The following is a 68271-nucleotide window of genomic DNA, read 5'->3' on the forward strand; positions in this document are numbered from 1 at the left end:
AAGAGAAGTTCTATACGAGATGCGACATGGAAGCTAGACACTTTTCAACGTTTCGTGGCACCCTCATCACAACGAAACCTGCCACTTCTTCTACCGTTATTACTAGCTGATCCTACACGTTGAGTAAACTACTAATCGTCAAAAACTTTCTCCATGTATTCACCAGCTATCCAGTTTTGCATGCAAGCAAAATGTGGTTCGATGGAATCCGATAATTCTATCTAATACATGTATACACTAGCGTCTCTCCCCCAGAGAGAGAGAGAGAGAGAGAGAGAGAGAGAGAGTGGGAGCAGATGGCGAGACAACGTAGGTCAGACGTGGAGTACACTATAAGTGGGCAGTGGAAGGACGTCAATATGTGGCGAACCTACAGCCACAGCAGAAGGCTGCGCCTTTATGGCTTTACCAACCCCTTTCCAAGATCCGAATCTGGAGCAAGGAGCGTGTCCTTCGCGTGCCACCCACGCCCCTCCTCGCTCTCTCTCTCTCTCTCTCTCTCTCTGCCTCTGCCACCCATATTATGAAGTGAATGGGATGCCACCATCTGTGGCCATTCTACCTCCGCTAACGCCTTGTTCTGCATTTAATGAGAAGGACCGTCAACACAGATTCGAACATCAAATGGACGGCTGACACGCGTAGTTCTCCAATGAGAGAGGCATAGGAGCATGAGCCAGTGGGGCAAGTGGCCCATTACCCGTCAGAGAGGGACATGCCTTTATGAAGGCTAATAAATTGGACCTAATGGCCACTAGCTCAGTTGGGGACATTAAATTGCTTCTCCTGACTAAGATGGCTCCTTCTCTCTCCGGCTCTAGAACATGTATACATTGTCCCCTTGTCGTCAATGTGATCGAGCATCTAGACCTCTTGGCTGACGTAGGCCTCTGTGGTCCTTCAATCTTTTGCGTTCACCAAAAGCCATTAAGAATGAGGGTGATTTGATTTGTCTTTGGTGTGTGTTTTTAATGTAAGAGGTCCTCACTTGTTGCACTACTTCGTCAGATCGGGTTATTTGTATCCATTAATTTGTTTTTTACTGTAAGTTATATGTAAAAAGATGCAACCATAGTCTATGCCTGTGAAGTGTTGAAAATTATGCAAATGGATGTGATTGCAGAGGGAGTCTATAGGATTTTCTCGAACGCTGGATTTGCGACTGATTGGGGTAATTCAAATTCTGAAAGCTGGTTGGAAGCAGCTTTTGAAAAGGAAAAGTAGAAAAATTGCTCCTTTTAAGGCTTTTGATATCAAGTTGGAAGTTGCTTCACTGAGCGGAAAGTAAAGCTGACGTTTTGCTTGCCTCGATCTCGTTTATTGTTTGTTTTTAATTGTTTTCCTACTCAGGAAGTTCCCCTTTTGTTTTTTTTGTTTTCCTTTTTCATTATTTTAATAAAGTTTAAGGGGCTTTCCATAATCTCCCCCCGCCCCGAAAAGCAAGGTAGTAAATGATATTTGGTGATTGGTTTGCTTGTTTACCGAATCATTAATCCTGCTAAGCTCGTATAACAAACTAAACTATAAGGACCACTTCCATTCATTTCTCGTTTTTTACAATCTTTCAACAAATCCCATGTTTTAATACCCTACAGCTATTTCTTCACCATACACCATTAATCCCATGTTACATGTGGTTTTTGCGTGCTTAATTACAAACATCATCTAACCCACAACAGCAGCTTCTTCCTCATCTTCCAATCCAAAGTTCCTTCGAAAAAAAAAAAAAAAAGAAGGAAAAAAAAAAAAGAAAAAAAACTTCATGAGGGAGATGCACTGCTCCACTTCTCGTTTTTGGTATTAAGCTCACTGAGGTTGTAGTTTTTAGCCCTCTGTTTAACCAGTTGTTACTAAATAAGAATTTAAACATGATCTTAGAGTATAAAGCTGAGAAGCTGAGATTTTGAATTATAAAGCATAAAATTGTACTTCCTTCATTTAATTTTTATGTTTTGAAATTTTGAACAATAAAAATCTTAGAAGCTGCTTGGTTGCTATGGGACTTATAGAATGATCGTCCAATGACGAGTGGAAATTTCTAATAAATTATGCATGAGAAAGTTGCCGATTTTGATTTTGAAGCAATCTTTTATGTTTTTTATGTCGGCAATTTTGAATATACAGACAAGTTAAAACAATAACCTTCCTCCGTAGACTACCAATACATGGTCCCACAGAGTTACCAGTTTAAAGGTATCATTGGACTCGGCCTTTGTCCTGTTGTACATGATACTTGTTCTAGTGTACCTCTTTATATCGCATTGGATGCCAAAGTTTGATAACTATCGACTCCCTAAAATCATGAGATTTTTTTTGGCAAATAAATATTTATACAATGATCTTTGATAGTGCTATTAAATGAAAAAAAATAAAAAGTTGATTAGAATGAAGCTACGAATTAAATGTGCGCAAATTTAAAAACTTTAATGCATGACCTCTCATAAAAAATCAAAACTTTTCCCATGCCAGGGCCTGCAACCCACGCACCTGTCCTGGCCTTCCAAATGTGGATCTCTTAATTAGATAGTAAATGATGTTCTATCACTATATCGTGCTTGAAAAATCATCATGGTCATGATGCATGCCTATATAAGATTTATGTAGAGTGTTAAATCTATCACAGTGGTAGCAAAAGGTCATCATCATTTATTCTTTGGAGCACCAACAAGGAAAGTTAGGTATGCTTGCAACAAAAGATTTTTTTTTTTTTTTTTTTTTGAAATTACAAAAAAAAGACTAGGCCATAAGATCGATGATCATAAGAACAACCAATGGCATCTACTTGGACAAGCCCCAAAAGTTCTATTTTGGTTCATGGCACGTCCAAATGCCATACCTGAGTGCATTGTTGCAAAGTTACAAGTATTATATCTAGACATGACCAATGTACTATGAATAAATTGTCAATTTCATATGCTCACACATTGCTCTTGCTCGGCAATGGCCGACAAATTACTTATTTATCTGAAGGCCACAATATTTACTGGCACAAGTAAATAGCATTGCTCATTGTGAGTGAATCTTACCACCCCCCCCACCAAAAAAAAAAAAAAAGAACGGGTTAGTACAACTGTACAATCATTGAGTGATGATAACAAATTATATATACATATGAATATGATTGTTATAAAAAGAAAATCATATATGCATGATTGATGCAAGTAATTACCAATGACCAGCATGAAATTTGTGGCAACCACAAATTAGCCGAACCTCTTATAATTTAGGAGGTTGGGAGCTAGGACCACAAGCTACAGTTTTGGTGATTGATATGATCAGAACATAACGTCATCAGTTATTCCCACAACTAATAAGATCCCACCTCCCCTCACCGATCATTGGTGTGCAATGTCCCATCAAAATCCGTTTCTATGTCAGCCCGCCCATTAACTTCTAGGACCAAGTGAAACGTATATCGGACGATCCAGTGCGACCCACACGCGAGGAATTCTTGAGCATGCCTGTCGTTTCCCCCACGCGCAGTAGTATCTATATTGTGGTCTCTTGGCTTCCTTTCTTTCCAGTGCCTTCCCAAATTCCGGTTTCCTCTCCATCTCTCTCTGTCCATTAAAAAAAAAAAAAAAAAACACCTTTGTTACTTGGAGTCTTGGAGAGAAAAGAGAGTTAAAGCTTTAAGAGTTATCAAAAGAGAGAGAGAGATGACAGGAGGCAGCAGGGAGTACCCGAGGCGAGGAGGGAGGAGGAGGCGGAGGGGAAGGGGCGTTGTGGGTATTTCGAGATGCCCCTGCACTACCCGAGACACACCAAGGCCGAGTACGAGACGATGCCGGAGTGGAAGCTGGATTGCCTGCTTAGGGAGTACGGGCTGCCCGTGACCGGTGACCTTGCCCGCAAGAGGAGCTTCGCCATGGGCGCCTTCATATGGCCTTTTCAAACTCACTAGGTTGATCCAGCTTCATGCATCTAGATATTATCTATCTATCTATATATCTATATAGAGAGGAGGGAGAGGGAAAGAGAGAGAGTACAGAGTAGCAGAAAAAGAGGTTGATGGAGATATTGTTGTTATACTACTGTTATTGGGTTTGCGGGGCTTCTTGTTTCATGCGTATGGGGGTGCCTTAATATTGTTGCTCGATCTGGTTTTGGAGTATTTATTTGATGAGCTAAGCTATGGATTTCTCCTCCTTTTTTATTTCATAGTTGGATACTTTGAAGTTATTCACGGCCCATGAACAATATACGATTTTTTTTTTTTAATTTTTTGGAAACATGGACTATAATTCTTGTGGCTTCATGTTCTCTGTAGACCTGGTTTCAGCGATGAGTTGATGCTTCAGAACAATGTTTCAATAACGCGTTCAATAAGATAGGAAAAAAGATAAAAGCCGCCATTCACCAGCTAACCACTGCAATGGATATTAAGGTCATTATTTTGCTAAGCAAGCATTCGACTAGATTTTGTAGGAGAAAAAAACAAATGGCTATTCAATCGATGATAATAAAAAAATGACATTATTCATTTGTTTGATTAATTATGTCACAGTTTGCAAGACGAATTAAGTTTCTTTTTCATTTCAAGATAGCATATTTCAAGATACTTGATTCAAGAAAAAAAAAAAAAAGTTTATTTCATAAACGATGAAAATATCTGGTAATATCATTATATAATTTCCAAAATAAAGCATGCTGCCGCTCATCGATGTAACTTTAGATGCCTAATAATTCTAGGATTCCACTCTTAATCTTAATCCAACAAGAATATCATTTGGTTTGGTCAAAAAAACAACCTATCATACGGTCCCACAGCATTACCCGACGCCACCCTCTTCCGAAACAAAAAAACGTTTATCTCATAATCCATGGCACGTAGTACTTTGTATTTATTTTTCTATTATTGGATCTTTTTGGGTAGTGAATGCAACTTGCAAACAATATATTTGATTCATAATCTTCTTGTCTTCATGGCCACGGGTTGAGCTACTGTTGAGAATGGAAAAGAAACCAAGCTTAACGAGGCGACACGCACATGCTCCAAACTATGTCGACCTCTAAAACGGGATTTGGTGGTCCAATGCCACCTCTTAGGCGAATCCGAGGCACTAAGTTAGGCGTAATATCAGCAAATCTTTGAGTTGTGTTGCGGCAATCGCTCGTCGTCTGATTGTCGGGGAACGAGCGCCTGCAAAAGGGAAGTCACACTGACGGAGGGCTCGGCGGGACCCCGACGGTCAAGTCAGAGAGTGACTGGCAACAGTGAAATGAAGACAGAGAGCTCAATCGAGAGAGAGAGAGGAGGGAGCAAGCTGTAGTTCGAAGTCGAAATGGAGGTCCCTGCACTGTGCTTCCCGATTATATAGGGAGATGGTATGGCGCCATAATGGCGAATAATTGAGGAATTGTCAACTGTAGACTGTCAGAGTCGCCGTAAAAGTTCATCGCCGTGGGCTGTCAATCACTAGGATTGACAATGCCTAGCGGATAATGCCTAGTGCAGTTCGCATGTGCTTCAGATGACAAGCTCGCTGTACGGCGATCAAGTCGGTAGGTGCAGCTGTGGCGGGTGAGATCTTGTTAGCATTTAGTATCAGACTTGTTGGCAAAATAGCCAAATTCATTATGGGTTATGTTATGTCATATTCTAAATCATTTTTTTTTTTTTTTTTTTTTTTTTATTTTTTACATATATTTTTAATTTGCTTTGCAAATCAAACAATGGGAATAATAGTCAACAAAAGAGTCAAGTTTTCTTTCTTTTGGTAAAGAACAGAAGGGGCCAAGTTGCTTGCAATTTTTTAGTCATGTTACTAATTAAATCGAAAGAGATTGCTTGTTCATTTTGTAAAAGCCACGAGTCCATTTAGGTATCGTACTTGACAATAAAAAGCTTCGAATTCATTTAGAGGACCCGAGTCCTGCGTCTGCAATTGTACCAAAAAAAAAAAAAAAAAAGAGAAAGGGGCGGCTCTGTGTTTGGAACAGGGTCTAAAAGGAAATAAAGAAGCTCAAGTTTGGAACAGGGTCCAAAAGGAAATTGGCAGGCATGACCGTATCTAAAGAAATTATATCTTATATCCGGTGTACTAGCTCAATGATATATCAGATCAATTATTTTTTTGCCAATGTACCAGCTTACCACCTCAGCATAAGGAGAAAAAATAGAAAAGAGCTTTTGACTGAGTGCTTCCCTCTCCGCCTACCACCGAGCACTGCACCCATCTCTCCTATCTACCAAGGCTCCGGTAGCATCCTGTATCGCTGCCCACATCCTGATCTTGAGAGGATGAGCTCCGCTGAGCTCTCTGGTAAGGGATTCTTTCCATAATTTCTCTCAGAGCTGGCGTTGCACCTACTCCCATATGCTAGAGCCCCTCTTCCACCACCACCTCCTCATATACCCCTACCGTACACCCAACCTGGCCCTCGCCAATGCCATCTTTCTTCCCTACTTTGCTGTCGTTGACGCCCTCCCCTTCCTCTATTATGAGCCCCTCTTCAACTCCAACACCCTCCATAGCTGCAATCTTGCCAACTTCGCATGCCATGATTACCCCACCATGCATCTACGGTTGTTGTCGCAGCCACAACCACTTCCTCTCTTCGAGATTAGGATGCGGTTATGGGAGTCGATGGAAGAGAATGCTTGGTCGAGCTCCTATCTTTGGGATCAGGATGCGAGAGGGGGCGAAGTGATCGGCAAATGGGAGAGAGAGGAGGTATATATAGAGCGCTCGCCATAAAGTGGGCGAGTGAGGTGGAGCGGTTGGCTTGGATGCTGTTGCTATTGACTCTTCTACATCGTCAAGAGTCCAAAAAATCTTTTAAATATCACGTGAAAGCTGATTTATCTTTTTATTGGAAGCTGATGCCAGAGAGACTCTTTACGTTGGACCATCTTGATATCTTTATTTTATTTTATTTTTATTTTATTGTATTTATTTTTTTTCCTCTATGTTATCCAAAAAAAAAAAAAAAAGGTCGTAACCCAGATGGTATTAAAAACATATTTGTATTCATCTATAGCTGGAAAACTTGAGCCGCTAATTGAGTGCTGGAATCCAAAACCTACAAGTCAGTTCGGAACCTTTCCTTTTCTCAGCCATTAATTCCAGCCTCATCCACGGCCATGGGATGCGGGTTGGCTACGCGTATTGCAATCAACATACTTTTTAAATAATATTCTCTTAACCCCTTCGCCACCTCTATAAAAGCCCACCCCTTGTGGAGACTACTCTCTCCCAAAAAAACTCGAGGCAGAGGATATAGTAGAGTGCCGGCAGCCATGAGCTCGGCCGCCCGCGGTGTAGCCAAGGTGAGCCCCATGGCCAGTGGGCAGAGAGGCAAGCAGCACGCGAACGAGAGGGCAAGCTACTTCCAGATGCCTCTCCACTACCCGAGGTACACCAAGGCCGACTACGAGACGATGCCCGAGTGGAAGCTAAACTGCCTCCTTAGGGAGTACGGCCTCCCCGTGGCCGGCGACCTCGACTATAAGAGGAAGTTTGCCATGGGTGCTTTCCTCTGGTCTTCCCACTGATACCTGATATAGAAGTGGACATTATAGGGAGAGTACCAATGGCTGGAGGTCTGATAGGTAGAGATTTAAGATGTTATCCATGGTGGTAGTCTCTTGATGGGGATATGGATGGACTGAATACGAATGTACCGTGTAACTAGTGCAGCACTTTGTAAGGCGTGATGAACTTTTATATAACGTTGGCATGAGTCAGTTTCTGTATTCTGCCTAATGCGAAGTATAGTAGACTGCATGCACATCCCAAGTGTGTTAAATAAAAAACTTTAAGATCATGAATTATATACATATGTTAGCCTTTGTTGTCAATATCTTGTGCGGAGATTAAGATAGGCTCATGTCAATGGTCATACATTGTATATTAATTAAGCATTTTGCTCACTAAATAATGAGGTTTGAATCAGCATGCAATGAACGATGGAGATGACCAGCTTTGAAAGATGAATTTAGCCACCAAAGTCATTATTAGTTACAAATGCCTACAGCCCATAAAGGTTTAATTAGCATTCACCAAATGCCCATAAATTAATGATATATTTAGCATCCACCAAACTCAGATATGATATTCACAAACATGCTCCACTGATCGAGACAAAACGACAGATGGGCATAAATAGTCATGTTTCCACTTCCACTTATTCTATGGATACTGGCATATTATACCGACACATTTATATTGGACTCTTATGATGGTTATTATTACAGAAATTAATGTTTGGTAGTACGTAATGCCGTTTGAGATTGGCGAATCTCTCTTCTGTGCTTGCTTTGCGAAAGGTGTATCTCCAAGTATCTAATATAGGTAATTCTTGCATCATTACTTAGAACCGATTGGCCATCATGATTCTGAAAAAGAAGATCATACTTTAAAATTATTTTTTACTCTGGATATATGGTTACTATTGCTTCACATTAGGATCTTCCTCATGGTCCTCTTTATAATACTTCAGTCTTAGAGTAATATAAATGAGTTTCATTCAAAAAAGTATGCATGGAGATTTATAGACAAAGGTATGATCAAATACAACTAAGTAATTCAAATGAGTCAAGTAATTTTGCAAAGAATATCTTCTTTAAAAAAGTATGAAAATTTACCTAGGATATGATTGAAAATACAAAAATGAGATTTTGCTTAGTTAATTTAAAAGTTTAAATTAATGAATTGAGCAAGTTGAACGCATCATTCCAAATATCTAATTTGTTTGTACATATATTCATATGCATATGCATATACACGTATGCACGTATGCATACGCACGCGTGCGTGTGTGTGTGTGTATATATATATATATATATATATGCGCGTGCGCTTCTAGATAAAACCTTGCCATCTGAAGTCTTTTTTTTTTGGGTAGAAATCTGAAGTCTATTTAACAAATAATATTCACGTCTAACGGAGATGATGAATGATAGTTATGCGGGATCGGCATAATGCCTCTAGTGGAGAGAGAAGCGTCTCTGGGCTTGAAATGCATATGATTCCTTCTCTGTTGGTTTACAACAACATGCAGCCTTTTCTGACTTCTTTAACCAATTTCTAGCCCAACTTACCCTTTCTACGGCTATTGGTGCACATGTTGCCCCAGTTGGTACGAATATATCGGAATGGTACCGCCCTTAAAATCCTCCAAGTACCACACCAATAATGCGTTCCTCCCCAGGTATTGATCAGTAGTTTTCTTCCTTTTTTTTTTTTTTTTTTTTTTTTTTTTTTTTTTTTTTAACGTCCTTCTTTAAGCATCAAATTATTATTTATATGGGCACCTCATGATTTGTGATTGTGAAAAAAAATATAAAATATTAATATTTTCTTCGAACCTAATTTAGATTAGTTTAAAATCTTTAAATGTCTTGACAGTTGATTAATACAAAAAAACTTACGTCATATTCCATGCCAACAGACAAATATTTTTATCTTATTTTTAAATTTTTTTATATATAAATCTTCTATAATACATCATAAATACGATGCATGATATATACCGTCCATTATATGATGGATGATGCATACGATCACATATGCACTCGTATGCAATTGTATGCACTATCTCTTTGATTGGTTGATTAGAGATAAATGGGTTTCGTGTATTGAATTTTTGTACAAAAAAATCAGAGGACAAGTAATAATACACACGTGAAGAAGATAAAGGAGACTTGACTGAAATAAAAATGATAGAGGCAACCTAATCTCTTTCTAAATATTTTTTTTATATTATTTTATAAATAAATTTTTTTATAACCATAATATTAGTTGAATGTTCGATACATAATTTGTCTATTTAAAAATTAAAAAATTAAGATTGGTATTGTAAAAAATATTACATAAAGATGAAAAATTATAACGTGCCTTGTGTGCTCCGGATCATATTCATATTGGTGTACGCCACCAGTGATCGAAGTGCATTGGCATAGATCATTCATTAAGATGAGTGCAAGATGAATAAGACTCACATTAATGCATTTTGATGGTTGATGGTGTGTTTCAGTATTGCCAGATGTGCAGTGCACACAATAATTTTTTGCAACGTATACGTCTATAGTTGCATCACATTGGTTGATAGATTAATAGTCAAATTTTTTGCCTAGAAATCACTCTTCCTATCAGAAATTAAACCAAAGCATTTAATTGAAGAGACATTTTAATCACTTGATATGGACCGGGAAGGACTGGGTGACCACTGCCGTAAGAGAGTTGGTGACATTAATTACTATGATGGAGGAATTGATGGCTCCGGCAAATTCGTTGTGCTTCTATCACGATCCATGACACCGTGCTTAACGAAGCTTTCTTCCACATTGGATGGGTCTCCATGATGGTGTCAAATGGATCCTGTAGAGTTTCGTATGGATCTCCATGATGGCGTTAAATGGATCCTGTAGAGTTTCCTCCAAGGCATGCAATGTAGTACGCGAGGGAATTTTCTTATCCATGCCAATGGCTATAAACAATCTATAGGGGATGATAGCAGCATAACAAAAATTCATTTGGCCTTTCAACCAGCCAAGGTTCAACTATCCTGATGGGACCACATTCTGTTCTGAAGAAATGGCTGCAGGACCTCCATTATGTCCTTTGCACCATTATAAAGAGACCTCCATTAATCTCAATCTTGTGAGCTATTTAGCAACCAACAATCATGCCACAAAATTCTTGTGGACCTTTTCATTGTTTCATGGGGCATGCATCATGTGATATCTTATGAAGTATAAGAATCTGCAAACTAAAACATGTCCACGTTTTATTGGATTAGCTTGCTAGTTGTTGCGAATTGCCAAGCATCATAGCTTAATTCCCACAATCAAAACTGTGAATCGGATCCAACGGCCCCTTCCATGAATCATGTCCCTGCCTCGTGATTTATGTATGCATGCATGCGAATTGAGACAAACATGGCTCACTGGAGCTCTGGTCTTGATTGTGGAAGGCACGCCATGTTCTGCATCTCTGGTACCCGCATGCCAGCACTGCATCTGATTACGTGAATGTTCCGGTAGTTCCACCTACCAAGTAATTATTCCCAACCTCTACATTATGGTCATATAGGTCCAATCAGGCAATCACAGTCACCTTATTGTTTTTTTTTTTGGTAAGAATTCACCTTATTGTTTTAAAACATATCCGCAGACTAAATTCTATGCTAAATCCAAGAGACTAAAGGTTAACAGCGAAGCGGTCAGGCGTTCACCATCCAGATGGTGATGCTCAAAGGTTATTTTTATTGTGACACGTCAGCAATGCCGTGAGCAGCCCGGCGATGGATATGATGATATAAATGTGCTGAGACAAAGGAGGGATTTGAATTTATTGCTGTCACTGAGGGAGAGTGGTGCAGTGCATGCACCTGCGAGAAACTCCATTCAAGTGCTGCACTCACTCCACGTTGACTGCTTTGGTGGCTGAGATGGTGCAGGTCGGATGATTGCGTTATGGTGAGAATTCTCTCCATCTATGACTTGGGAGTGGAGATTTAAATGGACCAGCCTGCAAGTACAAACTTTAAGCCACACAAAGCCTGATCTTTTGTCGAATTTTTTGTATGCTCGCTTATCACATGAAGTCCGGTTTACGTGCATTCCTACTGAAATATACAATATTATGCTACCAATCTTAAGCATTTTATTAGTAAACAATAACAGCTAACTATTAAGATTTAACACTTCGAGATTCGATCCATATTGAGCCCACAACGAGATTCGTGGTGAAAAATAGAGTCTAACGAGACCAAAAACACCTCAAACAAAGCTCGGACGGAGAAGATACGTGCTTTTGAAGTCGGCATGCAATCCGAAGCAGCGGAGGACCGCTGGTGGGCCAGCGGAGGGGCGGTGGCACGGTCACAGGAGGCGGGATGCCGTCCAGTGCGCGGTAGCGTGCGAGCTCGATGCAGGGTGCGCGGCCTAGGCACAGATGTGGGCGCGCGGCCTAGGCACAAGCATGCACGCGGGGCATGGCCCAAGCTCAGACGCTTGGCGCAGGCGCGGCCCAGGCCCCGCGTGCGGGCCGGCTCAGGCCCAGGCGCCACGATGTGGCCCTATACCCTGGTCCATGATGGATCGGACAGTTCATGACGGATCACGTAGACCGCGTGGGTGTTTCTCACGTGTTTTGCACGATTCACGGTACTATTCCATGGGTCGGAGTGTGATCCAATGGCGTGGGTTGATCTCAGTCTTGATCTAACGGTCCGAAATGATTTTTTACCTTGATTAAGAGTCCTAATCACTTTCTAAGAGGGTTTTAAGGCCTCTAAAGGCATGATGCTCAACAGAAAATCAATGTGTGACTTTTTGTTCGTAATCAGAGACCTGTTCACCCATGGCGGCTTATTTTTTTTCTCACAAAAGTCTGTGAGGTCTGTGGTCATGCGGAAACCAATCCGAAAAAGAGAAAGAGCTACCATATACTGTAAAGAGAAGGAGTAGGGCTCCTAGATAGCGGACAGCGATCGCTTCAGGGGTTCAGAGGATCTTTCAAGAGAGAGTTTTTGTAAGGAAACTTTCTATGAGAGAAAAATTGGGTGTACGAGGGTTGTGGATGAGATCTCTTTTTGTAAATTTTTTTTTTTATAATGAAGTTTGCATGCTTCGTGGAGGCGAGCTTTTTTGTGGCTGATCCACGTATTTTAATTATTTTTTATTTTTTTGTTGCATCGTGCAGTATCGAAAAGATCTTGAAAGATGATGTTCTGATCAGATATCGACCCAACACTAATAATATCCATTCTCTGAAAAAGCCATTGCAGATTTGAAATAGACAGAGATGCTGCTTCTCTTCAAACAGTAGGAATTTCTGAGGGATCTTTTACATATTGGAGTCATTAATTGTATTCAACTTTAGAGTGTGATTTGATCACAAAGGTCAGGGCAAAATAACTGAAAATAATTCCACTGATGGCCCATCCTAAACAAAGGCCCCAGCAAACAAAAGAGTTTTATCAATAGTTATCCATCATCACAACCATACTGCTGGGTATGACGTCAACAGTGATCATCAGGCTAGTCTCTTGGAAAGGCAGGCTGCTTTCTATGGGAGGCAGAATCGCACTGTTTAATGCTGTCTCAACCATGCTTCCATGTTACCTTATGTATTTGATGGTAGCTCCTAGAATGGACCAGTTTAGCGGAGGCTTTTCTATAAAGAAGCAGGCAAAGAAAAAACAAGTGGTTTTCGTTGTCCTGTAAACTAGAGCCGACTGTATGAAAAGCTAGGAGGATTGGGTATTAAAAGGCTAGCTAGTCTGAATCTTTCTGTGCTGGATGTAGGCTAGAAACTAGTGAAAGGCGAAGAAGCTAGATCATGGAAAAGTTTAAATCAACACAACTTACTGCTCGAGGAAGAGATTTGGCATGAGGATGAACTTCTACTACAACATTGCCTATATATACATATATGGAGATATACCTTTTAAGCAACTTCATGTGTTTTTGGACGATGCTTGGCTTGGCAGTATCCCCTTCTCATCTCTCTTTGATAAATCTTACGGCCCACAAACAAAAACATTGTTATGGTGGCATCGCCATGGAATTGAAGAAGCCTTAGGTTATTAAAATAAAGGGACCATCGTCTCTACAAGATCATCGAGAATTTGAACAGCTAGCTGTCTCCTGTCAAGCATCAGATCTTCAAGAGTAGCTGATGTACCAGTCTAGAAGCTAGCCTGCAATGGTGAATGCTCAGTTGGATCTTACTACCATTTCACTAATTACAGTGGTTTTGCTTGTCCACTGTGAAACCCTTACAGAAAACCTTGAGTGCCTAAATGAGGCTATTCATGTGGCTTGCCCTTGAAGATTGACCACATGCAGGGGACGTATTGGCTAAGAAAGCATGGCAAATGAGCTTAATTTGGTTGCAATGTTTGGTTCAAAGTTGTTAATGCAAGTCACTTTTTCTTGCAATATCCTTTGGCTAAAAACTTATTATAATAATTCAAGACCTCATCCAAATAAAACCAGTAAGAAAATATTATTTGGATTCTTTGGTCCTATATAGGTACCTAAAATTTCTCTGATGTATAAATCACATGAGACCAAACACATGCCTCATTTAAGTTCTTACATTCTTGCTAAGCTAAGAGTCTAAATTTGATCAAATTTAATTATAAATCTAGTCAAATCTAATCATAAACACCATGATCTAGCCATGGTCAACTCGAAAAAGGCTTATGTTGTGATATCTTTTAGTCATATAGGTCATAGGCCAAATCAATTTTGATGCCAAATCCAACAATCCATGATCTTAGCTAAAAAGATTAGTTAGAAGGTATTATTTTGGTTTCTTAGCCCTATATAAATATTAAAGATCTCCCAAATACATAATGATGTGAGACTAAATACAGATTTGTATAGGTTCTCACATTTATGGTTTGTTCTAAGGAACCCTTAAATGTGAAAGGTTGGCCACCATCTGTCATCTCTTTGGACTTGCTAGAGAAGAAAAAGGGTGACGCTAAATATTAAAGAAGTTCTTGGGTTCAATTGCTATGAGTACTTTTACAGAAAAGATTATCTAGCATATTTATTTTGAGCAAGATATTGCAGTTATTTCAGATTTAGGGCAGCTCGTGCACTCCAATTTTTTTCAAGAGTTTAGCAGGGCAACTACCAACTTCATTAACATAATCACATACTCTGATGCTTAAGAGATTCCATCACTTCGAGAGAAATCACATTCTTTGATCCTTTTGGAAGAACAACAAGATCAACCATCAAAAGTTTTGAAACTCAATAGCATAATCATCTTAGTATGATGAGAATTATGGTTCACAGTGAGGCATGACAGTCCAACTAGCTTGAAAACCCAACCCTAAATGCTTTTAGCCGAATGTTAGCCCACCAGTCTGGGCCGAAGACGATATCGTCGTGATCTGAAAGCCGAGTCAGCAACATGGAACCGCTACCGGACTTTAAATAGAAGCCCAAATTGGGCCTGGCCGGGCCCATCCAAACTAATCAAATTAACTTCCCTGCATTAGTTCCGATAATGGTTAATCTTTAGACCAACCTGATCCCATCTACCAAACTGGCCTAGATTGTTTGATACTTTGTCTTGCTTGTCCAGCCACCATCCACCTTTACAAGTTTTAATTAGAGAAATTTGCAATGCCATCTTCTCTTTTCTTCGACATGTTTGTAGTGTGTTATGTTTTGTTGTCAGTCCTGGGATTTTTTTTTTTTTTCCTTTTTTTTTCCCTGGTGAGGAATCCGTCCTGGCCTCCCGAGCTCCTTTCTTCAAAAAAACACCGGTCGGAGGATCTTGTGAGGTTTGATATTTGCTGGGTCTTGGTCTAATCGAATTTACTTAGTCCTAAGATTTTTAATCTTCTTTTCAATGCAAGTAACTCAATAAATATAAGTAAACCGACACTTTAAAACGTATTCATAGCTTGCTTGTAGGAAATGGCTGCTCTAAGATGCCCCTGAAAAAGCACCAAAAAAACAAGAGGGTAGCAAATTGAATCTAGCATTATTTGCCTTTTCTTCTTTGGAAACCTACTCTCATAGTTGTTTAATATGTTATACTTAGATGAAACAGTTATATTATTTTAATATATGTGTACATGTATGGATCCACACACCCCCCCTATATGTATATGTATACATATATATACAGTTTTGCTGGACCATTACATTCTATCCTCTTAACTAATTACAAGAATATTTTCAAGGCTGCATCAACTTGTATTATGTATACAATCACCAATGCATGTGCATGGACATAATAAAATTATGTCATGGGGGTAGGAGCATAACATGTTCAATAATAAACTTCAGAGCAGACTGCTGTTGTGAAATAATTACAGTAATTATGATGATGGACCTTTTCTGAAAATATGCAAATGGACTGCTTCTGCAAAATCCCCCATCTACCATTATCTTGCACATTCTCTAAGCATTTCGACATGCAAAACTTATTATAATTTTTAAATGTTTTTATACTTGTTCAGCAAAATACCGACGTCCTCCATTTTACTTTGTTGAACTGGATAAAACTCATATTCTTAATCCTTTTCATTTCTTCGAAAGTTCTGAACAAATTTGATTGCTACTATAATATATTAATATCGACTAGTGCGAACAGCACATCAATTATCCACTCTGACTCCTCCAGCTTTTTCAGTCATGAAGCCCATAATGGTTGCCTGCACTCATGGAAATAGACGGATTCAGTGGTTTCTGTTGTTTTCTATTCATGTGACTTCTGCTGCCACGTGCTGCAGAGCAAGCAAAGACCAGCCGGAATTCAATATTTGGAAGCATAAAGATCTTTCACTCTTTTTTTTTTTTTTTTTTTCTCAATAAGATCTTTCACTCTTTCAAAGTGAAAGAAAAGCTGTTTCCAAAAAGAAGGAAACATATAGATAAGAAATCATTTTGCTCTGTATTGTTGAAAAAGGAGTATATTTAAGGATTTACAGGAGCACCTACCATAAAACATCCTACAAACCTACCTCCCAGTGTAAAAATAGGGTACTACTTATATCTTATGTGACCACCCTTTTTTTTTTTTTTTGAGAAAAACCTTATCATATCTTATATAACCATGTTAATTACCACTCTTTTTTAGTTCAAGTACTTATGCTTTCTGTTTAACATTGCAATCATTAACCTTTGCTTTTTATATATGGAATTGGGGCAGAGCTTTTGTTCCTTGAAGGCTTTTTGTGTGTGAGGGCAGAATAGGTTCCCCCATATGAACCTGTGATTATGCGACGAGTGGAACTTGAAGTTTAGATTGTTCTTGAACGGTACCGACCATCACCTAGTCTTTAATGATGCCGAGCTGCTTTTAAGTTTCCTTTTCTAAATCCTGCCTGCCTGCTGCCATGTGATGTTGGTTTAGCATCAGATGCTGGGGTTGGATGGAATCTATTCTGTTGCTTGCTGACTAGTATCAGTCAAAGCATAGAAGCTTAAAATATGTCTTCATGAATGCATATTCCTTGAAATGTCCATAATTTGGAATCCCAACAAACCTATCCATTTGCTCTTGAATGTAGCACGCTTGTTCTTGCTGATGGCTAAAAGTGACAAAGTTATTTCATTTGGCACATTAAAGTCAGATCTGGACCTCACACAGTATTCTTTCTCAAAAAAAAAAAAAAAAGCCTACAGAACTGAAGAGATGGGGCAAAATGATTGAGATGTTGCTGGGGGAGGCAATGGAGCAGCCGAGGATGCCATAAATCATGTTTTAATTGGGTTTCATTGCCCGAAAACTTCTAGGCGCCACCCACCTCCCCCCTACCATGTGAAGGTGGCTTAGCATCGGACCAACACATGACCTGGGATTGAACCAGTGATTGGCAGAAGCCGTTGGTCCTCATTTGTTTTTTTAATTTCCTTCTCTGTTTTCCTATACTTTCTTCTCACCTCTTTGCTGAATTTTTGTTTTTCTTCCTTCTCTTCCTCCTCTCGTAATTTTCTTACCTTCCTCAACAAATTTTGTAGATAAATACTCTCCTTTAACCTCAAAAGACTAGCCTTTTTTCTTTTTTGCTGAATATGGGAGGCTGAACACCACCCAGTTTTTATTATGATCTAAATTATGTACAAAGAAAAAGTGGGAGAAGAGTACAAGAAGACAACAACATCGATTTACAAGTCACTGTTTGTCCAGAAGTATGCAGGTTTTTCAGTCCCTGTTGCACAAAAAAACATGATCAGGGACTTCACAACAAAAGAGTAGTCAGGTCCACCATTAAAGCCTATTGGTCCATCTGAACCACCTATCAAGATCTGGGACTTAACAAGGGATCGATATGAACCAATTAGTTAGGATATTGATGGGCCAGTCTTATAATTAGTTTTATATTAATGGGAAACTTAACACCCAATCCCCTTTTCTGACTTCCATTGGATGGTCAGTCTTGTCATGGGCTGGATGTATTCAAAAATTTTAATATGGGTTGCTCAAAACAGCCCCGTTGTCACCTTCATCAATCAAAACTTGAGAACCATCTAGTAGGGATGCCAACGAGCTAATCTATTGGGCTTAACATCGTTTTGTTAAGATCACTAGTAGAATATCAGGTCAAGATTTGCAATATTCTCTGCTCAGACTTGGCCAAACAACCCTACCATTTAGCAACCACCACATTCCCAGGCCAGGCTATTGGAATATCTCATGATCGGTGCCACTACATAGGATTAAAGATTACAATTCTCCACTATTTTAACACAATCATTGGTGCTGCGTTTCCATGGTAATGTTTCCGGCCAATTTTTCTCCACACGTCTGAACATGATTTGGTCGTGTATGACTACAACACTAAAACCCATCACTTGGTTTTGATCACTTTGGTTGTCACACACTCAAGGATTGACCTTTTAGGTCATCTCACCCTCTTGCCACTTTGGCTCTCCAATCTCGGCATGGCTTTGTGGTATTCCAGCCCCAGCCATGCATCTTTTTCTAGCAAGCATGCCGGCCACAAACCTACCATGTGAAGGCAAACACTGGAGAAAAGAATATGAAATGGACCACCCCATCATGGAAGGAAGAATAATTGCTCAAATAGTAATGGGGAAGAACTAGCCGTTGGGCCGAACGTTGAGAGAATGGTGGCAGTTGAGAGTCTTCAAAGGCTTCGAGAATTCCGTTACACGAGGGTTATGGTCCCCCAAGAACTCCAGTCTCTTTCTTTGCCTCACTGTCACCCCCTCTCTCTCTCTCTCTCTCTCTCTCTCTCAATCAGTGGCTCGCACATGCTGAAAGCGAATATTGGTCACCAAAAGGATGAGATTTTTGAATGTGGGGTGATCCCTACCTTAAAACAGTGCTGACGACCAGCAATGCAGCCTTCCAATGTTTCTCTCCGTGCAATGACTAAACTACCTTTCAGCTATAGGTGACATATGATCACTTGCAGGTAATATAAGCTTGATAAAAAGATCCCCTTATTCTTTGATAATGGCATGCGGCTTGATGGTTCTTGAACGTACATATATAAGTTGTTTAGAAGAAAATTCGTAATGGCTTTTGATGGCCCGTCTTCAGAGTACTAGTGGTGAAGAATAACATAGAACAAAGCTAGCAGAAAGTAGAGATCTGGTAATGGGATCATATTGACCTCCTCATACGAGATGGTCATGCGAGTCATCAGCATTCATCTTATGGATCGACCATTCGAGCCCTCATGGGAGGTCTGGAGACCAGAAATGGAGATTTTTTTGAAGCTGTCCAGCTTGCAATTGATTAGCGCACTGCGGTTTTGTGCAAGTTTTTGGGTTGAAATAATAAAGTAGTCCAGAGAAAATGTTATACATGCATGCAAATTTTGGATCTCAGTTCTGCATGGGTTCGACCCTCCATCAATTGTATGATATGTGTACAAGATTGCGGGCAACGATGATCCCAGCAGGTTTGTCATTGGATACTTGACAAGAGGCTAAACGTAAGAGGCATCGATGCTATGAAGGTGAGCCGGCTTTCCAGTTATGAAAAGCTTTCGTTAACAAGGCGATAGGACATGAAGCAACAAAATATTTTCACCATAATACATAGGAAAATATATGATGATGAGCGTTTGAACTGTGGACTGATAGCTGGCATGGCCAAGTTTGATTAGGTCCGCGTTTGGTGTTTTGCTATGCTGACGTGGATGGTGCTAGTGGAAGCCGGCTCTTTTGTATGGTGGATGCACCACAGCGTTTCTGTTCTCCTGTACATATTGTATTCTGCCCGATGGCCACGATATACTGTATACTACGATACACCAGAGAGGATCCATGCTCACGCTAGTGACACCTCCCATACGCATGTTATGTATGGTACAGTCGGATACTTAATCTTGCATGTTGACCGATATGGTGCCACATCCCACATGCTTATCAAACGTGTTATATTTGATGATTTAATTCTTTATGTTGATATGCATGGTGATAATTCCAACGGAAAAAAAAAAAAACCCTCCACATGCATGCTAGACATGCGTCACATAGTCAACAAGACCGGTGCACAAAATAAAATAATATAAACAAAAAATGAAAGCAAAAAAAAATTGTTTTCATGTCCATGTTACCTGTCTTGAAATATGGTACTTATATGAAATCACATATGTGAAGTAAAACGATTATATCAAATTAGGATAAAGTCAAAAGATAGATATATTATAGATTTTTGTTACATTAAGCCGTTAATAATACACACCAACAAAAAACAACAATGCGAGGAGATCATGTGCAAATATGATTAACAAAATGAGCAACAATTAAGATGACAAATAGTTGATGGCCATATCATGTGATGACATAGTAGCATGTCAAACATCAAAAATCAACATGAAAATTTGAAGGTAAAAGTAGGATAAAGAAAGCTAGCGACTGTGCAATCTCCACCATCATTATCAAAGGTTATATCATTTTAGAATTTTTATACACCGACAAGCCATCTCCTTCCATCAAAGAGTATATGGACATCCTACTTTGGCTATATGGCAAAATTTGATTGGTAAAAAAAAAAAAAAATCTAGAAATTTATTATAGATTTTTAAAAACATTTTCTGGTCTCTCGACGAATGGATGAGGGCTGGATTTTCATTTCATGATAATTGGTTATAATTTCCCCTTAGCAAATCAATGCATTATATAAAATTTTAATGGCAAAAGCATTCGGACACACCACTTTATGTGGAAGGAAATGCATTGCAAGCTGTGACCAGGCAAGAAAATTTTAACTTTCCAGCTAGTACACAACTGTTTTTTTTTTTTTTTCTCCTTTTTGGTAAGAAAGATACTAGTGGTATTTAATTGGGTATATGTTGAACACCACCAGACCGGGTCGGGCCTAGGTTAGGTTGGACGGTATCTTTTGGTGCTCCGATGTTGCCGCACAATATTTGCTTTACCCTGCCCCAGGATCCACCAGATGGACGGCAGATATCGATCCATCAAAGTCCGAGTCCCTCGCGGCCAGGACAGGGACGCCACGTGGGATGACGTGGGCCCCAGGAGCGGGAGGAGAGATGCCAGGTAGCCAGGCTGGCGGAGGGGCGAGCTGTAACCGGAGCTTCACGTGGGTGGACCCCCCTGGGGAGCGCACAGCGATGCTCAGCGGATTTGCCGCTTCGCCCCTCGGCCTCTTCTATAAAAAACGGCACGGGGGGAAAAAGGTCACTAAAAAGAAAGAGAAGGGCGGAGCGAAAAAAAAAAAAAAGGGGGAAGCAAGCTCGGTGCTTCAATCCCTGGTTTCGTATCCTCTTTCCTCCTCTCTTTCTGGTGTTATAGAGAGGGAGGGAGATCGAGGGTTTCCAGGGTTTGATCTTTGATTTCTTTCTTGATCCGAAGGCGACGTCGGTCTCGGAGATGGCAGCGATCCCTAGAGTTCCTTTTGGTTTGATGGCCGTCGCGGCTCTCATCTTCGGCATTGTCTTGCCGGCCGTCCAGGCCCAGGCTCCGGCCCCGGCGCCGACCAGCGATGGTGAGCCACATTTCCCCAAATCTTCGTTCTTTTCCGTTTTCTTTCTTTTGAATTTTTTTTTTCCTTGCATTCTTCTTAATAGTCTGGATTTTTCCTGTTTCTTAGGCTTCATTGTGGCGTGCTTTTAATATCTAAGTCGTTTTGATAGATGCTTGTGGTTGATTCGTCAACTCCAGTATCGGTTTTCTCAAAATCACTGGGTAGCTGTGATATTATAACTGTTATTATTAGTTAATATTAAAGCTGGATTAGCAATTTTAACTCTTGATATGATTTGTAGACCACTCTGACGCTGATTCTTTCTCTAGAATTACATTTCCTTGGCGACCAAATATTACCTTCAAACAATCTATATGGAAATCAACGCAATGTTACCAGAACGTACATAAGAATTCATCGTTTTAGAACATTCTAGTGTATGAGATCGTTCGGTGTTTTCAATTAATCGGTCATCTTTGCCTGTTCTTGGTGTAGATGGGAGCCCAGAGCCAACCCAATGGTCGGAGGCTCGGGTCGTAATCAAACAATCTATGTCCCATCTTCGAACTCGGCTATGAAGTAGTCCGGCCAAAATATTTTTGATAGATCTTGTTTTACTTTGCTTTGACTCTCATTCTCACCTCTCTAAGGAATCTATTGCTTTCAAAGAAAGCGGGCAAAAAATAAGGGGAAATTTTTTTAAAAAAATCTTTTTTTTTTTTTTTTTAATTTGATGAAAGAGAAGGTTCGCCCACCCAAAATTATGTTTGATGACCTCAAAATTCAGTGAATCAGGAAAAAAAAACTATGCGCTCTGAGCCCAACTCAAATCAACTGTCTCCTGGTGTCCTTGGACCGAAAAGGTGGAACATTGATTGCTTGCCTTCAGCATTTACGGGAATCCCTTTATCATATATATATATATATATATATATATATATATATATATATATATATATTCATGTTATTATCTGAGCTAGCAACCGGAGAAACTGGTTTTTCTTGTCCCGTTCGAGGATAAGTTTGCCTCAACATCAATTTATGCTTCAAATCCTACATTTATAGAAGATGTAGTGCTTTGCTGATAAACCCATCCAAACTAATGTCTCAAGATATTACCTGCTCAACTGCCCTTCAGCTTTTAGGATTTGGACTATCCACCTTTTTGTCTTCAGCTGTTGTAAAGTCACCAATATCCATCTTGTTTAGTTTGAACTGATGATGTTGAATAATTTGTTTCTTTGCTGCTCTACAGGGACATCGATTGACCAAGGAATTGCCTACGTGCTGATGCTATTGGCCCTAGTTCTCACCTATCTCATCCACCCCTTGGATGCTTCACCCCCCTACAAGCTTTTCTGAGGTCACTCATGGACTGAATTGATGGTTTTATTAGGGAAGGGAGCGGGCATGGTTGAACTGGTTGTTCATTTTGTTTGAATCTGTTGTGGTTTGGGATTTGGACCTCTGGTTGTATTATTTTTACTATCCTTGGTTTTGATCGGATTCTTTTTTCTTGCATGTCTCCATCCAGATTCCTTCATTCTCCTCTATATCAACCAACAGCCCTGTAAATGCAACAGAAATCATGTGTGCTCGCATCTTTAATTGCTAATGTCTCATGGTTCGGTCGCTGCTTGTGGGTTGAAACATGTGCGCCAAATCTTTAATTGCTAGATGCCTCATGGTTTAGTATCATCCAGATACAATTATTGCTTACAGGCTGCTGCCTGTGTACGTATTGACATGGGGAAGACATGAAAACTGCTGTGTTTTGAACTGTGGAAGAGCTGTCATTCATTGCTTGTGTTTGATATTTGATCGTCTTGGAATCCAGTGATTTTTATTCATTCTGTCTGGTCTCCAGTGGTCCAGATTTGGCCGAACTTATGCTGGCAGCATTAATGGATGATATGACTATTTGATCAAGAAAGAATGCTGACATAACAATCTTGTTCTGAGAAATCTGGGTTAATGACTGAATTATTTGCCTTTAGGGTTGCAGGCCCTAGCACAAGCAGTCAATTGGATGTTCTAGCTTGATGTTTCTGCAATCCCCCCTCATTTTTGAAGGTCTGGGAATCAAGACTTAATTATCTTGATGCTCAGCAGTAATTTCCAAGTTATGCTGTACCTTCTGGAACCTCAACCCCTTGGCATGCATTATATTATTTCGAACGGATTCTAAACAGATGCTTTCGGACCCCAAGTTGATGAGGGATGCAGGTAACTTTTGTTATGATGGTAAAGAAGAATGCCAAATTACCATGTTTTTATTGACGCTGAAATTTAAAGTTCTGAGTATGAAGCCTGCCAAGAAAAAGGAATAAGAAATAATGGACAATCAAATAAACTTAGAAAAAGACTTGTTCCCATCACAATGCCACGATGTCATGCTAAAATTGAGGGAAAAAATGTCGATTCTATTTAAAATACAGTATTATGAACAAAAAGATGTTTTTATGCTTAAATGATTTAGTTTTTCTTTTATCACTTTTAAAAGCTTTTTCATTTTGTGAAGTCATGGAAAAATACTGGGAAACTTTCAACAAAACCTGTAGGATTGGAGTATTTGTTTAACCCTCTAGCTGTTCCTGTTATCCTCCTAACCTCCCAAGTGTCAGTGAACAGAAGAGTAAGTAAAGATGATTAAGATCTACCCTTAAGACTATGAATATTAAGCAAAAAAGGTAAAATGAAGAAACCGTCAAACCATATCAAACACTACTACAACTAATTACCTGGACATTCATTCACCGTTGATGTCTCAGGAGATTCAATCTTTGGAATCTATATTGGTCATCCAGTCCTGTAATATAATTCATGGACTCGCACCGCCAGTAGGAAAAACAAAAAAAGTTTACCTACTTGAAACATCATTCCAAACAAGAATATGACGATCATCTATTCCTTAATAAGTTTTAGAATATATTAGAGCAAGCTAACAAGGTCTGCCGGTCCCCGTTAAACAATTTGCTGTTGCCTCTTGCTGAAATTAAGAAGCAAAGTAATCAAACCTGCTAAACACCACAAACACTATTAACCTGCTCGGATGCTCCATTAGCATCCATGGAATAGCAGGGGTATCTCCAACACTCAACCAATTTCACTGCTAGGATTAACCGTGCGTATAGTGCATTCCACAAATACCAGATATTTCCCAACAAGTATGTACAGATGAATGCCCATAGATGGATGGCAAAAGTTTTTTGGTTGAGGCCAGCTATGCATCCATACTGAGAAACAATACCCCTTTCGTTTAGGTGACTATATAGTTTAAAGAGAGATACTGCCAAAAAGGACCGGTGGATGAATACCCATAAATAGCAAAGCCGCGGCTAGCCATGCATCAGTAATGAGAAACAATACCCTACTCTCTTTCGGTGTAGAAATTTCTGGTCCAGTAATGGTTACGTTGGAGACTATACTTTTGAAAGCGTAGGACGAAAAGGCCTGAGAAATTGTAGCCACATAGACGCAAAAGTGACGCTTCAACTTTATTCCATTAGTTGCCTCTCAACGTCATATATAATGCGGTCGAAGAATATTTTAAAAAAATGGTCGCCGAATAACAGCATTACAGATAGAACGACTAATCCATAAAAACCACCTATAGAAATTTAAAAAATTATCACGCTTCAGAAAGGATCTGTTAAATTTGGCCCTGACAGCTTGATATGAGAAGTACTTTTCTTCTTTTTTCTTCTTTTTTTTCTTTTCTTTTCTTCTTCTTCTTCTTCCTCTTCCTCTTCCTCTTCTTTTCTTTTTTTCTTTTTTTTTGTGTGTGCGTGTGTGTGTGCGTGTGGTAACGGAAGTACTTATCCTTTTGACAAGATAGCTTGCAACATTATGCTAGGCAAATGGCATTAAACTAATATGGGTTAAGCTGCCTAAGGCTTCTCATACCTTCCAAGCTGTCAAGCCTTCAAAAGCTTTAGCGTGTGCATCTGGATCAAGGAACAATCCCTTTGACGGGCTGCTGGGTCAGGGAAGTTTGAATTTCCAAAGATAGCCAGAACATCGTCACATGAGTCTGCATGCCTTCTATGTACGACATACTTGACAAGCTCATAGAAACAAACAACAATTAAGGCCTGCATGTGGCCCTACATCTGAAGAAGTCCCTTCATGCCCTCCTGCATGCCATATTTAAAATATCATGTAGGTCTAAGACAAAAACTCTTATTTGTTTAAATCTCCAGAAATTTTCACTTTAAGCATTCTATAATATATTTGGAACCAAGATTGCATACCATCAACCCCATCTACAAGTGCGAAATCCAGTTTGTCATTACTATTTAGTACTAACACATAGACAACTCAATTGCTGCATGAATAGCAACGCTATAATAGCAGTAGCAGAATCTTAAAAGACTCCATTGAATGTCTCTCACTCTTAATGAAATTTTTGCCCGTTGGGAGAACCTCAACCAGGACAAGAACATTCCCAATCTAGATTAACTAAGCTGCTAATAGGATTTTGCCTTGTGGTCATTTCAGCACCCTTGTTGGATACTTCAGCAACCAACATACTTAACTAACTAGATAGCTGTAAAAAGGGTCAAATGTGTCATGGCATTAAAGTATTTAGTTCCAGAAAAACTCCAAGAAGGCAATTGAGTCAACAAAACTTGGGATAATGCCAAACGCTAGAAGCAGAGATCAAATCTGATATATGAAGTTGCAAATTAATAACTTACTGTGTCAGTTTTATGAAAACCATAAACCCTAATGTAACACATGCTTCATGATGGAAGAATGATATAAAACCATGTCAGTATGTTCGAGGCAGGAATGAGCTTCTATCTGGCATAGTGTTTCTGCAACATCACCGGACATGCAGCTGCAGCAGCAAGAAGCAAGAAAGCCTGCCGAAAAGTTGGCCCCTAGAATAGTAGCTGCCTTCCCTTCCTGACCAACTTACCCAAGTTGCTTCTTATCTGCATAAAAATAATTCCAGAACATAAGCGCCTGAACACATCAACAAACCATAACACGCTGCTTTACAGATTTATAAATTCTATAAAGATAAATAAAGGTCGCACCAAAATAATGCATACGAAAGTGAAAGATGATAAATCACTGGGGCCCTCTTTGTTATTGTGCTCCCACACCTGTCCATAGTGCATGATACCCTTGCACTATTTATATTATTTGGTTAGTTTGGTGACAACATAGTTTTATGATGACGGGTTTCACATGAACAAAAGACGAAGACAATATCATCCAACAACAATGACTTTGCCAAAAAACCTGTATTGACTAATATTTCTGATATGATGGCAAAGGGAAAACAATGCTAATACAAAGTAGGGAAATGTGGGGCTTGTCTAGGTGGCCAAGCTAGCATCTTCCTTTTCCAATAGTATCTTGAAACATGTTAACAATAACCACAAATTTAAAAGACATGACGTATGTTTCTCAATGTAATTTTCTGTGTGGTGAGAGGATGCCAAGTAAAGTTTTCCACATCCCTGGGAGCCTCGCTCCAGTTCAAGATTCTTCAAATGACTGTCACAGTAGAACAGGTCCCTGGATCCTCTAATACAAAGAAACATGGTGGAAAGGAAATTTGTTAGTTCAAAAAAGATAATAGATTGGGAAATCATAATTCTATACCACTATTAAAAAAAAGAAAAAAAAGCACCGAGCTTGGTCCTCAAATTCAAAGTGATAGAACTCTTTGCCAGAAAAATGAAAGTAGGATGGCCTTGGATTTTCTGATAGATTGAGATAAGGAGAATGAATTGGAGGGGTATTAATACATGTAGGTATTGGGATCAGACCACCCTTGAAAATCTGAAGTTATAACCAGATTTTCTGATCAAAGTGATTGTAAAAGTTTTTTGGAGAGGAGTTCAGTTCTAGAAAAGGGCGAAAAAAAGGTCAAATCCATGATTATCGAGTAGCTCTTCAAGCAAGGAAACAACAAATTTGATCGCATTCTAATAGAATCTAATATATACAGCAGTTATCTTCCTCTTTTAAGAACTTACAATATCAGAAGTTTAATGACTTGCTTTTCAAATGATCAGAATGTAATTACATTTTTCACCTAAAAACCAAGAAATTGCATTGACTTGTAGACCACATCAATAAAAAGGAAATGGACAGAGAAGATATGTTTTGACCATATGATCATAAGCCCATGAAAGTGGACCTCACCAAGATATGAAATAACTGGCACAAGATCCATCCATCTAAAAAACATTGTCAAGAACTCATTCCCAGAAGAAACATAATCAAGAACTGGTAAAAGGGGCATATGCCAAACAACAAGATGGCTATAACTCCAGGTAAATCTCAAATCTCTTAGCTGTATGGGAAGACTAATGTAGTGAAATATAAGGATTAGAAATATTGAATAGTCCACCAGTGTCTAAAGGTTGTCAGGCATTGCCTAAGAGCCTCTGACACTTGACTGGAAGGGGAATGGGTCTTGATTTCATAAGGAACTCATTTCATGACAAGTGAATTTTTCGTTTGCTTATTTGGCTACAACTAGAGCTGTAAATAGTGGAGATCAAGCAAGTTTCAACTTTCGAGGAGAAATCCTAGCATGAAATATTTAATCAAATCTTTCTGTGGTTTTTTGACGATCAAAGGGGAGGACATACAAGCAAGAAAAATCTTCAAAACTTTTGGAAGCTTTTCAACTAAAACCCTCAAAAAAGTACCATTTGAAGGGAGAATAGAAGGATCTCACCCAAGTCATCAACAGATAATGATCATCTGCTGAAGAAACTAAAAATTAGAAAGCATCGATTATGCAAAATTGTCTACTTAAGCTTGAATAAATCCTCCATTACTGAGAAATTTGTAAACATGAGAAATGTATCCGCATGCATGTCCTTGCCAGCTCAATTGGAGAGCAAGCTATGCACGCTAATGAGCATGCAGTCAAGCCAGCAACCAGGGAAGCATAAGGTGTTAAGTTAGGAGAACTGGGGACTGTCAACCCTTCAACCAGTTGCACAATACGTCATAACATGGTAAATATATCCCCACCTGTTAGAGATCAGGAAAAAATGTGAGAAAAGGCATGGATCCACAGTGAAAACAGGCAGTCTTGTGTGTTTACTCTAAGATATAGCAGGTTTGAAAAAAAAAACACACACAATTCAACAAAGCAAACAAGTCATCTATTCAATCAACATATACTCAAGCAGGTCCTTGATATGGTAGCACATGGAGTTCAGTCTTCTAAAGGTTTTGATAATCATTCTACCAGTTAATGCACATGGTGACTGGAGAGTTTATTCTTGTGATTGCATTTAAGAGTACTGAAACAAGCAAGATTCAATCACAACCAGCAAAAATGTATATGGGTAAATATGAACTGAACTGCTTTACTAAGATTGTCCAGAAAGTCTTTAAAATTCATATGCTTGGAAAACTTCTTCATGAATAATTACCAGTAAGATGGCTAATGCACTGCCAACAGGAATAGGGATGATGACAGAGGTGCACAGCAGACAGTGACAAGAAATACAAAGAGAACGAGTTATCTATCAATGTTTTCTGATATAACAATGTATAAAATGAAGGGAACACTGAAGTATCAATTCTGATGTAAATCTAACATCAGTTATTGTGGCATCCTTCTTAAGCATATTTAGTGAAAACAAAATTACCATGGTGGTTTTTATCTTATACTGATTAAACATAATTTCTGATGAATGGATGTCATTATTGGGAAACCGTGGACAAGTATTTTGTCTTCTCAAGGAACAGTTCTATGTACCTGTTGCTGATATAACATATTGTATTATCTATTTTTATGGCATCATAATTAAGTATCTATTGTTAAAAACAAAATTAATCATAGATATCATGATCAAGATTCGAAATCCCATGGGACAGAGGTGTCCTGGTATCTCCATGGAATGCGATGCCCTGCTGTCCTATCCCGTCTCGACAGCTATCTCAGTAGATATGCAGTGTCTCTCTCTCCCCTTGTTATTTTTTTCTTTCTTTCTTTATTTTCTTTCCTTCCTTCTTTTCTTTCTTTTTCTTCTACCTTCTTTTCTTTCCTTTCGTTTATCTTTCTTTTTCTTATGACTTCCTTTTTTCTTTTTTCTTCTTCTTTCTCTTTCCTTTCTTCTTTTTTTCCTTCCTTTGTTTTTCTTCTTCCTCACTTTCTTTCTTTCATTTTTCTTCTTCTTTCCTTTCACCTTTTTTCCTTTCTTCATTCTTCTTTCTTTTTTTTCTATTTCTTCTTCTCTCCCTACATGGATGGGTTTCAGAGTTTTGACCCTATCTCGATTTTATTTTCTCACAGAAACAAGATAGGAGGGCTGGGATGCTTCCTGTCCCATTGGGATGTAAAACCTTGACCATGATAGTATCTAACTTATAAATAAAACACCAATATCCATGACAAGACACCATTAGTCAAAAGAGAGAATCAATAAGACATATTTGGATGGAAAGGCATGCACAACAGGATGTATAGGTCACATGGAGTTATGCAGATTAGGATGCAAAATCCTCGCAGACAAAAGCGCTTTGAGTTAAACATCTTCTTTTAAAAGTATGGGACCTATAATTCATAAGCCCAAGCCAACATTAGAAAATTGCAGTACCAAATTATGGAACAGAACTTGTGCACTAGTACACATACATATTAGAAAACCTCAAAAATACACATGATAATGAATTAATTTTAATGCAGCATGACAAGTGAGGATGTGCAGTTTTTGCTAAAAGATACACCCAGGAAAATCATTCCCCTATCCCAACAATAGAAATACACATGTTAAAAAACACTAGCATCTAGCCAGATTGAGGAAATGGATGTCCTTCATCCTTTGCATCAATGCTTCATTGAATATACTAATGCATGAATCCTTTAAAAAACCAATCTCAACAGAAGAAACCTAGTTCAATATTATCTTCACTTAGCATAGACTTGTGGACCAAAATCCCTACAATCTTGAATAAAAAATGGAAAATAAAAAACTTCAGGAGATTATATTTTTTATGCATAAAAGTTTCAAAAGCATGAGCATTTCAAAAGTTAAACAAATTCAAAAAATGCTGTACTATTATTCAGAATCAGATAAAGAAATTTAGAGTTGGTATAGACAGAGCTAGGCTCACATTTGTAACCTCCACAGCATTGCAAATCTTTTCTGTAAATGTTCCTTATTAGATTGACACGAAACATACACAAACTGGCATGTTGATATATAACTTGGTGCAAAAACATAATTGAAAAAGACTTGAACATAAAACCCACAAAGTAAAAAGAAATAAAAGATATTTTATGCAACTAGCCACGACTGCAAATAACCTCATTTACCTGTCTACGACCTTGTTGAATACATCTAGTGTTACTTTGTACCAAGAACAGCCAGGAGGACAAAATGACCCTGAAGCATGGATTCCACCCGGGTTGCACAATTGAATAGCAACCAAAAGTGCCAATCTGATATATTATTTTAAACCATGCGGTTTCAAATAAAGTATGTGAGTCAGTGAAAAGGCACAACCTGTAGGTCTAATTGAAAGGTGGGGAATAGATCCAGCAGCAGAAATAAAATAGGCAGCATGAAAGCAAGCGGTGTCAGATATACCAGATAGTGATTTTTTTTTTCTCTTTTCTTTGCTATAAAGGGAAGTGGACCCACCTAGAATGAATAGCGAAGTTATTATTTACAGAAATTTTCCATGTGATAGCAGTGAAATGCTAACAACAGGTTTAGTTTTAAATTGAAGCTGATAATATTTCCAAACGGCATGAAAGAAGTTTGTACAAAAATTGTATATTTTCAGATACGCATAATTTAGCCAAATCATCATGTTTTCATTTGATCCTATTATAAAAACTTAAGCTTGCACTTTCCTTGTTACCTCATCACAAACAAATCTCCCCAATAATTTAGGTCGGCCTTCAAAATATTCTCTTACAAATACAAATTTATTTAGAAATGCCCAAAAAAAAAAAAAAAAAGAAGAATTCAGCAAGCTAATTTAGCCAAGGGATAACATACGGCTTACAGCATGTTGCTGTGACAGGTTATATGGTACTCCTGGTGCATGTGCCAGCAAGCTTGTCTGAAACAAATAGGCATGGAATCCATCAGAATCTGTCCGAGGAAACAACATCTACAGAGTACATTGGAAACATAAAATCTTATATTTAAAGAATTATAAGAACCAAAACAAGAAGTGGAAAAGAATAAAACACTTGCAAGATTTAAACTGCCCTGCTATGCCAGTCAAAGAAATAAGACTACATAAACATTCCTCCAAAATGCAAGATATAGTAATTAGCCTCTTGACAAGAAAGCAGGTCAATTTCATACACCCAAAACGAAGATCCTATCATCTAGATGCTAAATAAATAGAACCAGAAACAAATACTGGTATTCAGAGGGTCCTACGCTGAATAGGGGGAATCCTAAAAAGTTCCTGCAGAAAGCTCGAGGATCTTGCAGGCAGAAATTTGTTTTAATATGAACTGCATTTGGCCGCAAGTGATTGCAGACCTGCAGAAGAGAGCAAAATTTTTAAACTTGATTTCAGCATAATCTATTTAATTAAAGAATTTGTTTTTATATTCCATTTCCTAAGAAATTGCTTTTGGCATGTAGTGTTTTTTAAGAAATTCTACTTCCTGAGAAATTGGCAAATAGTCCCTCCTTCTTCCTCCTTTTTAACTACCAGTAGCAATGAACAAAAATACAACAAGGACCCTTGGTTTGATAGACGTGGAACTCATTGTTGACTCTCAACATCTCATTTAGTAACTCATATCTCTATGAACATTGCTCACAAGGACCCATTCAGATACAACCATGAAAATATTCAAACACCATCACATTCATCATCACCACATCAAGCACCCAGTTTAAAGGCAGGTGAAATAATTGGAAGGGGTACAATGGCAGGGGGATGCCTCAGTTTTCACAATCAAAATCTGAGAGGTCAATCTGAGGAACAATAACCACACTTTCTTCTTTCATCGATCCAGAGCTTTGACAAAATTCCAATTGAAGTTTTTGTGAAAGCATCTTTCCAGAGCTTCAACAAAAATACAAAAGTGTTGGTGAAAGCCTGTCCATTTCAGGGTTATCCTGTGGAATTCTTTTGCAGTCTTTAAACAAGGCATTGTGATGTGAAACGATCAGTAATCAAAGAACACCTGGATATTCCGAAAACACACCCATCATAAATATTACGATCAATCTACATTGTGAAAGATTCAAAAAAAATTTTGGGGAGAGAAGTTTCAAGAACATTCAAAAAGTAGTTAATGCTCAAGATGTTTTGAAACAAAGATTTTATCAAGAAGACATCTTTTTAGACAAGAAAATGTGGATCCTTGTAAAGTGTAGAATAAGTACTTCAGGACAATAAAACATCAAAAGGAGAGAATGAGTGACTCTGTGATAAGAGGTAGCAAGTGGGGAAAAAAATCCACGCTGTCAAAAATTCAAGAACTATTTTGTTTATCTTGCGAGAGAGATTCAAGAATACGAATAAAAACAGCGATGACGCGTTCAAGATTATCAGACCTTTTAAAACAAGAAAAACTTCTCGAGAAGAAAAACCTGTAAAACAAGAAAAGGGTAGCAACCAGAACTCAAGTAACAAGGGGATACCTCAGCGACATCGAGGAGATTCACGAGGACGGCAGCTCCAGCAGCAGGGATGGCTCGGTCGCCGAAGCCCAGGTCGGCGTCGGAGACGAGGCCTCGCATGTCGGCATGGTCACCGGTTCATCAACTGGTTCAGAGTATTAAGCTAAACTGTACGGAGAAAAGAAAGAAAGGGCTGACATTTCGAACCAGAAAGCAGTGAGACAAGAGAAAGAAATCCTCTGGGAGTACAAAAGAAATCTAGCTGCCGTTGGGATTTCTTTTCTCGACTTCAAACGCTGGGAGGGAATATGCTACTGCTATCGAGACCCTAGCTTACCATTTGGGAACGAGATGCGGAGAGGAGTCGCGGAAGGATGTGGGAGAAGGATGGGGGCGGAGGTGGCACGACCTTCTCGGGGGCACCACTACAAGATTGAGGAGAAAGACAAGAGTCCAAGATTCATCACATCTCTTCTACTTGAGGTTCAAAGTTCGTTCTTTCCGGAAGTAACAAATACCATATGGCTTTAAGTCGATATACCCTGCGGGCTGCAGGGGAGTCGAGCTAGGCCGGGCGACAGTGGGTCTACTCTTGAATCAAGAGACCGTTCAAATAGCAGGTAGGGGGACAGCCCTATGGTTACGGATAACCAAGAGAAGGGGCGGTTCGGTTCTCAAGAATGATCCCATGGCACTCATCCCTCTGGAAGTGCGATCCTGCCACCGCGTCAATACAAAGTCAGCGAAAGGTTAAGCAACATCCGCCACCTTGTACCGAGGCCCTTTTTTATCGTATCACGTTGATACGCGTCCGTCTTAGCAGGGCTCAGGGTCAATATCACTAAACGGCCAGCCGTCAATTACATGCTTGAACGTTAACATACAAACATTTAGAAAATTAACATTTACATCTTTCACTCAAACATTAGTAATCGATGCAAAATACCTACAAACATAAGATCATCTACAAGTGAATTCCAATATCGCTGGGGAATCCAGGGCAACTGATATCAAGTTACCAGGCATCCAAGCAGACCAAACAACCTTTTTTTTTTTTTTTTTTTTTTGAGAAGAAAGACCAACGGCTAGGATGACCCTTGCCAAGATCACATGTTTGGATTGAATTTAGACTAGCCCATCGAGTCCCTCATAAGCAACTCAAAATACAGCAAAATTAGCAACCAAAAATCACAACTCATGCCCTAAACGAAATCCAGTGATAAGCATTGCAATATATCCAGGTTTCAGAGCTATAACTGCTTAACCAGCAATATCTTCATGCAAAAGAAACTGATTGAAGTCAGAAGAAAGAGATCTGGATTGATAAGCAAAGTAATTGTAAAATCCCTCTCTTTCTTCCCTTTGATTTTGGTGGCAACATTTCCCACCAATACACCTCAGCCAACACTCAGAATATGACAGTAGAATTAGTCATCACGAAAAAATGCAACAAGATTTTCTATTGGTGGTCCTATCAATGGAAATTCAAAGCTTGTCCTCGCTTTTTGGAACTTCTGCTCCATACCTCTGTCCAGCCAACGAAAACTTTTTCACTTTCTGGACCAAAGAAAAATATATGTACATCAGAAAACCTTCGGTTAGCAAGACACCAGTGAAAAAACATGATTTTGGATTAAAGAATTGGTCATACAACGTAAATCAGTTTGCTCCACGTGGTAAATGTATATAGCTGAAAAAATTTCTTGGTGGAGAAGTTCACTGAGGCAGTCATTTTTTTCATATCAGATTCAGATGTCTATATGAGCCACAGCTTCAGTTGCAGTATAAAGTAAGAAAAAGAAATGACAGGTGCCAGGAGTATCAATGCATTAATTTTGAATTTTTCCAACAAAATTGTAATCACATTTCTCACTCAACTCCACCAAAAGAAGTTCTTAGTTTCCAAAAGACTCGTATGCTTATAATAAAAGATGCTTAATCAATGAGTCAACCAAGTCCTAACAGCTGTCTCTACAAACAGAACTTGCAGTGGCAAAGACATGCTAACAACTTGCTGAGAGAATCAGCACTTCTCTCTCTGGTCCGGTAATCCCTTCTTGTGTCATTTACCTGCTACTTCAAGTTCCCTAACCTTGTCAAATTACATGTATAAGACAGCACTCAATCCCAAGCACGAAACAAAATAAAGAACATGAATTGTAATTTTGATCTTTTTTATTGGCTTAGATTGGTTTCATCTTGACACCAAGGAAGCAATATTTTCAAAATGTTCCAGTCCCAGAATACTATTACCAATTGACATATTGTCAAAAATGCTAGGCATTAAAAACATTGTTATAAGGTGATAAGAAGAAAGTTTTGTTCATCTAATTGCTGGATAAATAGGTTGACTTGGCTCAAGCAGGATCCCCACATTAGGAAGGAGCACTTAATTTGGTCTTATTAATTAAGAGAAAGGTAAAGAGCCTTCATTTCTTCAAGTAATATGAAAATGTTCACTGGCCTGTTACGACATCCACTGAATTTTATGCATCTTAACCTACAGTCAACAATAATAGTTATAAATGTTGGAAAACTAAATTATGCATCAGAAATGCATGAAGGACATTTATTTGAGAAATCAAATGAGGCAGAGCAAATACAAGGGTTACCAGAAATAATTTGGCTTCTACAAAACTGACCAAACAGGGGGCAAGTTACGAATATAAAAGATGAACCAAAAAAGGAAGGGCACTAGATGTCACAAATATGAGGCTATAGATCCATGATGGAAAGCAAGGGCGAAATTACTATCATTGCAGCAAGACAACTAGCAAAAATGATAACTATTGCTCAGATAATGAAGATAATGACTCTAAGGACAAATTATGAGTGTAGAATAAGATGAGCAATCAAGTATAAAAGAATTTAAAAAACGCTAATGAGAAGGCATATCGAATGGAGAAAATGTCTTTAACTATGAGATAAAATGCAAAACATTCAGATGTTTGCAACAACTAGCATTTCCCAAAGTCCAACAGATATACATTAAATAATTATCTTATTCACTTGTGGCCAAAAAGATAATGACCAACATATAAGGCACATAATTGCATTCATATAAATTGTTGATACAAAGGACAAAAAGCAGAGGATTAATTCAATTATGACTATTCCAAACAAAGCTTATTTAGGTCAAGCAATGGTGGCAAATATTTCTACATCAAACAGTTTGACCCATAAAGGCCAAAACCATATATAACTACTTTATAAACACTAAATAAAGATGTCAGAAGAATAATTCAAAACTGAACTTAACATTTTTATAGAAGCTGCATCACTTTTAAGGCACAGAGGAAACAACAGGGAAAAAAATCCTTCACTGTTCACAAATTTCACCATGATATGCAAATGATATTAAGAAAAATCTGTTTCAAAAATTCTCGATGAAACTCAAATTCATTATCTATCAGAAATGCAAGAATAACAGTCCTCCCTCCACAAAATCAGGCATGATTATTCAATGGTAAGACAAATATAGAATCTTAAGAGACAGGACAGAAGTTTGACACCCTTTTTTCATTACATTACCTTTAAGGCCTAATAATTTGATATTTAACCTTCTAACTCTTTTGACTAATGACTTACTACATGCCATAACTTTTGGAGAGAACTGCTTTTCAAACAGCTATTTTTGAACAAAGTCTAGACTCCGGCTGAAATTTGATAAATCTTTTAATTTCCCATTGTGAGAGGAGCCTGTTTTTCTGAATGGCCTTTTTTGAACAAAATTTAGCCTTCAATAAAATTTGATATCATCTTTTTATTTAAATCTATGAGTTCTGGCATGACATACGTGGGAGCGAGCATGCCAAGGTGCCCGGAATTTTTGTATCATGTCTGTCACAATCGCATATGTTTAGTTTATTCTCTTCTTCTTCCCTGGCTGTTTTCTTATCATCCAAGAACGAACAAGTGGAAAAATCAATGTGCTAGTGGCACAACTAATAGAAATAATTAGACTACTAAAGAATGTCTTTAAAGGGATATTTTAAGGGAGAAAATACCTCAAATTTAACCGTCCAACACATAATCTACCCTTTAAAGAAAAATTAACATTGTGGAATCATTCATCACAAGACTTTCCTCCGTATGTTTGATCAAGTACCTAATAATATACTACAGGGACCAAGAACATCAATTCCACCAGTAAACTACTAAACCCAAACAACCAAGAATACAGCTAAGCAACATATTTAATCTTATCGACAATTTTCAAGTTAACTCCTTAATTCTCTATCCTTTGCATCACTCACATACCGATGTGCAGCACCGAAAAGATACCTTTAAATGCAGAAAGACAGATGTATATAAATCCATAGAGCAACAAATTTTAAGCAGAACCCTAGATTACCGACCGTCCCAGCTTCTCTCCGATACTAGCAAGCCACTATTTTATTGAAAAGAAAACCAGACGACTTCTAAACAGTAAGTAAAGAAAAATCCATGCTGATAGGCATCAAAAGCAACCTCCGATGTCATGCAAACTAGAGGGCACGAGCAGCATTCACGACACGATGGTATCGGATTAACAAGTAAATCAAGAACGAGTCATCCATGGATTCAAATGCACCAGAAAATCCGGATTCCAACCAGGGAAAACATGATAGAAACCATCGATTAACGATAAAGAAGACCGAAATAGCCATCGATTCAGCAAAAGCAAATTCATCCTAAACAAGAATCAAGAAGACGTTCGACTGAGACCTTCTCGAGCACGCAATTCCGCAGAGCGTCCAAGAAGCGGATGCACTTGGCCCTGTCGAAGGGCGATTTGATGGTGCAGTTCAGCAGATCGAAAGCTTCCTTCCCGCAGACGGGCTGAGGCGCCATCGCTGACGCCATGGCCACAGCTAAAGACTTGGGACGACGAAGAAACACGGAGAGAGAGAGAGAGAGAGAGAGAGAGAGGAGATCTCGAACGCGTCCCGGGTCCCGCCTTGGCGTAATAAAAAGGCCGTGGGCCGCCTTGGCCATAGTCGTCCAATTCCAGTTCCAGTGACGGTAAACTTGGGGGTTGAGAAAATCCGGTGGTGATAAAACGAAAATAGAGAAATATTTTGTGCACATTGAAAATCTGACGTAGAGTGCATCATTTTATCCGATCAACCTACGTATTCATTATTTTTTAATATTTATTTAATATTTATAATTTTATTTTTTTATTTAAAATTTTAAATGATGAAAATATTTTTTTTTGAAAAAATTATAATTTTTTATGGTATATTATGATATTCTGCATCAAAATATGATGTCATAATATAGCTTAGGATGTAATAATATAGAAGAGATATTTTTTTCTAACTATTTTCCAACACATAATTAACACCTGCACTTTTATTTTTTTATTTAAAAATTTTGAATGACAAAAATACTTTACGTTTTTGAAAAAAATTATGATATTCTGTGATATAGTATAATATCCTGCGTCAAATTCTGACTTCCTGCATGCAGTATATCATAATATCGATATAAAATATTATAATTTTTTTTAAAAATAAGATAATTTTATCATTCAAAATTTTAAATAAAAAAATAAAACTGCAAGCATTACATGCATGTTAGAAAACGGTGGTTAGATAGATCAGATAAGATGGTGTGCACTCTACGTTGAATTTTATATACCGTTCGTGGTGCACACAAAATTTCTTGATGAAAATAAGAACTTGTGGATCGCAGTCGTGGTGGAATATGACCAAAAAAAGTTAGTAAATCGATAAGTTAATTGATATTAAGACTTTAGGTCATGGACGGTTGCTTGCGGTGAGAAGTGTAATCTTCTTCACTCAGGTCTCCCGTTCTCAGCTGGATATATGTATATCTCTGATCTAACAGCTACAATTTTCTGACCCTTAATATACAGTCGGTTGATGATGACTTTGATGTCTAAACTCGTAAGGTCTTTCCTGGGAGCAGTAACACCCAAAAGGCATTGTATTTCTAAGAGATTCTTTTTGTTAAAAACTTGAGGACTGGCCAACTGGTGATCCCTTTTCCCCAATACAAATCTCGATAAAGCAAATTATCCAAAACTCAAATCTCAAGGCAGAGCGATGATGGATTAATAATTTCAACGAAACAAATATTTTTTTTGAAGTTCTATTTATAAAGGTCGGGAGAGAGAGAGAGGGGGGGAGAGGGCTGTGGTTTCGAGAGCCAATACAGCGTTTTTCTTTTTCTTTTATTTTATCTTTTTTAATGTATTATGTTTTAGTGGTCACTGATTTGAGATAACACTTTGATAAACTTATTTGATGCGAGGTACCAGGATGCTAACACTTATTTATCAAGGAAGCATGGAGGAATTTAAAATATTTATATGAAACGGAGAATAGGAAATATAGGAATAAAGTAAAATTCAAGTAGCATGGAAAAGACAAACAAGTTTCAGATCCAAGATTTACAGCGGATTTAGAAAAGAAGACCAGGATTGCAATCTTATCAATATGTTTTAATGCAAGGTCTCCATCTTTGACGAACGGATATAGCCCATATTGTGGGATTGAGCCACCTCAACCATAGATCTCGAGACTCATCTTTGAAAATCTCGAACCGACAGAAGTAACAGAATGGTGAAAGGCATTACAAAATCCATCATGAGAAGCTAAGGCAAAACGACCGCACAAGATCGAACTCTCGCCAACCTTTGGGTCGGAACCCTGCCGACCTAAGGCAATGTCCCATGATTCGTGCTTATACAAATCTGACTAGAACGATACCTCAGCTATAACCGACCCCAGTCCACCAACTCATCGAGCCACGTACGCAATTAGTTGGAATCTTCTAACAAACTCCCAGAACGTCGCCACGTGGGCGTAATAAACATCCACGCCTAACAATCTATGGGTCTAGGCACAACAAACTCTGATACCCCCTATATAAAAAGATAATAAGGAGAATCTTGGTAAGCTCGGGTAAGCTTTGACAAGCCAACCCAAGTCACCACTAATTCCTAGAGGTACAAATGGGTCAGATCGGATCAGATCATGAGTGATTCCGCTCTGATCCGATTTTTTGATCGGATTTAAATATTGGACTTAAACCCAATCCAATAGAAGATTGGATCGGATCGAATCGGATCCATGATCAAATTTTTTGATCCAGCAGATCATTCGGGTCAGATCAGATTCATATATGACCTAGCTCCGATCTATAAAATATGGTTCGGTTCGGATCCAAGTTCTGATTGGTTCGAATCTAGATTATAAATAATAAAATCAATAAATAAAATATCTATAAGCAACCTTATTTGCATTACTATCGGATTTAACTAACTTTTTTTTGTTAATGAATTAGTTCTTCCCTTCATTTATAGAAAACAAATAGTTGAAAAGCTTATTGCATGTATTCAATTACAAATGATGCCAATTTTGAGGAGAAGAATGTGTGCATTAGTTGCAATCAAATATTAAAAATTATATGAAAGAATAATAAAAAAATTGTATAAGTAATGGCATGGGGTTCACTCATCCATCCAAATTTTTTTTTTAGAAGATTATATATTTTAAACTTTCGAAAAGCACGATGAAGATTGCCTTATTATAGGTTGTGACATACCATCCTAAAAAATCTAGCTTCAAAAAAGTTCGTCATATTCTATGACCAAGAAATTGATCATGAATTTTTAAGATACACCTATAATTATGGGAGACCAAGTCTAATTTTATTTACATATGTGAAAAACTCAAGAATATCAACGAAAATTGATAAATACTGATAAAAATGGTTGAACTTATAACTTCTTTTAAGAGAATGGTTAAAGATGGGAAGAAAATATTATTTTATTTTAAGAGAGTATCTGAGAGATTGGGAGAGAGATTGAGGATAGATTCGGATTCAGTTATCAGATGAGTATTTGGATCTTGTATTGGGTTCGGAACAGGTCGGATTGGATTGGGTCATTTATCTTAAGATCCAAATCAATCCAAATATCTCTAAGAATCGGATCGGATCGGATCAAACTTTAATAAATTCATATCTTATCCAAAAAATGAAACATGTCTAATTTTATAATCGACCTGGATTCGTGGGTCCTTTAAAACAGTTCGGATCAAGTCTATGCGGATCAGATCGGATTGGTTCATGGATCAATCTGACCCATTTGCAGCCTTACTAGCTCTTATATCCTCTCTATATCTGTGCTCAAACTTCCGCTGACTTAATCATCGGAGGATCCCCTGTCGGAGGCTCCACCTCTGGTGTGAGTGGGTTTTTTTTATAGGTTCATCCCAATGCCTCGATGTCCGGATCTCCTTCCATCTTTGGTCACATTAGCACCCCCGAGCCTTGATGCAACAGCCCCAACTACTGTAAGAAATTAAGAAACACCTTCTGCAAAATAGCATAAATAATTCTCTTCTTGTCGAGGAAAAGATGTGGATTCTTCTCCCTCTATTTTTTCCAACAAATTACACTAGTTAGTTGATTTCCAGCTTCATTTGTTCCTCGATCTCCAAACTGTCTATAAATCATAAAAAGCGGTTAGTCTCCCTCTTAAATCTAGCTGCAATTTGATGATAGTCCATGGACTCTTTGCAAAAAGACATCTAAACCGTTTCACAGAGTCTAAATTCATCTCACACAAAATACATCCAGAACTAATTTTCCATCAATTCTTTGCAAGAATTTTTCCTCTGTATGGCTTATTTTTCGTCGCTAGCTAAAGAAATACTTTCATTTTTCCGGGGCTGGTGCATTCTAAATACATTTTGAAAAGGGATATCTTGTGCCACCGAAGTTAAAGAAATTTATAATATGGGTCCAGAGAGAACATACCATTCACAAACTTTGAGGAACTTAAGAACCGCTAAACCTTATTTTGCCGAAACTATCGTCATCCATTGGTGTTAATTTTATTATTAAGGTTTTTTTTTTGGCAGAATATTAAACAAGGTTTTTAAAAACAACAAGCGTGCAAAACCCACACATGAACTTCCTTTCAGGTTTCCATATGCACCAGGAGCCTCGTCCTTGAGAACAAATGGTATAAAAGAAAAGAAAAAAAATGTTTACAAAAAAAAAATTAAAGAAGGAAAGAGGAAAACAAAACGATACGAGTCGTGAGGGAGACATATGGCGCGCTTCCGAGTCCTCTGTTTCTCCTAGGAGTAAGGGGTTACCTTCTCCAAGGATCGTCCGGTTCCATGGATCACGTCGTGGGAGGTAAAAAAGGCTGGAAGATCCCCATCAATCCTTCTTTCTATCGGGATTATGCAAAGGCAAGGACCTTCCTCGTCGGTGACCGGCTTGGTGAGTAGAAACAGATTATATGCTGAGAAAAATATTTTGTTAATTCCGTATCTTCATGTACAAATTCACACATCAAGGCCAATAATGTAGTTAGCCGGCTTACAAGTCCGGATAAATTAATTGATAATATATATATATATATATATATATATATATATATATATATATATATATATATATATATATATATATATATATATATATATTGAGCATTGTGATGATCAATTTGTTTCCTATGCAGTTTGGTTTCTATTCTGGACACAGAGTATAGAAGTCTAACGAAATATTTCTATCGTAGGAAAAAAAAAAAAAAAAAAAAAAAAAAGGAAAAGATAGTTGCAATGATTTTGTAGTCCTTCTGTTGTGGGGTGGGCATCGGGAACATCGAGTTCGAAAATTTCATACTGAATACAATCAAAAGAGTTTACTGCTTATGTAGTGTGGGCTCCCTCTTGTCCACGTGAGATGCCTTTTGCGGGATAAAATCGTGAGAGGCAGCGATTGTGGTTCTCTGTAGCGGGCACACGCGCTCCCAGAGCGAACAATACCGACACGTAACCTCAACATTGGTGCAGTCTGTGGGAATCCATCCCCTATCTGCAGCAGTACACTCCCTTGTTGGAGGAGCTCTTGTGGAGTGGGCATCGGGAGGATACAATCAAGAGAGTTTACTGCTTATGTAGTGCGGGCTCCTCCTTACCCACGTGAGGTACTTTTTGCGGGGTAAAATTGTAAGGGGCAACAATTATGGTTTCCTGTAGCTTAACACCTTCCATTACGTAGTTTAACTAGTTTTTGGTCATAGCTTTTATCATATTTGGCATTTAATCGTATTCTATCATAACGGCCTCACGTAACAAGATCGTTATTTGCAGCCTTCAATGTAATTCACATGTGTGAAATTAGTAATTTAGATTTAAATACATCCACCGGCTGAAAAGGCTATTAAATAATTGCATGGTTGAAAAACACAACAATATCATTATCCTTTTTCATGATTTAAGATATCTAATATTCATTGTTTTGTTTCCAAAAAGTTAGGTTATGATAAAACTGGATAATCAATAGTTGTTACTTTTTTTTTTCTCAAAGCAAATCATTTATTCGGCGATATTAGTGTTACTGAAATCTTTGACAAAAGCACTAGATTTTCATAATATAAATGAATAATTTTATTTTTTGGGCTGGTTGTACGATTCAATTTCGCACCAGGCAGGTGTGATATGATGGAGATGAACAAGGACTACAACGCATGACACCAGGTCCACCAACATCATGATAACAAGGCTGGGCCCTGCTACCATAGCTGTAGCATTGGGAGCGTGGGCATGGGGCCTGTTTGTGAGCTATTATGAGTTGTTGTTGTTGCAGTGCTGCTCGTTGGGGTGGCTTGTTGATGTTCTTCTTATTGTTTTTCTATTTATAAATGAGAAGATGGATTTTTGTTTGTCTATCTTCTGCATGGAGGTGAGAAAGGGAAGAAATATTTTGGGAAAATTGCATTCATATTGAAGAATTCTATGAGAAAGTCTTGTGTGTAATTTTTTTCCCTTGATTTATGTTTTCTATTTATTATACTCCATGGATGTCCCAAAGTTTTAAGCTTAAGGAAATTTCTAACAGGCACCCAATGTTTTAATTAGTTTGTTAGTTTACATATTTTATGGAGGAAGAACACAATTAAGAAGAGTCCTCATTAATTCCTTACAAATATGAATTCTCATACCTTAGACACATGTTATTTCAAAGATACATTTTCACTGAATATTGATTTTATGTAATTTTTATATTAGATTTTGTATTCACTTTTTTCTCAAAAAAAAGAAAAACTATTTTTTGAACCATGAACCTGCTTTAACTTGTCCTTAGAGGAGAGGCGCTGAGTGCCAACCAACTAAAATAACATGGTTGGGTGAAAGCAATGATTTGTGCTATCAAAAATGTTGAAACAATTTTAGAAAGGAAATCATATATGTTCAGACTAGTTCACGTTTCTTCTTCTTCTTTTTTTTTTTTTTTTTGAAACAAAAATAGGTAAGGTAAGCAATGCCAAACAGCCCCCATAGAAATATTGTTGTAAGTAACTTTATTCACTTTAGTTAGGGGAGGGTACTTATCAAGCATGCGAAGTATCTATGTTATCCATTTATGTTACCAAAAACTGAGGAAATTTATATTCATGGAAATTGATTATATGGTTTGGTTATCTCTGGAATGCTACATTGGTGGATGAGGTTATTATTATGTCTTGCTCTGACGACATCAGGATACAACAATCGCCGCAAACTTATAGTGTAGAGCTCTACAAGCATGCATTTAACCCTATAATTTAGTTATAACAAACCAAATAACATAATCAAAAATCACTGTGCAATAGTACAAAGTCAAATGGTGTTATATATCTGTCATGCACTTTTGTCTACTTTATTGTGATTGACTTGCAAGTTAAGTGACTTGCATATTTATAGAGCTTTGCATTATGACCTTGTAGTGGTTTTTGGATTCCTAGATTGAGGCCCTTAGGGTGGGAGCATGACAAATATATGACATCATATGCATATGATTATCCCATCGTGAGATTATAGGATCTTCAAATTGAAAATGATATTTTAGCGCACCATCCATAACCCGTTAATGAGTCCATGGCTACATACTAGGGGTGGCAATTTTTTGATCCGGCTGATCTAGATGACTCATCATAGACCCAACTTGTTGGATTCACAAGACAGGTACAGGTCAGCCAATTGCATCCTGCTAGAAGCCGAATCAGGTTCCGACCAAGTCCCTCATTCCTCAACCCATCAAGCCGCGAGAGTATATATATATTATATTATTTTATTTTTAATATATATGCACATATGCATATATCTTTGTATGTACGTATCAATTTGTATATAAATAGTTAATTTGTAGAATATATGCGGGCTATCATATCGGTGATTTAATTATTTTATTTATATTATTATGTCATATGATTTAGCCAAAAAAATATGGCGTGGAGAGTCCGAGCTTTGCCATCGTGATCAATGGTGCCCTAACAGAGTTCTTTCAATCGACAGTCAAGTTGCATTAAGATTGCCCCCTATCCTCCTACCTATTTATTTTATATGCTGACACTCTTTCTCGAGCCTTGAGGGCGGCGGTCCAGGAGTCGATGCTGGAGCCCTCCTGGTCTGCCTGTGGAGTGTATCCTCTTTCGTACCTCTTTTTTGCAGATGATTGCCTTCTGATTGGTTGGGCCTCGATTAGTAATGCGAGGTGCTTCACAGCTATCGTCAAGGCCTACTGTCGGTCTTCTGGGCAGTTTGTGAATCTACAAAAGTCGACTGTACTCTTCAGTCCCAAGTTGAAGTCACAAGTGAAGCAGACGATTCGGAAGAAATTGGAGATTCAAGATCAAACCAGAACCCTGATCTACTTAGGGGTTCCCATCATTGGGAGGCCTTCGGAGGGTGGACTGTAGGCCCATGGAGCAGCGGGTTCTGGATCGGCTTAAGGGTTGGTAGGCCAACTCCCTTTCCATGACGGGCATGATGACGCTTTTGAGATTAGTCTTGAGCTCTGTTCCGACGTATCTCTTGACGAATATAGTTGTTCCAAGTGCCTTTCTTAAATGTTTGGAGCAACGATTCCGGAGCTTCCTATGGCGCTCTAGGCACGATAGCCGAGGGATCCATCTGCTATCTTTGAAGGTCATCTACCACCCTCTAGAGGATGGGGGATTGAGGATCTCTTCTCTTTTTGTGAAGAAAGAAACCTCTATCATTAGGCATGCTATCAGATTTCTCACCCAGCCAGAGTGTTTGTGGAGCAAGATCATGAGCGCCCACTATGGGACGTGGAGTCAGGGATCTAAGGTCCAGCCAGCTCGAGGTTGCTCCTTCATCTGGAAGGAGATCTGTGCTCATGCCCTTATTATTCTTGATCAAGTTAGATGGGTGATTGGTGATACGAGGTCAGTGGATGTTAGTCAGGATGTTTGGATCTCCAGTCTGCCCCTTACCCGTTGGCCAATTTTTGTTAGTATGGAGATCGATGACCAGCTTCGGGTGTGTGATTTGATCTCTAATAATGGGAGGGGCTGGAAAGCACAAGATGTTGCCTATATGTTCAGTGACTCGCTTGCCAATTAGATCCTCACTATTTCGATCCCGGTCCATCGCCATCAAAACTTGAGGGTGTGGGGCCGCTCCTATTGTCTTAGAGTGCCCACGAAGGACCTATTCCAGAGATGCAAGCCTGCGACGAGTTCTAAGATTGAAGGTGCCTAAATCTGGAGAGTAGCTGCTTACCCCAGGATGAGGCTCTTTCTTTGGAATGTCACTTAGGACTGACTCTCGACACGGATGGTGCTTGGGGGTAGAGGCATGGAGATCCCGACATTCTGCCCTATCTGCGGACTGGAGGATGAGTCGACAAAGCACACCCTCCTGCGTTATCTGAGGGCGAGATTGATTTGGAGGCAGATGGGTGGCCAGCCGTAGGAGACCAGTAGTGGTTCTTGGCTGGGCCACTTTTTGGAGGTGATTCGTCGATATATTGCTGAAGGGATAACTGATGCTTTGGGAGGCAAGGTGGCGTATATTGTCTATTAGACTTGACTCGCTAAGAATAGGTTGGTCTTCGAAGTAGAGATAGTGTCTGCTAGATGGATGCTCAAGAAAGCCTTATGTTTGATCATGGAGTACAGCCGATTCGATGCTATCGATCCTCTCCTTGACATCTTCAAGTCCTAGGGCTCCCCTGCTGCTTCTGCAGTGAGTTAAAGGGCTATCCTCATCTCCTGAGAACCTCCACTCTTAGAGTTTGTCAAGATTAAATTCGACGGTAGCATCAAGGATGGCAAGGGTGGCACAGGATTTATTATCCGAGAGCTGGATGCTAGACTACTTGCAGTAGGAGGTTCGCATCTTTTTGGACCCACCATCCCGAGAGTGGAGCTCGTGCCGTTTTGGCAGGTATCATCTACGCTCGATAGAAATTACGAGCAGAGCGAATCATCATTGAGGGTGACTCTACGTTCATGATTAACTAGATCCAAGATGAGATAATACATATGGACAAGCATCCGCTCCTCCGGGACATTCGGTTGTGCGTTTGTGATTGCATAGGGGCATCGGCTCACCATGTCTATTGGGAGACGAACAGCACCACCGATTGGGTCGTTTCCTACGTGGCGGAGCATACCGACGACTGAACTAACATCAGAATCAAATCTATTCGTAGGCTCTACATAATATTTTATTTTTTGACCTTATAAAATGCACCCAAACTAGACTGGTGTGAGCATTCGCTTGTACTAAAAAAAAATGAAAAAAATAGCCTATTGCTTTAATATGTTACGTCAATTTGGTTACAAGTTAACCAATCCTCTCCCGTCGATCGATTATGTCAGATTTGGGTCATGCCCCTCTTCCTTAGAGCAACAAAAAAAAGACTTACCTAGAATGCACCTCCTTTGATAAACATTGATAGCTCTCATTGAATCAAAGTTCAAATGAGGTTGTGGACAATTAGCAAAAATTTTGGTGGTGATGCTAAAAATACCATTAAGTAAGCTAATGGATCTAAAATTCGATGGGTGTTTTGAAGCTTCTTTCTCTGATATCAAAATCTGTTGGATGGATGTCTGGCCAGAACACCATTTTTCAAAATTTTTTCGATACCATACGATGCAACAGGAAGAAAGAAGAAATAAAATAAAAATAATTAAATACATGGATCAGCTAAAAAAGAGCTTGCCTCCACGAAGCATGCAAACTTCACTATGAGAAAAAGAAATATTACAAGAAGAGATCTTACCCTCAATCCGTATACATCCAATTTTTTTCTCAGAAAGTTCTCCCTCACAAAAGCTCTCTCTCTAAAAAGACCCCTCTGAACTCCTGAAGTGACCGCTGTCTGCTATCCAGGAGTCTCCTGCTCCTTCTCTTCTTAGCGTCGTGCGTCACCTCTCTCCCTGGATTCGGGTTCTCTGCTGAAGTCCGTGCGCGCCATCAAAAAACCGAGCCACCACCCAAAGTTCTTCCATGCATCGGGCCTTTTAAAGGTCTTAAAAACCAATTAGAACGGGTTAACGAGTCCTAATGACGTCCAAATCAAGCCCCGGACCATTGGATCATGATCGAGAACTACCCACGCCCTTCGATCGCACGTCGGTCTACAGAACAGTGCCGTGAACCGTGAGAAATGCGTGAAAAATGCCCATGCAGTCTATGCGGTAGGCTGTGCACTGCCCGATCCATGGTGGACCGAGCACGTGGGCCTGGGCCGGCCCGCGTGCCCGCACGCTTGGGCCTGGGCCGTGCCCCAAGCGCCCAGGCCTAGGCCAGCCCGCACGCCCCGTGCGCCCGGGCCTGGGCCGCACCCTACGCGCCACGCCCTACGTGCCCGACCCACACACTGCTGTGCCTGGGCCACGCACGGCCGCTCGACCGGCGGTCTTCCATTGCATCGAGTTTTGTGCCGATTTCAATCACGCGTATCTTTTTCATCCGAACTTCATTTGGGATGATCTTGATCTCGTTGGACTCCATTTTTCATCGCGAACCTTGCTGTGAGCTCAATGTGGACCAAATCTTAAAGCATCAAATCTTAACAATCTCCATCTCGACTCGATATTCGATCTTTTTCTAACTCTGAGAGCTTCTGGATCTCTTCACCCCCATGCCCCGGGGCAATCGTCTGCTGATCATAGATGGGCCAATATGGAAGTCGAACCTGACCGCTCGATCCTATCTCCATCGTATGCTGTGCTCCTTCTGACCTGAGATCTGCTCGGAACATCATCCTGCGGTAATAGAAATCTCACCTTGCAACGTCGCTTCTCATCCTCTCGAATCTCCTGTCTCGTGCTCGATCCACCTCCATCTGGAACTCTACCTCGCTCTGGACTCCTCTTGGCTCCTGAAACTCCACCTCGCATTGAGCTCCTCATCAGATAATAATGTCCTCTCCTCCCCTTCTTCTCCTCTAGAACAATCCTATCACCGCATAGCACCTTCAGGATTCCTCCACCAGCTACCGTCCTGTAGCCTCTCGAATCCAGTCTGCTCAATGAGATAAGATTCTGCCGAAAATTGGGTATGTATCGGACCTCCCCCAATCTCCTCACGCACCATCATGTGTCCTTCAACTGACCATCCCGATGCCTCTGATCGCACAATTCGATCCATGCGGCAGATAAACAGTATCCTCAATGTTCTTCAGAGAGTAAAATTGCTCCTCTCTGTAATACATATGATAGGTGCTTGCAGAATCTAAAATTCACTACTAGAAAGTAGTAGATACCTCGTTAGATATCTTCAGGACATCTCCTTCTGAATCGCTACTAACCGTCGCTACAGCAGCCATCGTCTGATCCTTGAGTTGAGGGTAATCTCTGGCTAGATGTCCCAACTCTTCACACCGATAACATCTGGTCTTGCTCAAGTCCCTCGTAGACTTGGACCACCCTCGTCGCGATCTCCTGTCACTCCGTCTATCACCTCCTGCTCCTCCAGAAACCACCAAAGCTGAGCTACTACCACTTGAGCTCGAAGCTGGGTTCTCCCTCCTGAGAACCTCATTCTGAAGTATCACCGCGGTGACCTTATTTATCTTGATAGTGCTCTTCCCCACTAGATGAGCAGTCATCGAGTACTCATACGAAGGTGGAAGCGACGCTAGCAAAACCAATGCTCTGGTCTTCTCCTCAACATTCTCGCTAACGCTAAGGAGGTCGGTGAAGATCTTCTGGAAGTAGCTTAGATGCTCCTGCACGTTTTGTCTCTCAGTCATCCACAGCTAGTAAAACTGCCTCAAGAAGAAAAGAATGTTGGTGAGAGATTTTGCCATGTACAACTCCTCAAACTTCGACCATAACACTATCAGAGAAGTCTCATTAAGTACATAGATCACCACTTCATCCATTAGGTACATACGGATGGTACTCACCGCCTACATCTGTAGCCATTTTCAATCCCGTACCTCCATGGTAGTCGGCTTCTTCTCGCACAAGAGAGCATCAATTAACCTTTGTTGGATGAGCACGTCCTTCACCCTTGCCTGCCATAAGAAGAAATTACTCTTTCCATCAAATTTGTTGATCTCCATCTTGATTGATCCTATTTTCTCCATCTTCAGTCTTGCTCACCACTGCTGCAATCTGCATCCTTGTATCGCCTCGCTTTGATATCACTTGTTGGATGGATGTCTGACCAGGACACCACCTCTCAGGATCTTTTCGATACTGCACGATGCAGTAGGAAGGAAAAAGAAATAAAACAAAAATAATCAAATACGTGGATCAGCCAAAAAAGGACTCGCCTCCACGGGGCATGCAAACTTCACTATGAGAAAAAAAAATATTACAAGAGGAGATCTCATCCTCAATCCTCGTACATCCAATTTCTCCCTCACAGGAAATTCTCCCTCACAAAAGTTCTCTCTCTAGAAAGACCCCCTTGAACTCTTGAAGTGACCACTGTCTACTGTCCAGGAGCCTTCCTGCTCTTTTTCTTCTCAGCACCGTGCGTCACCTCTCTTTCTGAATTCGGGTTCTCTGCTGAAGCCCATGCACGCCACCAAAAAACCGAGCCACCACCCAAAGTTGTTCCACGCATAAGGCCTTTTAAAGGCCTTAAGAACCGATTAGAACGGGTTAAGGAGTCCTAATGACACCCAAATCAAGTTCCGAACTGTTGGATCATGATCGGAAACTACCCACGTCCTTTGATCGCACGTCAGTCCATGAAACAGTACCGTGGACCGCGAGAAATACGTGGGAAACGCCCATGCGATCCACGCTGAGGGTTTTGCACCGCCTGATCTATCGCACCAGTCCATGGAACAATGCCGTGGACCGCGAGAAATGCATGGAAAACGCCCACGCGGTGGGTTGTGCACCGTCCGATCCACGATGGATCAGGCAATGGGCTCTCAGGGGCGCGCCTGGGCCTAGGTCGCGCCTCGCTCGCCTGGGCCCGAGCTGGCCCACGCATTGGGTCGTGCCCTATGCGCCCGACCCGCATGCTGTCGCGTCTAAGCCGCGCGTGGCAGCACCGCCACTGCTCTGCCGGCCCACTATCGGTCGCCGGTGGTCCTCCACCGCATCAAGTTTTGTGCCAACTTCAATCGCACGTATCTTCTCCGTCCAAACTTTATTTGGGATGATCTTGATCTCGTTAGACTTCATTTTTCATCATGAATTTCACCGTGGACTCAATATGGATCGAATCTCGAGACATCAAATTTTAACAAAATCAATATAAAAGCAAATGATATTTTCTACCTTAGCTTTGCCATGATATTTGAGCAAAAAAGTTCCCAAGATCCTTCTCAATGGTATCCAGAAGATCTCGAAGGAAAAAGGTTCCAAGAGCTTTGTCAATGGGGAAGTCTGAAGGTGGCTCTATGAACTCCCTTCTCCGCAAAAGGATTCTCAAGAAAGGTCAGGAAAATCGTTTTACAGGACGGCCTCCCAATCAAGAGCCTGAGCACCGTTAAGCAAGCCCTAACTGCCTCTGTTGCACATTCCACGAGCCCAACTGCCACCGGCGTTAGTGTGAGCGCCCACGAAGATAATATTGATTCCATTTTAAAAAATTGTCGGAGGACCACATGCATCAATCCATTCCGTTCGCTCGTGCGTACCGCACTTCCAGAATGGCCGTGGACCAGGCGTAGGCGAGTTTAATTAATTGACGGTCCAGATCACGGCTTCTGATGGACCCCGCATGCCTCCGAGGCTCTCGGCCTTAAGAACCTCCTCTCCTCTGCTCCAGAATCCCGCCTAGGCGTTTCCCAGGTGTCTGATTGCCGAATCGGACGGGCGACCGGGAAACCCTAACCCTAACCGTAACCCTAGATTAGCTCCCGATGAGATGGGAGATGGAGGAGATCGAGGCAGTGCTGGAGAGGATCTGGGACCTTCACGACAAGATCAGCGACGCCATCCACGCAATCTCCCGGGCCCACTTCCTTAAATCTATCAAGGCCCTCAGCCAGTCCGCCTGGGAGAACAAGCACCGGCCGGCGGCGGTGAAGGTGGCCGGTGGGGAAGGTGAGGGGAGGAGCGGGTTCGTGTTCGTCAAGGATTTCCGGGCCGAGGAGGAGGAAGCGGTGATGGCGGAGGCGAGGAGCCTCAACGCAATCCGGACCGCCCTCGAGAACCTTGAGGACCAGCTCGAGTTCTTCCATGTGAGCTCCTCTAAAGTCATGTTTTGTTCCGATTTCTTATTTGTCTATTTCATTCGTTTTGTGGTTGGAAAATAAAACGCCAAGATCTTTATGTCCAATCAACTTTTAAGTAAATTTGCTTTTCTGATTCTTTATTATTTTTTAAAATGAGCAAGTTTGTGTTTGATTGCATAATTCGTTGAGTCGTTATTTTTCGCTTTTTATAATATATTCACGGGGTCTAATTGCGGGTTAGGAGTTCACAAATTCATAAGAATTTTAAAAAGATTATATTTTGTGTGCTGGAAGGATGAATGGCATTCAGAACTAGAAAATTTCTTACTGGAGAAAATTTTTGTAGCTTATAAAATGTTAAAGTTATCTTTCAGTAATTTTTTACCTTTTAGTTAAAATTGATTCTCAAGCTTCCTAGTTTGGTGACATATTTGATTTATCATGCTATTAACAAAGGTGTTCTTTGTGTATGTTTTTATTTCTCACTTCATTACTTGTGAATGACCCATGTAACATTTTTGGCCAGAAGCTTCTACATGTTATTATGGTTCTATTCAATCAGTTACTATTTTTTTTTTTTTAAAAATGTTTATGGATGTGTTATCTGGAGGGAAAATCAATACTTCACTCATGCAGAACCGATGAACAATGTAGGGGACCTTGGATTAACTGATATACTAGCTATCAAAGATATTTATATGTTTTTATGAGATTTCAGGTGCTATAAATTTCTAAAATAAATTGCTGGATATCTGATGGAAATGCCAAGCAAAAGAAAAAAAAAACTCTGAATTTTTCCTTTTTCTAGTAGATAATTAGGCGACAGTTCAAAGTTCAAAACTGTGTTGGTGTAAAGATAAAGTGAAAAAGAAAATAGCAGGGAAAAACCATCCTTGGCAGATTTTTAATGTGGTAACTGCCTGATGGTCTGGGCCTTATTTGGTTGAGGGTGAGTCCTCTGATGTGGATCTCCAGCAAAAATTGTAACAGGCCTTATAGGTTGGCTGGACTAGAAGATGTAATCAAAGAATGTGTCCCATTGGATAACTACAGTCCATATGTTTGCTGCAACAAAAAAAACAGAAACTTCTACAGTTTCCATGATCCTTTCAATGCTGTCAAGTGATACCTCCTAGAAAATTTTCTTTCTTAACTTGTAATTGTGTATTGTAAAAGATCCAGATAAGGGTTGTGTAAATCGGTTTTCCTTATCTTGATTTATATGTTGTTAATTAGTATATGAGATCTTCATTCCAATTTGGATCATTTTGTTCCACTATTTACATATTTGTATAATGATTGTTCAATTCTATTTCTTTTCTCCATCTTTAATCAGAAAAACCTAGACATTCTTTTACACTCCTCCATGGTATTGTGTTGGTGGTGGATCATTTAAGGTGCACCATGTCACTTTTTTTCTACAAAGTACAATTAATGTTAGTAGATTTTTGAGGATAAGAGGCTTGTGTCCATGAGAAAATTTATTATCATTTAGGTTCTGCGGCCTATTATTCTTTAATCAACATCGTGAACGATGTTAGTAGATCACTTCTGAATTTTGGTTATGTCTGGAAATTTGCTCTTATACAAATGAGATTGGAGTGTGAGAGATTGGTTGCAGCACCTTCAGAATTATTAACATATCCATGACTCTTATCTGCACAAGGACGACCATTTATATTCTTTATGCATACTGAATATGTGGTTTCTTTCTAAATAAGCAATCTTACAAAAGGGATCTTCTTGTCTAAGAACTCTTAACAAATTTCATAAAAATATGAGTCTAGAATACTAACTCTAGTTCTACACAAAGATGCATTCATAAATGACATGCTACTGTTAATTGTTTAAAGTTAGTGATCACAGTTAGAGCTGTTTGCATTTTGTCTGCAAGAATTCTGCGTATGGGTATATTATATTAGGCATAACTTTTGACATTAAGTTAACATGTATAATTCCCCTACAGACTGTACAATCACAACAGCGAGCAGAACGAGATGCTGCTATAGCAAGGCTAGAGCAAAGTCGAATCATTCTTGCAATGAGATTGGCTGATCATAAGGGAAAGAAGTACCAAGTCATCGACGAAGCTGTGGAGTTTGTTGGAGATGTGCATAATACTGGCCATTTTGTCTCACCGAAAAACCTCTGTGAGATGCCAAGGAATCAGTCAGGTGATAATTTGGAAATTCATGAGGGAAAAAGGTCATGCGTCATGATGCAGATGTTGATTTCCAGTTTGGCTTTAGCTAAGAAGTCATTCAAATTGGAAAGTATTGGCAGTGTGCTAGGGAACGCTGCTGTGTTTGCTGTAAGTATGCTTGCTTTGCTACAGCTGCATCAAGTGGCTTTCAGGAGTGAAACTCCACAGATACAGGATCAGACTTATTACGGGAGGAGAAATGAAAAGGACATTTCTCAGTTGGAGAATTCTTCTCGGACTAATCGGATGAAACAATTTGATGTATTATCAGCTAGGGGCTAGGTCAGATATTTTGTGTTTGGATTGATGCTTGTACATGCTGTTTTGGAATTGTTAGAGTGGAGACCTTTTGATCATAGTGCGTTCTAACTGTTGTGCCAGGAAATCTATGCTTACATTAGTAGATTTGTCATCCCTTCATCCTAACCATTTTCCGGATTGATCAATGACAATCATATGATTTATTTTGTCTCCATGTGAAGAATGTGTCTGATAGAGGGTGGGTCAAATATTCCTTGTCTGACTTACTGGAGTGTAAAGTTTTTCTGTCAACCTCATTGATGGTTGGGGTGTTGTAACAAAATCAAGATATATCACATGCCTGTATTGTTTTGCCATTAGGCATAGTTTTTCATTACCTGTGCAAGCATGGTTTTTGACTACAAGTGCCTTATGGCTCTATATGGCATTAACTTTTTTACCCTTTTTTTATCTACTTATTGTGGTATGACAGATCTCACTCAAAGTTCATTAGATGTTTCTCTTGTTTGATATGGTGAAAAAGATTGTCCATCAAAAACAGATTTGTACAGGCATTTTAATATCAAACTTTATATTTTCATTTAAATAGTAACTACAACTAATATCAAGCATTTCAATGAATGCTTAAGCTCTTATAGTTTTTAATTTTGAGGTAATTTCTGCGGCTTTGGAGATATTCTGTCAATGCATCCTACGGGGAGGCAGGTGTAAATGCTAAGAAGCTCAATTTCATTGAAGTAGGTCTGCTATCTCATATTCTTATGTGGGATCGTCAGTCTGCAGATAATAAATGATCGCTCTTCATCGTTATTAAATATTTATCAATGCTCACATATTTTAATCTGGTATTCCAGTCAGGGTATCGGTTCAGCTTAAATTCAAAAGCCATTGGACACTTATTTAGGTCTTTAAAGTTCTCCAGCCTTCTTTATACCTTTCGTGTATTCCCGGATTGGCATTTAATTTGACACTCGTGAAGGCTGTATGCATTACTTTATCCTTGATGTCATACAGCCAGGGTCGTCTCTTTATCTTTTTCTAAAGCAAACTGTCCCTGTTCTTGTTCTTGTTCTATAAGTTTCATCTTGGAAATTCTCCAGCTTCTATGTGGCCTTTTCTTTCTTGTGCACATATTTTGGCGCATGTTTCTTTGAAGCAGGTGTAATCACTGTTTTCGTATGACTCCACTTACAACACTGTGAACGGGGAAATGGCTTGATCGCTTAACAGTGCAACTCTGGAGCATGCAATTCCTGTTGTTGAAGAATGATATGGCCTGAAGCCAAACCAAACTTCCAGCAATTAAAGGTCCATTGGCCTTTGGAAGAGCATTAGCTGCCACGCTAGCATTTCTGTGACAATTGGCACAATCCTCATACGTCTGGTATAACAACATTCTGGCTATTGAGTATTTCATGGATCAGCTCTTTTCTGCAGAGTCTCATCACGCCACAATTTACTTGTCTCCATAGTGCCAATGTCATGGAAGGCAGGCAAATTTTGTGGGCAGGTAGTGGCCACTTTGGGCGATTGAGAACTCATCCGGATCTCTTCATCGGTCACACAGGATGCTGTCAAACATATTATCCCATATTTATTGTTTCTGAGAATAATGGTGGGAGTTCCACTGATCATTTCAAAGAAACTATACTCAATATTCAAAAGCAGAAACTCATGGGAAATGGCCCAGTTTGCTCCATTCTATCGCAATCTAGATGAGCTTAATTGTAGTTTTCTGGGATGCCTGTAACCTGAAATTAATGCATGTCATTGCATGGAAGTTGGAATAATGTAGCCAACTTTTACCACCGAGCTATGTGTGGCAGATCCCATCAGGTGCATTCTATACATATGACATGAAGGCTGTCTGAGCTAATTATTTGTATCTTTATCTTCCTCACTTTTGCATCATAATTTTAATCAATTCAGCCAGCAGGAATTTATTTTCCACCGTTGTCCATTAGCAATTCTTTTATCTAAAGACCAAGCAAAAAGGATTCTCCTCGAGACCGTAAATTCATGTTCATTCGCCATTTTGGGCTGAGCGTGGTTCTTAATGAAACAATCTTGCTTAACAAGGAACTTGGCCCACGTTTAGTGTTTTTTCTTTTTTTTTTTTTTCTAAAGATTTTTTTTATATGCATATCCCCATAAATATTAGAATACATACATACATACATACATACATACACATATATATATATATATATATATATATATATATATATATATGTGTGTGTGTGTGTGTGTGTGTGTGTGTGTGTGTGTGTGTATAATATTTGCATATATACCCGCCTATCTCTTTTGTTATCTAATTGTTGAATCTATTTTTTTTTTGAGCAATATTTTCTGCATAACAAGAATTAAACTAATCTAAATGTCATAAAATAAAATTAATTTATATATATATTCATACATACATAAAATTATATGAATATCTTCGCGAAGTTACTATTTGTATGTATATCCTTACAAATATTATTTTTTACTTGTCTATCTATTAAAGATATTTTAGTCATTTCAATTTTCAACTCCTAATTTTTTAACGACATTAGATGACATCAATATATATATATATATATATAAAGAAGAAAAAATAATATACATGTAAAATAAATATTTTATGATGATATACATATAAAATTAACTTTGGGAGGGTATGTACATGAATTCCAATATCAAGAGGATATGTAAGCAATTTTTTTTTAATTAAAAATAGAAACATAAGATGTAATGTAGAAATTATACTTGATTATCCTACTTCTATCTTTTTAAAATCTTTCATTATTTTTTAAAATTATGAAAATAAAAATTTTTATTTCCATTTTAAAAAATAGTTTTCATCCTCTTCTTTTTGATCTTTCTTTTTCCATCCAATCTTACCCTTAGCCCCATCGCCCTTATTCGATTTTGCCGGTTGTCTTTCTACTCGATATCGAGCTATTCCTCATCTTCACTCTTATTTTCAAACCTATTTCTTTTTTTTTTTACTCAACCCCCCCCCCCCCCACCCCCTCAACATCAATCTCTTTCTCATCCTAATAACCTCATCGACCCATCCTTCCTCTCTCTCTCTCTCTCTCTCCTTATATCTTGGCCACGTCATCCTGCCCTTATTTGTCTTTCACAAATAAAAAGTGGACCAATTTTCATTACATATTGTCAAAAATTTTTAAAAAATAAAAATAAAACTTTTTTTTTGAAATTAAAATAAAAATCGTAATCTTGATGTACAGTTACCGATTCAAGGCTCCATAGAAAAAGCAGGGACGGGGAAAAAAGAAAAAAGACATGCGCACAATATTTGAGACAACTTTAGGTTGCCAGCAAAGCATCTTAGATCACCAGCCCCGTGGCGTAGTACATCATTCAAGCCGTCATGATCATTCATTAATAAAGCACGGGGAAGGCTTGATTCCCTTCGTGTACCGACCGGATCTGCCGTGGAATCCATCAACCAATGAGTGCTGACTTGCCTTTGAAAAGCTAAACACCGGTTATTCTCGTGGGCCCCGCTTGGTTTGTCGGTGAGAATCTTGGTAGATCTGGTCCCGTCCCGTATCGTAGATTTGTTTTGGCGGGCCTCACCGGTTAGCCTGGGGCCCTAGAGGGACATCTATTGGATTGGATTTACCACTCTCACGACGCATCCAATCCATTTTCAAATCGTTTAAATGTAAATTTTCACCTCAACTAACTTAGCGCCTATTGACATTTGTCATTAGGGGAGCACCAGATCAATTGTCATGGACTTGAACAATCACTAGGCTAATCCCAAGTAGCACCTCAATATTACCTACGCAAAGGAGTTAGACAATGCACACCAATGATAAAAATCAAAATCACAATAAGCACAGAGAAAGACAAGACTATAAACACAGATATAGAGCTATCGCCATGCGGAAGCAAAAAGGTGTATGGTTGGGTATTTTGGAAAGTGGGCATCTCCAAATATATTTACATCCCTTGCATTGTTAATGTCTAGGTTAGATGGAACATCTCCACTAAACTATGCTTTTTGTTAATAAATCTCACTAAGCTCAATGTTCTTGCTCTGAAAGAAACCTTGATAGGTGGGGAAACTATGGCTCTTCGTTTGCAGGTTCGACATCATCTTATCGGATCTTCTTACTTGGAAGCTACCATCTTCTGGTGTTTTCAAGATTAACTTTTTTTTTTATGGTAACAATTTTCAAGATTAACTTTGATAGCATTATTTTAAATAGAGATGACTAAGGTGAAACTAGTTTTCTCATTAAAAGAACAAGTGATGTTTTATCACAACTTCATGCTTCATGAAAAGATATAACATATATCAAAAGATTTCTAAAGACAACTCATATTATTGTTGAGGAAGATTTCTTGACAATTGTTAGATGGCTACCTAGATCAACTCCTTCAAAGATCAGTACTCCGCTACGATGGGTCGCAAAAAATGGGGGCAATCTATAATCTTCTGAAGTGATACATGTTTATAGAGAAGGTGATAGTGCTACACATGGGATAAAGACGTATATGACTAAACACTCTAGATCTATTTTTGGGATGACTTTCACAAATATTCTTGCCGAAAATTTTAGATATTTTATTTTTTGATTTCTATGGCTGCATTTATTCTAGATTTGTTTAATAAACCCGATTTACCAAAAAAAGAAGTTATAGCAATTCAATATGAATAATAGACCATGTACGTTCAAAGTTCAAAACCATTAATCATGATTTATACTATAAGAAGTATCAAACCATAATTCATGTATCTTAATAGTCTCTAACCTGATTGTCAAATAGGTGTCGAAATAAATCATTTCAATAGTATGATATAATATTTTACTATGACCTAGTTTTTAAGATCTAGTGAATTTTAATATATTTATGTTTTATGATGTGTAGATCATGATTGATAAAGTAAATCTTTTTAGATGACTACCTAGATCGGCTCCTTTAGAGATCAGTACTCATTTAACATGATTGCAAAAAATTGGAGGCAACTTTATAATCTTTTGAAGTGACACATATTTATAAAAAAGCTAACAGTGCTATAGATTGGATAAAGGCAAATGTGGTTAAACATACTAAATCTATTTTATCGATGACTTTGATAGATATTCTTATTAAAATTTTAAATATTTTATTTTCTGATTCCCATGACTATATTTGTTCTAAATTTGTTTTTAAAAAAAATGAAGTTAGCAATTTGAAACTAATAATGGACCATACAAATTCAAAGTCCAAACCATTAATTATGATTTATACTATAAGAAGCATCTAACCAAGATTCATATATCTTGATATTCTCTAACCTAATTGTCAAGTAGGTGTCAAAATAAATCATTTAATTGTATGATATAATATTTTACTATAAGCTAATTATCAAAATCTAGTGAATTTTAATATATTTATATTTTATGATGTATATATCATGATTGATAAAATTCATTTTGTATCAACTTGATACAAGATGGTCAAATATATAAATTTTAGTTTCTCGATATTTTTTTTATAGTGTAGATTATATTCAACAATTTAAATTTTCTATTTGAATGGCTTGTTATTTTTAAAATTATTAATATCTTTTACAAGAAACTAAACTCTGCAATCTCGCTTACACACACACACACATACATACATGTAAGTATGTAAATTTATATGTAAAATATTTTAATTGAGAGATAACATATCAAAAATTTATTGGCATATGTGATGGGAGTCACAAGCTACTTTAAGTGCTCATATTTATTTGAAATAAAATAGAATGTATCTAATAGCTCCTTTTGTTCCTTGATGCTTTTCGATAAGAAATTTTGTTATGAATGTTTTCATAGTCTTATCGAGTGTTCTAGTTCTATAAATTAAATAAAGTAGTGTTTTACAATATCTTTCTAATATTAAATATTCTCTATAAATTACAAGATTTGGATGGCATTTGTAAGTGGTATATCATGTCCTGATCCGAAGGTCGAGTTGGCCATGTGACAGACAGTCGTACATCCCTAGGATTTAATTCTTAAGATGCTGTTTAATATATTACTAGTGATGTGATCATCGGAACAACATGATCATCGGGATGATATGAGTACTGGGCTAATGTACAAGTACTGGGGTGATGTATGATCACTATATTTGATATATCACTGAAATATCATTAGGAATAGAACTTCACTATGTTTGATATATCATTAAGTAGTAATAGTGATAATGTATAAAATATCATAAATAATCATATACATTAGTATATAATAATTACTCTACAACTTGATTAAACATTCTTCATTCATAACTCCTCACAAAAATATGTAGTAGTAATAGTAATTATTATTATTATTGATATATATATATATTGATTAGATTATTAGAATGATATTATAATAATATTATATATAATCGAGCTTGGCTAGGTTTAACTAATTTTGACTATCAATATCAGAGCTATCCGTTAGGAATGATTTAGCCCATCAAAATAAAATGAAGAAAAGAAAAGCATGAAGAGTTTAACATAATCCATCCCTACCAATTAACCATATCTATCTATAAAAATAAAATATGTATCCAACAAACAAACAAATAAAAGGCATCCATGCTATTTAGTTAAATCTATCGATAAAAATAAAATAAACATCTAGTAGATAAACAAAAGGAGGTGTGACTAGAGTTTTTTTTTTCTCCCTAATTTAGTGATTAGAGATATTTTTTTTCCAAAATAACTTTAGTGATGTGTGATCACCTGGGGTATGTGTGGTAATTGTGCAGTAATGCTATCATCGAATTGATCACCGAATTCTTTATCACTGGATGAAATTTTGTAATACCAAACAAAATGATCATATCATCTAACTCACATCACTGAGGTAATGTGAAATATCACCTCCTATCAAATAGTACATAAATAGATGCAAAGCCTATCTTCTCATTCAAATATATCATTGTTGGGTGGATGTCTGGCTAGGACACCACCTTTCAAGATCTTTTCAGTACCACGCGATGCAGCAGGAAGAAAGAAAAAATAAAACAAAAAAAAAAACAATCAAAATACGTGGATCAGCCACAAAAGGGCTCGCCTCCACGGGGCATGCAAACTTCACTATGAAAAAGAAAATTTTACAAGAGGAGACCTCACCCTCAACCCTTGTACACCCAATTCTCTCTCACCTGAAGTTTTCCTCATAAAAGCTCTCTCTCTCTTGAAGACCCCCATGAACCCCTGAAGAGCTTGGCGACCGCTGTCCAGAAGCCTCCTGCTCCTTCTCTCTCAGCACTCTCGCCTCTCTCTCTTCTCGGGTTTGTACGGGCTTCGTACGGCGCAAATCCGAACCCCCCTGCTCGTCATAGGACCCTTTTAAAGGGTTAAACAGGGTTTAAACCTAATCAGATTAGGTTTAAGAGTCCTAAACAAGCCAAATCAACCTCCTGAACCGTTGGATCGTCATCGGAAATCACCTGGACCTCCGATCGCGCTCCGATCCATGGAATAGTGCCGTAGACCGAAAGAAACGCGTGGGAAATGCCCACGCGGTCCACAGGCCCCGTCGTGGACCGCCCGATCCACAGTGGACCGGGGCAAAGGGCCAGCAGGCCGCGCCTGGGCCTGGGCCGGCCCACGCGCGCAGGCCTGGGCCGCGCGCCCGGCTGGGCCGCGCGCGTGCCTGGGCCGCGCGCCCGCCTGGGTCGCGCTTCCCGCGCGGGCCTGGGTCGCGCGTCCCGCGCGTCGCCGCCTGCGGCCGCGCCGCCGGTCGCCGGCGGTCCTCCACCACCTCGATTCTCGTGCCGACTTCAAAAGCTCGTATCTCCTCCATCCGAGCTCCGTTTCAGGTGATCTTGATCTCGTTGGACTCCGTTTTTCATCGTGAACCTCGCTGTGGGCTCAATGTGAGCTGAATCTCGAGGTATCAAATCCTAACAATCTTCACCTCAATTCGATATTCGGCCTCCTTCAAACTCTGAGAGCTTCTGGATCTCCTCACCCCCATGCCCTGGGGCAATCGCCTGCTGATCATGGATGGGCAAACATGGGAGTCGAGCCAGGCTGCTCGATCCCATCTCCGTCGTATGCTGTGCTCCTCCTGACCTGAGACATGCTCGGGGCATCGTCCTGCAGCAATAGGAATCTCACCTTGCGACGTCGCCTCTCATCCTCCCAAGTCTCCTGTCTCGTGCCCAATCCGCCTCCTGAAGCTCCACCTCGCTTTGGGCTCCACCTGGCTCCCGAAGCTCCACCTCGCACTGGACTTCCTGCCAGGTAATAATGTCCTTTGCTTTCCTTCTTCCCCTCCAGCACAATCCTATCACCGCGTAGCACCCTCAGGATTCCTCCACCAGCTACCGTCCCGTAGCCTCTCGAATCCAGTCTGCTAAGTGAGATAAGATTCCGTCTGAAATCGGATATGTATCAGACCTCCCTCAATCTTTTCGCTGTACCGTCATGTGTCCTCCATCTGACCGTCCCAATGCCTCTGATCGCATAGCTCGATCCATCCGGCAGATATACAGTGCCGTCACTGTTCTCCAGGGAGTCAAACTGCTCCTCTCTGTAACACACATGATAGGGGCATGCAGAATCTAATATCCATTGCTGGAAAGAAGTAAATACCTCGTCAGATATCTCCAGGACATCTCCATCTAAATCGCTGCCAGCCGTCGCTACAGCAGCCACTGTCCGATTTTTGAGTTGAGGACAATCTCTGGCTAGATGCCCCAACTCCTCACATCGGTAACACCTGATTTTGCTCAAGTCCCTCCTGGACTTGGACCGCCCTCGTTACGATCTCCTGTCGCTCCGTCTACCGCCTCTTGCACCTCCAGAAGCCACCAAAGCTGAGCTACCGCCACCTGAGCTCGAAGCTGGGTTCTCCCTCCTGAGAATCTCGTTCTGGAGTATCACCGTGGTGACCTCGTCCATCTTGATAGTGCTCTTCTCCACTAGAAAAGCAGTCACCAAGGACTCGTACGAAAGGGGAAGCGACGCCAGCAAAATCAGCACCCTGATCTTCTCCTCAACATTCTCACCAATGCTGAGGAGGTCGGTGAGGATCTTCTAGAAGTGACTGAGATGCTCCTGCACGCTCTGTCCCTCAGTCATCCACAGTTGGTAAAACTGCCTCCAGAGGAAAAGAGTGTTGGTGAGAGACTTCGTCATGTACAACACCTCGAGCTTCGACCACAGCACCGTCGGAGAAGTCTCGCTCAGCATATGGATCACCACCTCATCCGTCAGGTACATGCGGATGGTACTCACCTCCTGCATTTGTAGCCATTTCCAATCCTGCACCTCCATGGTGGTCGGCTTCTCATCGTACAAGAGAGCATCGATCAACCCCTGTTGGATGAGCACGTCCTTCACCCTTGCCTGCCACAGGGAGAAATTGCTCTTACCATCGAACTTGTTGATCTCCATCTTGATTGTTCCTGTCTTCTCCATCTTCAGTCTTGCTCACCACCGCTGCAATCTGCATCCTTGTACCGCCTTGCTCTAATACCACTTGTTGGGTGGATGTCTGGCCAGGACACCACCTCCCAAGATCTTTTCAGTATCACGCGATGCAGCAGGAAGAAAGAAGAAATAAAACAAAAGAAAAACAATCAAAATACGTAGATCAGCCACAAAAGGGCTCGCCTCCACGGGGCATGCAAACTTCACTATGAAAAAGAAAATTTTACAAGAGGAGACCTCATCCTCAATCCTTGTACACCCAATTCTCTCTCACCTGAAGTTCCCCTCACAAAAGCTCTCTCTCTTGAAGACTCCCCCTGAACCCCTGAAGAGCCTGGCGACCGCTGTCCAGAAGCCTTCTGCTCCTTCTCTCTCAGCACTCTCGCCTCTCTCTCTTCTCGAGTTCGTACGGGCTTCGTACGGCGCAAATCCGAACCCCCCTGCTCATCACAAGACCCTTTTTAAGGGTTAAACAGGGTTTAAACCTAATTAGATTAGGTTTAAGAGTCCTAAACAAGCCAAATCAACCTCCTGAACCGTTGGATCGTCACCGGAAATCACCTGGGCCCTCGATTGCGCTCCAGTCTATGAAATAGTGTCGTGGACCGCGAGAAATGCATGGGAAACGCCCACGCGGTCCACAAGCCCCATCGTGGACTGCTCGGTCCACGGTGTACCGGGGCAAAGGGCCAGCAGGCCGCGCCTAGGCCTGGGCCGGCCCGCGCGCGCTGGCCTGGGCCGTGCCTGCGCGCGGCTGGGCCGCGCGCCCGACTGGGCCGCGGGCCTGGGTCGCGCGTCCAGCGCGCCGCTGCCGCCGATCGCCGGTGGTCCTCCGCCGCCTCGATTCTCGTACCGACTTCAAAAGCTCGTATCTCCTCCATCCGTGCTCCGTTTCAGGTGATCTTGGTCTCGTTGAACTCCATTTTTCACCGTAAATCTCACTGTGGGCTCAATGTGGGCTGAATCTCGAGGTGTCAAATCCTAACAATCATATCAATCCATACTCAGGCAATGGTAATAAAAGCAAACTTCTGATTTATTACTTCAATAAAAATGGTTCACCAATGACTAATAAGGTTGATTAACATAAATTCAAATCAATATTTATTCAAAACTAAACTAAACAAATGCCTTCTAAGATCATGTGCTCATCATTGCTTGGTCCCAGTCCTCACATGCTCTTTTGGGTTTTAAAAAAAAGAAATGAAGGAATGAGTTTTACATACTTAGTAAGTTATCAATATCTCTGAAAAATCAAATAAATTTAATTTTTTTTTCAAATATAGTAGTTAAAAATAATGGATACATATAACTTTAACTTTCAAAAAACTGCAATGCATAGGAGTAAAACTAGGGGTGTAAATGGACTGAATTAGATTGGATTATACCTAAATCCAACTCTAATCCAAAATATTTTAGACTTAAAAATTTGGCTCCAAAATCGAACCAAATACTCTACTAGTCCAATTCAATCTAGTCCAAAAAGTTCGGATTGGATTGGACTAGACACTACAAGAAAATATATTTTTTGCAACGGTATTTTTCCGTCGCTAATAATGACTTACCGTCGTAAAAGCGTATTTGCGACGGTCTTGCGATGGTATTTTAACCGTCGTTGTTTCGACCGCAGTAAAAACTTTGCAATGGTGGAATACCGTTGCAAAAAAATTTTACGACAACTTTTTACAATGATAATTGCTTGCGTCATAAAAAGGCATCATATAAGATGTATTTGTGACATTTATTTGCAATAGAAGATACCGTTACAAATAACTTTTTGCCATCGTATTTTGCCATCACAAATAAGTATTTTGTTTTTACGACAACTATAGCCATCACAAACAGTAGTAGTAAAAATTTTTTTAGTATAGCACTCTACCGTTGTAAATAGTGGTAGCAAAAAAAAATTTTTTTTATATCATTTTGCCATCACAAATAGTGATAGCAAAAAAATTTTTTTCTTTACAGCACTTTACCGTCGCAAATAGTGGTAGCAAAAAATTTTTTTTATTATCTTCGATATATTATTTACGATAGCAAATACCATCGTAAAAAATATAAATTATATTTTTATTAATTATATTTATTTTTTTTATTTTTTTATATAAATGTGCCTATGAACTTATAACCATTATTGAAACATATGCTTATTAATTAGAGAGGAAATAAAGCATAATACTCAAATATTGAAAATAAATCCATTCAACCAAAAATAATTTGAAATGCATTATCCAATATTAAAAATTCATCCAGATTTTACTCAAACATAATATAAGTATTCAAGTACATATCCATTGTACAAAATACAATAAAAAGCAAAACAGAACAAGAAATTTGCTTGCTTCATCTTCATGAACTTGTACCTAAACCTGAAAATAAATAAACAATATATATTAATTTAATAAATTATTATAAAAAAAATATAAAATGAAATCACCAACAAAAATAAATTTTCTAGAACAAAGGTTACAATAGAATCCACTTACAATTTCCTTCTTCCTGTACCAAAGGATGTGCATGTTCATATTGTTGGCACAAAGGTCTAATGCAAGAAATTATTGTTTTTTATACTACACAATGGTCAGATTTACTTTAAAACTAGCAGCCAGCTTGGAGCTACCAATCATGCATAACATTTCAGTTTTTATTATCTTCCTCATTAAAATGACTGCAACTATTCGAGTATCATCTTGTACCCCCTGCCGACACCAAAGTCGGTAGCTCTGAAACCAAAAAAGTTCAAAAGACTTGAAAGAAAAATCAATTCTGCAGCCTAAGATATTCTGAACTGTAATGAGCTAAAGACCTCTGGAATCACTTGCAAGTATTGATTCAACAGTGAGGCAATAACCCAACCTACATTTTTAATGGACCAATACAATGAATGCTTTCTCTCAACAAATCATCATTATGCTCATAAGCACAAGGTCTTTAATTTAATCACAGAAACCATGCAAATATCCCACCACATTCACCTCGAAAAATGATTCTATGCTTCTGAAACAACACAGGGAATCATGTTAAAACTAAGAGAATACATTCTTGAATCTGGGTTCATGAGTAAGCATAAGTAGTTTGAGCAAGATTGGGATGGATTAGGCCACAATGACTTTAGGAAATTATTGGCCAGCTAAAAATATTTCCATTCTTATACTTAACATTTTCAAGAACAGGTGAGAAGAAGCAATAAGAAAGAGGTGAAAATAAAAAATTAGGAGTAGATAAAATACTGAACATAATATAGTAAAAGAATTAGAGGTGGTTCGCTATCACTGTAAGGAAGTGGTTCAAGTAAACAGCATGCAAAAATTGCATCACAGATTCAATTTTGGTCTCTGCCAAATGGAAAGTAGTATTCCATAGTTTGTTCCTAAATTGATATAAGTCATTTACTTATTAAAAAAAAAAGCCTATAAATATAGTTGCACTTCTTTGGCTGCAAGATTGATTAGAGAGATTTGCTATAAGGAATACAAACTAACAGAATCAGAAGACAGACACCTTACAAAGCAAACTTATTTATGAAAAAATAAGGAATCATTAAATCCCGAACTTCTACAAATTCCAGACAAAGAATAAACAAGAAGAAAAGCCGGACTAGTGATTCTAAATTGAAAGATTTGCATAACTCCAATCAAATTTCTTAGTTTTACTCCATTCACCTCTAAGAGACTTAAAACCCCAAGAACAGCTATTCGTGAGTCCTCTTAGGACCCAAAAGCCAAGCAAACCCTTCAAAATCTCTCTTTTTTCCCAACAAAATGGAAACTTTAGAGGGGAGGGGGAAAAAAAATATTATGCATGCGATATACATGCGACTAAACCCACATATGCATGATGCATGCTTTGATGTATGTACTCTTTTGTATATATGGCTTGGTGCAATGATGAAAGGTTCCGTTTGTCCATCATCTGCCAGTAAGTCTAAATTAATAGAACAATTTTAGCAATGTAATATGATCATTGTGCCAACAATAT

General features: G+C 39.1%; 3 protein-coding genes and 1 long non-coding RNA gene across 19 annotated transcripts; 2 read left to right on the forward strand and 2 right to left on the reverse strand.

Annotated features, from left to right (window-relative positions):
- Nucleotides 1–21116: 21116 nt before the first annotated feature.
- LOC109506061 (arabinogalactan protein 41) lies at nucleotides 21117–22916 on the forward strand. The gene is made up of 2 exons (XM_019851625.3): nucleotides 21117–21416; nucleotides 22651–22916. Exons 1-2 carry the CDS (start codon nucleotides 21302–21304, stop codon nucleotides 22755–22757), a joined length of 222 nt encoding a protein of 73 aa, XP_019707184.1. The 5' UTR covers nucleotides 21117–21301; the 3' UTR covers nucleotides 22758–22916.
- A 1488-nt stretch (nucleotides 22917–24404) lies between these two features.
- On the reverse strand, nucleotides 24405–33693 carry LOC105048230 (mitochondrial carrier protein MTM1). 16 transcript variants are annotated; one of them, XR_012142490.1, is made up of 8 exons: nucleotides 33321–33678; nucleotides 33005–33151; nucleotides 31784–31888; nucleotides 31391–31454; nucleotides 30974–31027; nucleotides 30700–30825; nucleotides 26096–26335; nucleotides 24411–25531 (listed from the first exon to the last, which is right to left on the reverse strand). XR_012142490.1 is itself a non-coding variant. In XM_073260400.1 (7 exons), exons 2-6 carry the CDS (start codon nucleotides 33101–33103, stop codon nucleotides 30731–30733), a joined length of 417 nt encoding a protein of 138 aa, XP_073116501.1. In that variant the 5' UTR covers nucleotides 33104–33151; nucleotides 33321–33676; the 3' UTR covers nucleotides 26636–28403; nucleotides 30700–30730. The 16 variants fall into 16 exon arrangements, 6 of the variants coding, with proteins under 6 accessions (XP_073116499.1, XP_073116501.1, XP_073116500.1 ...); XR_012142489.1 differs by lacking the exon at nucleotides 30974–31027 and having other exon boundaries at nucleotides 24405–25531; nucleotides 26166–26335; nucleotides 31398–31454; XR_012142491.1 differs by lacking the exon at nucleotides 30974–31027 and having other exon boundaries at nucleotides 31398–31454; nucleotides 31764–31888; nucleotides 33321–33679.
- A 532-nt stretch (nucleotides 33694–34225) lies between these two features.
- On the reverse strand, nucleotides 34226–37854 carry LOC140859205 (uncharacterized). Its single transcript, XR_012142662.1, has 2 exons — nucleotides 37691–37854; nucleotides 34226–34540 (listed from the first exon to the last, which is right to left on the reverse strand). It is a non-coding gene; the product is annotated as an uncharacterized lncRNA (long non-coding RNA).
- A 14019-nt stretch (nucleotides 37855–51873) lies between these two features.
- Nucleotides 51874–55083, forward strand: LOC105048231 (plastid division protein PDV1-like). The gene is made up of 2 exons (XM_010927480.4): nucleotides 51874–52411; nucleotides 54372–55083. Exons 1-2 carry the CDS (start codon nucleotides 52091–52093, stop codon nucleotides 54888–54890), a joined length of 840 nt encoding a protein of 279 aa, XP_010925782.2. The 5' UTR covers nucleotides 51874–52090; the 3' UTR covers nucleotides 54891–55083.
- The last annotated feature ends 13188 nt before the right edge of the window (nucleotides 55084–68271 follow it).

This window comes from Elaeis guineensis, chromosome 7 (genome assembly GCF_000442705.2).
Source record: "Elaeis guineensis isolate ETL-2024a chromosome 7, EG11, whole genome shotgun sequence".
Lineage (NCBI taxonomy): Eukaryota > Viridiplantae > Streptophyta > Magnoliopsida > Arecales > Arecaceae > Elaeis > Elaeis guineensis.

Coding starts and splice junctions, on each gene's coding strand:
- LOC105048230 (XM_073260398.1), bottom strand. CDS start 33,103: ATGCGAGGCCTCGTCTCCGACGCCGACCTGGGCTTCGGCGACCGAGCC. Junction 31,889..33,004: donor ATCTCCTCGATGTCGCTGAG/GTATCCCCTTGT, acceptor TCTCTTCTGCAG/GTCTGCAATCACTTGCGGCC. Junction 30,826..31,397: donor ACCTGTCACAGCAACATGCT/GTAAGCCGTATG, acceptor ATAATATATCAG/ATTGGCACTTTTGGTTGCTA.
- LOC105048231 (XM_010927480.4), top strand. CDS start 52,091: ATGAGATGGGAGATGGAGGAGATCGAGGCAGTGCTGGAGAGGATCTGG. Junction 52,412..54,371: donor ACCAGCTCGAGTTCTTCCAT/GTGAGCTCCTCT, acceptor ATTCCCCTACAG/ACTGTACAATCACAACAGCG.
- LOC109506061 (XM_019851625.3), top strand. CDS start 21,302: ATGGCAGCGATCCCTAGAGTTCCTTTTGGTTTGATGGCCGTCGCGGCT. Junction 21,417..22,650: donor CCCGGCGCCGACCAGCGATG/GTGAGCCACATT, acceptor GCTGCTCTACAG/GGACATCGATTGACCAAGGA.